Raw genomic sequence first — 63,837 nt, 5'->3', positions numbered from 1 at the left:
ACCCCAACACTTACCCAGCCATTTAATTTTGCCCCTTATGGCTGCCCATAAAAATTCAACCAAATCTTACGCACTACTTACACGGCCTTTTGATTTAATTCTGCACTGCACTCAATTTAGCATTAAAGTGAATATAATGAAATGAGTATTTTCACTTCAGTGCTAAATTGGGTGCAGTGTAGAATTAAATAAAAAATTTGAATGAATTCCATGAGCATTACTTCAATCGATGTAGCCATGTACTCCCACCCCGTCTCTAGAGGTTTTAAATTATATTTAATATTTTTATTACTTGAACATGTTATTCTTTTTGTATACGTGAATTGCATGCTGAAAGCAATCCTTTTTTTCATTCATTAGTGTTTAATATCTGCAATTGAATTTTCATATCATCAATTATTTATTTTTCCTATTACACATTCATTTTTAAATGGTTAAAAAAAAGGCATAGCACATTGAAGAAATGATAATGATTTGCATTTAAAATATTTTCTTGAAAATTTATATTGTCAAGGAAATAATGGAAACTGCCAAATTTATTTGAATAATTTTCTGAATGACATATTTTTTCAAAGGATTGATGAAAACAATAATTTTATCAAAGGATTTATGAAAATAATTTTTATTTGATTTTGACTCTTCAGACAAATGCTCTGAAAGTTTATATTCAAATTTTATGAGCACTGAAAGAATGAATATCAATGCCAGTTGTAAATTTAAAAATCAGCAAAGAAGTTTGATTAGACTGACAGGGAAACCATTGTAATCTCAATACTATTGGGGCATCAAATTAGCCTCATATGTAATGATAGAACAACAACTCCATTAAACTTTAATACACAAAAGGACTGATATATATTTTTTCAAATCGTGTCGAGGAAATGTCCTTATCTTGAATGCTAGTTATGATAAATGTAAATAAAAAGTTTTGAAAATTAGATACTAAAAGAAAAAAAAAGCATGTGAATGTTACACATAGAATTTGACAAAGAAAGAGCGAAGTTTTGAAGTGCTCCGGATTATAAAACAGTCTTTAAACTGACAATGTAAATGTAAAGTGCATGCCTTAACAGTATTCAATGTGAATTTGTATGTAGAACTGGTATGTATGTAAAATTGTATTTATTGATATAAGCATAGTACTGTGAAAAAATAATATTTATTTCCTTGTACAGTCAGTATTCATCAAATCAAAAGTTGTAGGTTTAGAAAATGTATTGGTAATTATCATCTAGGCAGAAAGTTAGCTTTATTACCCTATTGTAGGTCAGCATTTTTAATGGGTAGTCCAGATTTTGATTTTTACCGGTTCTCATTTTATGCACTTGCTGCAAGTTGCCAAAGGTGGTGCTATAATGTCTGTCATATACATGTAGGTAAATCTCTTGATGTATGAGCTCTAGAAGCCAAGCCAGTATATGTATGGCTGGGTACCTGTTGCATTATAATTTACTATTATAGAAGCTCTGCTGTCCATTGGTAAAAATTATTGAATCCTAGATTTTGATAGTTGCCATGGTACATTAATTGGGAATGCTGCCATGACAGTGACTTCATGCATGATCGGTTACGTAAATGTGACTGCATTTTAAGGATGTTGCCATCTTGAGGTAGGGAATTCACTTGTCAGACCTGTATCCACATCATCCCAAGGAGGCTCAACTTTATACAGACCAAGGAATGACCAAGATTAGGGCATTGGGGTGGGGCAGCCCAGGAATGCACCCAGAGATAGGTACCTGATTCTTTTTTAAGGACCCTTATTTGCTCCACATTTAAAATATATCTTGTATCCACAGAACAAAATATTGATATTTTTCTGAACAGGATATGTAGTTATTATGTGAATAGACACCTCTAAATCATTTCCCTGAAATTTTCAAACTTTTACTTGATACTGTTACAATTGAGTGAATAGTAGTGTTCAAAGATAATTTTAATCAAGAAAATTGTTTAATTTGTAAAAATTGAAAATTCTTTTCGTGAATGAAACTGTGAATTGCCATAATATACAAATTAAACTTCTCACCGAGGGCATTAACAAGAAGTTCTCACATAAGGTACCTTTGGTAAAGTTCTAACTTACCCAAGGCAGAGCTGAGGGCATTGGGATTTTTTTCAAAGGCCAAACTGGTGATGGTATCCCGGCCAAATGAGATATAGTCTTTGATTTTATAACACAGCAATTTCAATCCTTGCTATTTGACAATCCATCCTCATCTCAAAAACACGACTGCATGGTCATTATACATTGCTTATGACTACCCATCATCAGTTATAACTCAATTTTCACAGGATCCACTTTGTGGATCAACAACAACAAAGCACCAACATTATTGCCCCTATTTTTTGTCTCTTTAAGTCATAAATGTCAATTATTGTAGTTCACTTGCAAGTTATTGATACACTAAAATTATATTCCTATACAATTTAATATTTAGTGAATCAGCTCATTTTGTTTGTCTTGTTAATCCACCATCAATAATGATTTGGTGAAGATTAGAAGTCTATCATTGCATTTAAATAAAGCTTTGTATTGGGTGTACTTTGCTCAGGTGCATTATTTTGTAAGAGCTGCTCATTTCAATTACTGTTTATTTTTAATCCACTAAATACTGCAAGATCATAGCAGCTGTGTCGTGTTTTTTTTTAAATGCAATATAATGTGACGAGATATTGAATTTCTTTGATTTTGTTCTTTTTTTCTTCCAAACTTCATACATGCATCACTGTTTTAACTGCTCAACAATTTTGAGGGAATGGAAAAAAAAATATTCAGTTATTGATCTACGATTTGAATAAGCATTTGAACCTTATTATTTTTGTATTCTGAAAATGTCTTTAACTATATGATAGGAGTTTTCAAAGCAACATTCGTTTATGTGTCCCTTTTCAGTGTCTAGTTTGACAATAATTCAAAAATGGAGGTATCCCTTGATGGTGTAAATAGGTTGTTTTTTTATCCATGGCAGTACCTCTGTGCTCCCAAATACGCTTGATGCAACAAAACATTGCATGGCTATTGTTGTATCTTCTTTCAATATTACAAACTCCACTGATTTCCAGTTGAAAAACTGCAGATAATCAACATCTCCCTGATTCAAACATTGATTTCTATTATTGGATTGTGTATAATGGAGAAAAATCTCTCTCCTACTTTGTAAATTCTCCCTTCTCCCTAGAAGGTGAATGCTGACTGTTGGCAGCTCTGGGTAAGAGAAACATTGAAGGATTGACGAGATCGAGTATCGGTTGTCTGAATTGTAAAAATTTATTGAATTTGTTCTTTAGTTCCATCACCCCTTTAAAGATACAATGTGGACAAGGCGTGATAGTTCAGTCAGTAGAGCGGGGGTTTTGGATTCCGGTGACCTGGGTTCAATCCCCACTTGGTGTGCTAGTGCCCTTCGGTAAGGCATTAATCCTCATTACCAGGTCCCTTGGAGAGGACCTTAAGCCATCAGTCCTCTGGTTGCTTGCTTACAAGTATTCATGCTTTCTTAGCAATCAGGTAAAAAGTACCACCATTTACCATTCACAAAAATCAATTGATTGTTCATTTGCTTCATGAAAATACAAGTTTAATTACTTTATGATGTAAACACAAAAATATTATTTATGCTCCGAATACCGTCATTTTCCTGTGATGAATTAATTATTTGGAATTCAAGAAAACACATCTTTCAGTCTGTAAAGTTTTCAGACTTGACTAAATCAGAGGAAACTTTGTTCTTCTGTGATGTTATGAATCAGGGCCTCTTGGTGGTATATATGAAATTGTGTAATATTTAAGTTATATCACTTTATAGTTAATCCTATTGATTGAATTTTACCATGTTTTGTCAACCCTGATATCCGATTGTTGCTTTTTTTTTATGGAAACTTTGTAGTGGTTTAAAATACATGTACATGCATTTGAGTACCAGTATACATATTGTTCAAATGTTTCTTTTACAAAAAGCTACTCTCAATAATAGGTATGCAAGCAAAGCAATGCAAAAATAATTTTTATACTTACGAGTGTATGTATTTTATGTTGACATTGCTATAAACAGATGATTGAAATTACTGTCAGTTTCAAGCCAGGTTTATAGACCTCTTGGGTTACAATCATATATGAAGGTACAATGGAAGAACATAAATTGCCTTACATTTGCCCTCTAACACAAAACTCTGTGATCGAGTTGAGCTGTTACTTTGATTGCACATACAGTGGTGCTAAAAAGTTAGTGAACCCCATCAGAAAACGATCAAATTTGAAGTGCAAGTTCTGCCAAGTTTTAGATATCTAGTTGTGAAGTCAGGTGATAAAATGTAGAATTCAGTAAAACTCACTTCATTCAACACTCTGCATGAAGGAGTGCATTTTATGGTGGGTTTCACTAACTTTTAGGCACCAATGTACATATGTTTAATTCAGTCAATATTAAGAAAAAACCAATTGATATTAAAGCTTTGCTATAGAGGGCCCTGGTTTATTGAAGAAAAAATAATGAAATGTGTATTTTCAGATCACATGATTATCATTTGAAATTCAAGTTGAGTTTGTTTCTTTTTACTAATGTATGTATTTAACTATTTGTAGTGAATGTTTTATTTTGAGTTTTTTAAACTTTGATACATGTATGAATGCATAGTGTACATTTGTAACTCATTGAGATATTACATTCATGTAGCTTTATAAAAAATGTTCTCGAATCATGGGGAAAAAAGTGGGGAACTTGGCAAGCCAAGCAAAAAAAAGGTCGTGGGCATTTATTTACTTTGTGACAACAAAGGGGATAGGTCATCAGTTTTAGCTGATTTTATTTTCCAAATAGTTGTTTCACACTAGGTTCCTTTTTTTACAAAATAGGGGAGAATTTAATTTACTTGGTGAGATGAAGGATATTTTGATAGGATTCAGAAAAGTCATCTGTGACATACCTCCTAAATGTGGGATGATTAGAAGACCATCCAATACAATGCTTGTAACATAGGCCAATCACGACTTGAATAAAAGTTTGTAGCAAGTATCACAGGCCAGCTTTAATGTAAGGATTAGTATTTATTTTTTAATGTGTACAGGAGTATACAACAACAGTATGTCCCCAGATTATTATGTAGTATAATTTATCTGAGTCATGCACTGTACCAATGAAGCCGAACATTCATTATTTACACTTTCCTTTCATCAGTTTCACTTCACTTAGCTTGAAGTCAGTCATACATTGTCTTTTGTAATCCCTTGAATTTATTATTAGAATTTAGAAGTCATTTTAAGTTCCTAGACTTTTCAAAGCCTAACATTTTACAGTGGGTAAGAATCATTTTGCTGCCATTTCATTTCATTTATCTTCCTATAGACTGAATGATTGGAGATGTAAAAAAAAATTAATAAGTTTGCCTCAAAGTAGAATTGGGGTTTGTGTATTGCATAACATTTGCTGCAATAAAGTGTTGAAACAATCGGTTTTGTTAAGAATCATCGTACATGTATAGTTTTGATTCTTGTGTACAGATTATGTTTTATTTCTTTGTCAGAATTCCAACAATTGTTTAAAATGATAGATTTATTATGTCGAATCATTTTAAATGATTGTTGGAACTCAGACATTATGTTAACTCTTATGAAATCCATGATATTGGCCATTCAACTGTGTTTACCTTTTTACATGTAGTTATAAATCTATGATCATTTTCAACAATTACTTTGTCATTGTAACAAGACTACCTTTAGTTTGATTAGCTAATCAAACTAAAGGTTTACAGGCTAGTTCACCATAGTGGCAAAGGAACCATAAATACATGTAGTATACAACAATGAAAAGAGGTAATACACTGGACTGGTCATATATCAAGCAGTAAGTTCAATAAAGAGTAAAATTGACAAACAATTTCTTATGAATCAGTAATGTATATTTCAATTATACACACAACAAAGCTATAAACATCTCACAATATATATATATATATATATATATCAAAATACATGTATAGTGACTGTGAAAGACACGAAAAAGGCCCAACATCAAATAAGCAAGGATATTTGATCAAATGCCCAGGCCAGGTGGGTGTTTCATAAAGCTGTTCATAAGTTAAGAGTGACTTTAAAGGTCAAGTCCACCTCAGAAAAATGTTGATTTGAATCAATAGAGAAAAATCAGACAAGCACAATGCTGAAAATTTCATCAAAATCGGATGTAAAATAAGAAAGTTATGACATTTCAAAGTTTCGCTTATTTTTAACAAAATAGTTATATGAGCGAGCCAGTTACATCCAAATGAGAGAGTCGATGACGTCACTATTTCTTTTTTTTTTATTGTTTGAATTATACAATATTTCAATTTTTATGAATTTAATGATTAGGACCTCCTTGCCTGAAGCACAAAATGTTAAAATAATGGAATTCCACAGGGAGGAATGAAACTTCATTTCACATGACAATGACGAGAAAATCAAAATATTTCATATAATAAAATACAAAAGAAATAGTGAGTGAGTGATGTCATCAGTTCCCTCATTTGCATACCGACCGAGATGTGCATATAACTGTTTTGTGAAATGAACCAAAACTTTAAAATGTCACAACTTTCTTACTTTACATCCGATTTTGATGAAATTTTCAGTGTTATGCTTGTTAATTTTTTCTCTTTTTATTCAAATCAAGTTTTTGTTGGGGTGGACTTGTCCTTTAATATGCTTTTCACATTGCATTTCCTTAACCCCATACTATCCTTAACCCCATACTATCTGCTCAACCGCATACTATCTGCTCAACCGTGATTAATGCCTTAACCCCGGACTACCTCTCAGCACATGAATACTGATGATTTTACCATACAGAGCATGATTAACGTGCAATTCGACTTCTGTGATTGGCTAATGCTTAGCCCCACTTTCCTTAGCCCTGTTTCATTTTCACACTGCATCTCTAAGCACCGCATTTGTGGTGCTAGCACAATAAGCCGGCTAACCCTGCTTTTTTGCAGGGCCAGATAGTACCGTACTATTTACTGTGCTAGCCCACTTTGCTAAAATGTAGTGTGAAAACGAAGTGGGCTAAGCTTAACCCCAGGAAATTGGTGGGGCTAAGACCCCCCCCCCTTAGCCCCACCAATTTAGGACAAAAAGTGCAGTGTGAAAAGCATATTAGAAGGACTGGTGAACCTTTCTTACACGCTAAATAATCACCAATGAACATTTACCATGGTGAATATCATTTACCACAAGAAAGGATCACCAGTTCTTAAAGTCACTCTTAATTTACGAACAGCTTTATGAAATGGCCCCCAAGGCCCTGTTGCATAGAAGTTACCATTGTGGTATCCAATGGTAACTTGCAATCCTTGATTCTGATTGGCTATTGATCATCATTACCATGGTAGTTACCATTGGATGGTAAAGTTACCATAATAGTAACTTTTATGCAACCGGCCCTGGTCTGGTTTACATAGCTTATTACAGATCACAAAGCTTTTAAGTTGAAAAACAAAGTGAACAAGCAGGGTTGCCAGTAGTCCAGATTGGACCTTGTTGTTTGGAAGTGCCCTTTCCCAAAAGCTAACATAGAGGGCACATGTCTCCCAATCTCTAATCAGCGCCAATCTACTCATCTTGACTAGCGCTGATTAGAGATTGGGAGACATGTGCCCTCTATATTAGCTTTTGGGAAAGGGCACTTCCAAACAACAAGGTCCAATCTGGACTAGGTTGCCAGGTGCACAACATCTATTATACTTGGACATGATGATTTAACCAAATTCAACCCAAATTGCTGGGTTCACTCTTGTCAACCAACATTGTTTCGTACCTCAAAAAAAAAAATTACAAGCAAAAAAAAAGGTCTTAAAAATAAAAAGGGGGGGGGGTTGAACCTCTGTAACCACCCCCTTAGTACGCTACAGAGTGATGCTACAATAAGAGTGCAACTTGCACTCATGTATCATATAACATACAAATAATTAGTACTCTGCGATAGATCACACATCTGACGAGTAAATCTTTCAACAGTGAATACATCAAGGGAAAACAAAAAGTAAAAGTCTTACAATACGGACGGAAAACACACAAATTTGAATAAATCTGTATGGGGGGGGGGGGTGGTTTCACAAAGGGTAAAGTGTGACTTTGAATCACTTATAAAGTAACACTTGCAAGCTGTATAAAACACATCAATGAATTGGTCCATCATGCTCAGAGGATGTGTGCTACTGCTTGTTGATCAACGTGATTACATGTTACATTTAAATATCAAGTGTGCATCAGCACTAAGCTTGACTATACTGTAAGTCACGATAAATCTTTTGTGAAACATCCCATCCCCCTGTCTCATATGAAGTGGATTGCGTACATAAATTGAAAAGCACAGAGAGTTGTAAATGTAGTGACACTGATCAATATAAATGACATTTAACTGGAGAAGAAACAAAAATCAAATTTAATTATAACTTTCATTTTGGTAGATCTGTATAGAAAAAGTTGTTCTGAAGTCTGAAATTTAATATACTTTTGCTTGGCAAAAAAAAATCATTACTAAGGGCAACTTGTTATAAAGATACCAATGAACATGGGAAATGGAATAGTAAGTAATTGATTTAAGTTCATAGCTTGAATTCTGTTTGATCTAATTCCTATTCAATATAACAAATAAATGAAGTTTAATCCCATCACTTCACGATTTCATCAAACTGATCTCATTTCAATCATATCCAAGTGCACAGCAGCAATGGTATATGGCTCAGAAACATTCTATGTGAAGACAACTAAAACAAGGTATCTTGAGGAGACAAGAAAGAGCCATGATACAGAGTGTGGTGATAGAAAGTACACAAGCTCATTAAAAGGCTGGGCTTGGAAGAAACAGTTGTGGAAGTGGTGGTGACACGACATATGCTCCTGTGACAATTGCTCTGGGCTTAATTTCATCTAAGATAGGGTTAGGGTTGCAATAGGGTTTTATGAAACGTTTAGGGTAGGGTTAAACCTAGGGTTGAATTGATTATTCAATTAGTGTGTGGATTTTAGAGCAGAGCAATTGTTGCCGGAGCAAATGACATGGAACTGAAGGTGGTAAATGCCAACGTATCAAGGAGGGAAAATGATGAACCTATAAGAGCATGGGATCTGAATGTGGATGGGATACAAAGAAAGGGAACAAAGATAACATAGAAAGAAGTGGTAGAGATGGAAAAAGACAACGTTTGAAGGAGGAAAGAAAGGGGAAGAAAGGAATGCCATGGCACGAAAGTGAGTAACCCTTCATAAGGGGGAAAAACTAACTGAAATAGATGATGATGATGATGGTGATGATGATGATGATGGCAATGAAGATATTTTGATATTTAACATGAAAGACAAGACGGAATGAAGTAATAAACATCAAAATACATGTTTATCTACAATAAAATACATATAATACCAGCCATCAATACAATAATAGCTGCCTACAAAAATAATACTTTGGTAAAGTACCTAGGACTCCTGCCTTTTGAATAAATAAACACAAATTACATTTCAGTGATTTAATGACAAGTATTAATTTCTGGCTACAAAAAAAATTCTGCCAGTTGATATAGTCTGTGATCACAGTAGTGCTTAGGAGTGAAACAAATCTATGTTATACCATAAATCATGAATCCAAAGTTACTTTAGAACTTGACTACAAATAAGAATGAACATCTTGAGGTAATTCTAAAACTTATTGTGACATTCATGTAATTATTTCACTTAAGAAATATATGCATGCAATATAGGGATTTGTGAAAGGAACGTGGACAATACTTTGCAGCATACCTATGTGCCTTTATAAAGTTCAAATACCAGTACCCTTTGGCTAAAAATAAATTGGAGGGGGGGGGGGTGGCCAGAAGAACACAAATTGGCATACAGTCGTACACATCAGAAAAAACTTTTTTTCTGGTTAAACGTATACGCTCCCAGGATTCAAGAGGGCACTGTTGGACAAATTTTGTTACATGCTGTACTTGCTGCCATCTTCATTACAAAGGTCGTCAACATCGACCATGGCCCAAACATCTGCTGACGTCACTTCACACAGAGCCAACCTGCCACGATTTTCAAAAAACCGGCAAAGCATACGCAAACTGAAAATTATCAGAGTTCTGGTATAAAAAACATGGCATCTGCATCAGCATCATATAACATTGGTGTCAATGGGCAGCTGGTGCCGTCTGTACATTTGTGCAACTAGCACCTTCTTAAATCTTGGGAACATATTAATAGCAATATGTGCATGGCATATCTAGGGTGCTAATCCAAACAAAAAGGAAAAAGGGGGCATGTTTCTTCTAAAACATACCCTCTTCAGGCATGTATCCAGCATCAGATCCTACAAAGCATTTCATGGGTCCAATTGTCTGGGGACAATAGTTATGCTTGTGCATGGGCCCATACATATCTTTGTCATAGTTGATGCTGGTTACGCTAGTGCCCTTTTATTATTTTTGGTTATTGTCTCTTTTCTACCAAATTAACAACTTCATTAAAATAACAATTATTCCAATTGAAAAAAAAACATTAATGAAAGTGATAAAGAAAAAAAAGCATTACTAAGATTAATAATTAAAAAATTATTAGAACTGTACAAATATCATTCTTTCCCCTCTCAGTTTGTGAATTTCATACCTCCATCCCAATCATTTATCTCAAACCCCCTTCCCATCCTTCTTACACCAATAAAAATGGATTCAAATAATAATAGAACAAGTGGAATGCCTCTGGCCGTCTCACCTGCATCACGCGGTTCAATATATCAGAAGTGCTGACTTTGAACCTCAGGTTAAGATTTTGATGATGATTCCTCCAACATGGTCTAAGTTCATTGACCCTAAATGACCATTGACCTTGGTCATGTGACATGAAACTCTGATAGGATGTTTAGTAATACTTGATTAACCTTATGGCCAAGTTTCATGAACTAGGTCCATATACTTTCTAAGTTATGATGTCATTTCAAAAACTTAACCTCGGGTTAAGATTTGATGTTGACGCCGCCGCCGTCGGAAAAGCGGTGCCTATAGTCTCACTCTGCTATGCAGGTGAGACAAAAATCAAACAAGAATAATACTGAAAATTCATTGAAATTGGATGTAAAATAAAAATGCTAAAAGATTCATTTATTTTTCACAGAACAGTTACATGCACAACACACTGATAAGCAAATGTGAGAGTTGATATCACTCACTCACTATTTCTATTGTACTTTATTATACAAAATATAGGTTTGACAGCAAGAAAAAATCTATATGAATCATCATAGGTTGCCACAATGGCAATCCCCCTTAATCAAGGTGGCAAACCTTGTTTTACATTATGAGGAAAAATTATTCTTGATATTTTATACAAGAGAAATGGTGAGTGGGTGATGTCATCAATCTCCTCATTTGCATATCGACCAGGAGAAGCATATGACTTGTAAAATTAATCAAAGCTTTATCCAAAATGTCATAACTTTCTTACTTTAGATCCAATTATGATGAAATATTCAGTAGGCCTATAATGCTAGTTTGCTTTCTACATTTAAATCAACTTTTGACTGGGGTATACTTGCCCATTAACAATACATTCTTTTTCTCTGTCACCTCTAGAGATATGGAAAAATAGGATTCCTGAATGATGAAAACCATTAATTGCTAGAATATGATCATTTGTCAAAACACTTCACATTTACATACAGGGTGATATAAGCCTCTAGCAATAGTCAATGTCCATAGGATATTTCACATCCTGCAAACAATGTCTGATATGTTTCAATGCCCACAATTGAAATGGGAAAGGCAATATTTATTGCTTCATTCCCCTAGCCTATCTGACCAGGGGGGGTTTTCACTAAGAATTAAGTGTGACTTTGAATCGTAATTAAATGCAGAGTTTTGTGCGGAAGTAAAGGCATGACTGCATTGGTCAGATCATGCCGAGGGGAGCCCACTACTGCATATTGATCAACATGATTGCGCGTCGCATATCATGTATGCGACTGCACTTAAGTGCGACCCTAAATCATACTTAAATCTTTGTGAAACACCCCCCAGAATATCAACACAAAAACTGTTAAAGTTATCAAAATAAATGCATGTGTTACTTCTTTGACATAGAATTCTTGAGGCATGAGGCTTAGCAATGTTTTTTTTTTAGCTATAAAAAAACATCTATCTCTCTTTACTAATTATAGTCAAGTGTAATAAGCTTATACCAAATTTCCTACACTCAAACTCTCTGTCTCTCTCACTCTCTCTCTCTGTGATAACCATTTCATTAATATTTAATGCCACAATCTAATGCCCCCTCTACCTGGACAATGGCATCAGAGGTCACCTGACATGCTTCCCACAAACCCATTTGAGATCATGATCCTCGCTAAGATTTGTTAGAGTTCTGATTGACCTCCAGCAGCACTGGCATGCATATGCTCTACAACCTGTTAAACAAAAAAGCAGATAAAAAAAATTAATCAAAACAAACACAAGATTAAAAAACAAGTGGAAAGCCTCTTGCCGTCTCACCTGCATCACGCGATTCAATATAGCAGCAGTGCTAACTTTGAAAACTACTATAACTCGCACAAGATGTTCAGTGATACTTGGTTACTCTAATATACTTTCTAAGTTATGCTGTCATTTCAAAAACTTAACCTTCGGTTAAGATTTGGTGTTGACGCCGCCGCTGTCGTCGGAAAAGCGGTGCCTATGGTCTCACACTGCTATGCATGTGAGACAAAAAACAGTTGACATTGAAGGAACTGTCATGAAAAGATAACATTGAATATCACCAAAAAAATGATATTTTGCTAAAAATGCAAGTGATTGTGGAGGTAATATGAATTCCTGTAAATTCATGATCAGCCTTCTTCTGGAAAATGAACTTTATGACCCTTCTATCTAATGTGATGTAGTAGAAAAGATATGAGATATGTGTAAAACATTAAGTACTATCCATCTATGACCAACCATTAGCAGGGCTTCAATTTATCTAAGGCCATGGTGGTAGATGGCTATGGAAATTCTTTTGACTGGCCCATCAAAGCCACTCTCATTGACTTGAGATTTTTCATTTTTTCACTTGTCCTGTAACATTAAACATATGCAACCTGTTAGAACACTGGCCTCGCCCTAAAATAATATAAGAATTCATTATGTCTGCAATATTAACTATGGTAAGTATTCCTGAAAAAAAAATGGCGATACTAACCTTTCTTTTTTCTGAGTTTTGCACGCAGTTTCTGGAAGTCTGGAACATTATTCCTGAAGAAGAGATAATTGCAGCTCTGGTCCCATTCATAATCATCATAAAACACTATTTTGAAATCACAGGAGGTACATCGCAGCTGATCACAGGCTCTGGAATCACAAGGAAAATAGAGATGAATTAAATTCTCACCTGTCTTGCATCATGTTGACCTGACATTAGGTGAAATGTATCTTTGTCTACAGTGTCTTAAAAAAAAGGAAATCAGGAATTTGAGTTATGTTTTCCAGCTCAGGCAAATGGTTCATGAAGTTTTCTTCTTTATTTTGAAAACTTCTCTCACATGATTTGAATATTTCACACATGTATGAGGAACAAGAGAAGGAAAATGAAAGTCAACATAAAGTTGCGCAGAAGGTTCATTTCTTGTGTTTTTTGTTCATGCTTCTTTAAAAATTTACAGATAAGTTTCTGTAAAACACATTGCTTCTAAAAGCCTTGTTTTATTGTTTGTAATCTACCATGTCCAAATGATTCATTAAGTATTTGTGCTCAAATAAAGAGAGAGATTGTACTCTTACTATTAATGTCAAATCTGTAATAAAAACTCATTTGATGATTGCCATCTATCTCTGGAACAGGTTCTACTTTTAAATGGGATGCTCTATAATATTGCATTTGGTCTCAAGATGTCATCCTATTTTCATCTCTAACTTGTTTGCTCAATAACCAAAGTGGGATCATTTCCTGTAGGGCTGATCACATTTTGATCACTACACATTACCAAACTGAATGTTCTTTCTGATTACAACAGCTGTCAAGATACCACATGGTTTAATGAAATGGAAAACTAACTACGAAAGGTAAGTGATCAAATTTGCAATTTTGGATCATTTGTCATAAAATAAAAAGTTGACCATGGGTGTCAGACTGGACTACATGTATAATGATAAAATATCAAATGGGTTAGCCATTGTGGTACTGGATGATCTGGATATCAAACAATCTGTTATTAGAACAAATGGTGACATGCACCACTCACTCACACAGGAAGGAGATATGTTAAAGGGATGGTCCGGGCTGAAAGTACATATACATGTAGCTTAATAGAGTAGAATTCACTGAGCAAAATGTCGAAAATTTCATCAAAATCGGATAACAAAGTTATTGAATTTAAAAGTTTAGCAATGTCTTGTGAAAACAGTCGTCATGAATATTCATTAGGTGGGCTGTTGAAGTCGTCATGAATATTCATTAGGTGGGCTGTTGATGTCACATCTTGTTCTTTTGTATTCTATTATATGAAATTAGGTTTATTCAAAGAGGTTTATTCAAAGTTTTTCCTCCAAGATCTAGAAAAATTGGATTGACAACTGATAGTGCATTATGTATTTATTGCTGCAACTTATTTCATTATAAGGGAGACATATTATTCACACAAGTATGAAATAATGAACAAAATTATGATTTTATATGACATAAGAAAACAGAAAGTGGAGATGACACATCATCAGCCCACCTAATGAATATTCATGATGACTGTTTTCACAAAATAAAAAATAAAATGTTGCTAAACTTTAAACTTCAATAAGCTTATTATTTGTTATCCCATTTTGATGAAATTTTCAGCATTTTGCTCAGTGAATTCTACTCTAAATATTTTCAGCCCAGACCATCCCTTTAAAGGGAATGAAAGGTAGGCCTATATAATCTTCCTTACCCTTTCCTAACAAAAAGCATTATACTGAAAAATGGATTGTAAATGAAACACCAAGGCCCAGAATGAATTTGCAGAATAAGTAATATATTATGCTTGAAGATTGGACTAACAACCCCACCCCTCCCACCAACACAAAAATATACACACTCATAATTCTTAGCCACACAATATAGAAACCAAAGTAATATGATCTTTATCAGATCTGAATGAAAACATTTCTTTGCAGATATGATTAGTCTAAAATGCTAGAATTATGCTTCTGTAATTAGCTCCCTTGGGTCTTGGCCAAAACTTAACATTGGACGTTAATGACTCAACTGGGAACTAGGAATAACTAATAAAATACAAGGGAATACCCAGGAGAGAATCTCATCCTCATTAACCCAAAGAAACAAGTGTCAGTCATTTTAAAGAATTTTAAAAAGAAAAAAAAAGAACAGAGATAAAACCTTACATAAATTATGCAATAAACTAGGTTGATACAGCCATTTCAGAAAAAATAATTATAGTTAATACTTCTGAAAATTTGTCTTGGCAATTTTCTACACACTGGTAGTTTTGTACACTGTACTCTTTTTTTAAGGGGTTATCTGTCATCTAAGTTCTACCTCCCCCCCCCCCCCCCCCTTACTCCCCTCAAGACTCAAAAGAGAGAGAGAAAAAAAACATTCCCACATACAATGTTTCCTACATAAAACGAATGGGTTCAAATATACGGAAAGGATAAAAGGGACACAAACCTTCTCAAATCAGTGAAAATGTAAAATTTTCACTAATGTAATATTTTCCTTATTTATAGTACATTCTTGGATTTCCTTATATACATGTATATCCTGAATAGTTTTATTATCAACAAGGAATTATTAAGTTCTTAGGAAGTATACTTACTTCTGTACAACTGTAGATCCCACACCCATTGCTATTGAACTACCACCTAGGTATACCGGAAAGCATCTCCTCTCTGAAGATACCCCATTCACACCACCTGATCTAGAAGAGGAAGATTGGGATGGCGGTCCTGATCGATGTGAAATGGTCTCCTATGGGATAATGCATAATACATACTAATTCTCTTAGAATCAAATACCTTTCATTTTGACGATGAAATATAATGCAAAACAAAGAAAATAAAGTGATGGTCGAGTGACAAAGTGACCTGTTGCCGAGTTCTGTTGTTGATTTGAAGCAAATTTCATTTGTACTAGAAATTTCCCATTTTTGTTGATTATAATTCAAGTGATTAAAGACAAACTTCAATCATGTAACAAAAGCTTCCTATACTTTTATCTGAAAAGGGATAAATATATCAAATGAACAGCAACTGATTCAATTCAATTCAAATTAATTTTCACTATGTAATGAAAGCAACAAAAGCAAAAAAAAGGTGAAATAACATTCTGTGCTATGCATAAAGTCACCATAAATAAATACACAAAAAATAAACATCAGAACAATTACAGAATCAAAATGAACTACAAAAACCATCAATACAGAAAAGAAGACTATTTAAAGTCAAATTGCAACCTGAAAGTAATGACCTTTAGAGACAATACAAATACAGGAAAATACATAAAATAATTATACATGACAAATATACATATTAGGGCTACTTCTAGCTTCTCACATTATCAGTGATTTCCACTTTCTCACAATTTACTTTTAATCGTAGGCAAATATAAAACTTTTGAGTAATAATTTTTCTTTTTTTCAAAGTGCATTTCTAATCACTGCCAAGCTATTAAAAATGCACTTTGCTTTAAATCAAACACACCTAAACACACCCATCTACAACCAAAACAACAACTCAAAGTGGACATAGTGGAGAATTGCACTAAAAAAAAAAAATTTGTTTATTCATGTATTGGACAAATTAATTCTTACTCTCCCCCTCCTGATCAATCTTTAAATTTCTGTCTTACCAAAGGCTCCGGTACATCTATGATGTCATCAATGATAGAATCTAGCTCATCCTTCTCCTTTGATTTAGCAGTAGCACTAGTAGTACATTTGAAAGACAAAATGAGGAAAGAAAGAAAATAATTATGAAATGGTCAGAGAAAGAACAATAGCAATTATAGGTTTAAAAAAAAATTAGAAAATCAAATGTAGATGTTGTCATGCTAGTGCATAAATAAGTGAGTTAGGAGTCTTTGATATCAAAAGACATGTAGCATTGCCATTGGAATTGTATGATTGGCAATGAATGGATTTTGGTTCTTAACAAGTGCAGCGCCTCTGGCAGTGTCACCTGCAATGCGCGATTCAATATAGCAGCAGTGCCGACTTTGAAAACTACTATACAATAATTATTCACAAAAAACACCATTCATATAATGATACAATACTATGTTCATTGACAATAAATAACATTTGACCTTGATCATGCAACCTAAGACTTGTCAGTGATACTTTATTACTCTTACGTAGAAGTTTCATAAATCAGATCCATCAACTTTCAAAGTTATGATGGTAATTCAACAGATACCCCTAAAATTCATTGACCTTTGACCTTGGCTAGTGGCCTGAAATTCGCACAAGATGTTCAGTGATACTTGATTACTCTTTTCTCAAAGTTTTATTAACTAGACCAATAAACTTTAAAAGTTATGATGGTAATTCAACAAATACCCCCAACTTGGCCAAAGTTCACTGACATTAAATGACCTTTGACCTTGATTAACCCTATGGCCAAGTTTCATGAACTAGGTCCATATACTTCTTGAGTTATGCTGTCCTTTCAAAAACTTTACCTTCGGTTACGATTCGGTGTTGACGCCGCCACCGTCGGAAAATCAGCGCCTATAGTCTCACTCTGCTTCGCAGGTGAGACAAAATTGTCAGATCAACTCAGCTCAGCTGAGCCGGATTGAGAGAGAGAGACTAGTATTAGGCAACATCAGCCATCAATTCGATAAGCCTACTTGTTAATGTTGTTAAATTTTTGCCGAGTGCCATCTAGGTGGATTGCCCTTGGGCTTTTGGGAGTGATACATGGATCAAGATAGATTTTTTTTACCCCTTTCTGTCCTATAGACCACCTCTTTTGAAACCGACCACCTTGCGCGCATTAAAATCATTGCGTATAAAAAAAAGATACACGAAGGAGTGTAGGCGCAGTGTCCATAGAAACAGTAACAATCGATTTTACAAGAGAAAAAGAAGGATAAAAAGGTAAATTTTGGTAGAATTCATAAAAATTGTATTGACCAGACCCAAACCCTGCCGAAAAACAGTTGTTCATGTAAGAATCCGAGAGAAAAAGGTGGAAGTACTGAGACAATCATGTTGACATCATAGAACTGATTTGGAAGAGTCCAAATATTTCGCCACCTCGACAAAAATCAGCCGTAAACTTAGTGAATCACGGGTGGTCGGTTTCAAAAGAAGGGTACAAAAGAGCAAATGTTAAATCGTCGCATTCGTTGTTCGCTGATATATACGCGAATAGAATTGCAGTCGTCAATCAAACCATGGGAATCTGATCTGCTCAATTTTCTGCACAAATGAGACAAAAACTAGCTAAAACTGATAAATATTTTCACAGATACGATGCTTAGAAAATTAGGTGGTCTATAAGGGGTAGTTTCAACCATTCTATACAGCCTATACCATGGCCCTGGGAAGCGGGGGTGCTCCCCGCTGAAGCACCCCACCCATAGGTGCATTACATGCCGCCGTGCACAGGAAAATCACAGGCACTTCACATGCAACAATTGCATGGGACAAGAATTATATAGACTTCTTAGATTTTAACAACAATAACATTAAATTTCCACTAATTTTCCTAAAATACTACATTTAAGCGCTGATTTCTCTTCTTGATTATGAACTATGGAGTTTACTCGCATTTCCCGAAGATTTCATCTTAAGAGGGAGCGCGATTCATATTCATATTAAAGATACTACCCCGGGGGGGGCCACTTACATTGACGAGTGGATACCATGCGCGACCAAAAAAACACGTAAAAAGGGTGTCTTTTTCACGATAGGGCACGTTACGTCAGTGTTGTAGTGCCTTGATGCTCGGCCTTGGCCTTAAGGCGCCTTAAGGCCTATTTTTTCAAAGCCTTGGCCTTGAACATTCAGGCCTTGGCCTTGAGAGGGCCTTGGCCTTGGCCTTGAGGATTTTGAGCCTTGAAATTTCAAGGCATTTTCAAGGCTTTTTCAAGGCATTTTGTATTTTGTACTTTTCATTTGTTTTATACAAGTAATTATAAATGTTTCAATTGTTCTGTACATCTAATGACACTAAATACTACCAGTCAGCAGCAGCAGAAGCAGTATGTGTACCTAGCAGTGCCATCAATTGCAATTATCATCACATAATTATGTAACAAAGAGAAGTGATGAAAATTAATATTATTTATTGGTAATATGACGTAATCATGACTAATAAGGATAATGACAATATCAATAATAATGATAATAATTACGATTAGGATTATAGTCAATGGCGTAGCTACAGGGGGGCATGGGGGCACGTGCCCCCCCCCCCATCGGCTGACTAAAAAAAGGAGGAAAAGAGGGAGAAAGGAAGAGAAACGTAGTGGGAAAGAAGACAATTTTCATTATAATGTTATAATTATGTTATGTTACATTACATAAGAAACATTTTTTTCATATAAATGAAACATAATTTGCTCAGGGCATATGTCTTCATTGTTCCTGGTGCTCCCATTTTCTGTTTACCGAGATATATAATCCTGTTATACTAAAACCTCCCGTTTTCAAGTCAATATACACCAAACTACCAAATATATTTCCTCGCACTTCGAGTTATTCTTTTACATGTACAAAAGTATGCTTCTTTTTCATGAATACTGTAAGTGATTGTCCCATTTTAAGGTCTTAATATAAAACATTTCCTGTCCGTGCTTACGTTCGCAGTAGTGGATTGGTGAAAGAGTCTGCTCTCCATCAATTCCTAGAATGAGTCCTTAAAATCTTCCTTTTTCTGTTTTCTGATCTGAATATCAAAAATTTTCAGCTCGCGCTTCGCGCTCGCATCATTTGGTTAGTGAACTATGTAAGTCCTTCTTGAATTCCTACAAACAAGCCTTAAAATGCCCCTCTTCAGGTCTGAATTTCCTAAATTTTCAGCTCGCGCTTCACGCTCGCAAGATTTGATTAGTGAGATGGGTATGTTAATTGTTAATCATGATTACAAGTGCTTTATGTGCATGTTTAGATGTAATTCTAACAAAATCAGCAAGCGCTTATTGGCACTCCCATTAGATGACTATGGTGAGATGTGTATAATCTTAATAGATAAAAGATTCCTAAAATATAGTCCTTAAAATCTTCCTGTTTGGGGTCAATATCTACAAAAAATTCAGTTCGCGCTTCGCGCTCGCATTATTTAACGAGACAGGTACGTATCATGATTACAAAAGATTGATTGTAATGTCCCTTTTTAGGTTTGAATATCAAAAATTTTAAGCTCGCGCTTCGCGCTCGCATTATTTGACTAGTGAGATACATGTCTGTTTATTGGCACTGTCCTTATAAAAATATCTATATTAGTTCAGAATACCTGGCAACTGGGAGCGCTTTGCGCGCTCACTAGGCAATTCCAAGTTTTTGCTGGTGCCCCCCAATGCCGTGACCCACGGTACGCCACTGATTATAGTGATTTTATGACAGGAATAATTCTGACAGATCTGACTACAATTTTGACAACAATTTTCATACTCTAAAAATAGCTTACTCTAAAGAATGATAACAAGGTTGATTTCTATTCCATTAGGTTTTCCTTCTATTATTTTCTTTGACCAACAAGAATGTTTTAAGTCTTAATGATATTCTGAAAAGATTCGGTAAACTTGAACACAAACTTCAATTTCGTCATTTCCAAATGGGCTATGGCATCAATGGCATGATGAGCCAAAAATTTTGAGGGGCCAAGCATGGCATACAGAGCAAAATTTTAGGTTTCAAAATCAACAAATTTTGGATTGTGCTTGCATAAATTATTGTTAAGTAAGGTTCGCATTCAATTTACACAAAAAAATGCTTAGAATGTCTAGTTTTTAGATCGGAATATTACAAATTTTTGAGCTCGCGCTTTGCGCTCGCATTTTTTTGATTGGTGAGTTATGTATCCTATTTATGAGTCACTAAATGCAGTCCAGAACAGCTTCCTTTTCTGGTCACTAAAAATTTCTGCTTGTGTTTTGTGCTCGCGTTAATTTGTTTAGTAAGATGCACACCTATTTCATGATTACAAAAACAGCTCAAAATATTTAAATTTCATTTCTTATTACAACGTCTCGCAAGGATGCCCTTTTAACAGTGATTGGCACCATTAAATTGACCCAAAATCGAGTTTTACAACTTCAAAATTGATTTTTTTTTCAAAACCACTTGCTCGCTATGCTTTCTATAGCGGGAAATTAAAGCCTAAATCAAAATATCTGTCTTATCAATTAGAAATCACTTAAAAAAGCTTTGCTGAACTGCACCAAAATTCTCATTTTGACTTATACTGTAAGTGCATTTTTGGCTTTGACCTCCCCCCCAAAAAAATACATTCTGCCTCCCCTGTCCCAGGTAGAGGAGAAAGACATGTTGAGAATGGGCATGCCATGATCAGATCACCTTGGTAATAATAATTATTGCAATGTGAATCGCCTAGAACAATAATGAATTGTACAAATGTAACTATATGCTGATATGTTTATTTTAATTTGATGTCTAAATCTACATGATCTATCATAAAATTATTTTCGTTTTAAATGTACAAGGGTAAAAATTTTGCTCGCTCACACCTTTTATACATTTGGTCCTGTGTGTCATGTATGCCGCCTAAGCATTGTTGTCTTTTTTTTCCATATATTGTACAATTGAAATGCCTTGGCCTTGGCCTTGAGGTTTTCAGGCCTTGGCCTTGGCCTTGGGTTTCCATGCCTTGGCCTCAGCCTTGGTTATTGAAGCCTTGGCCTTGGGTATTAAAGCCTTGGCCTTGGCCTTAGCCTTGGAGGTTTGAGCCTTGACTACAACACTGCGTTACGTAGGTAACGTGATAAGGGTGTCAAAAACACGAAAATTATGAAAAAAGGGTATCTATTTCGCTAGGAAAATTACGTGTTTAGGGTCGAATTTGCGGGGATGATTAAACAAAATTAAAATGTTTTATAAAGGATGTCCTTTTTGCCCCAACACTTCGTGTTTAGAGTCCGATTTGCGCGAGGTGTAGAAGGGGGGTCGTACTAAACCAAATAAGGTAAATCCGACGACCGAATTAACGACCCGTAACAATAAAACATTCCTGTACTTGTTTAGGGGTTCATTTCAGGAATATTTGCCAAGATTTGTTTCATATACTTGTAAAGGGTAGGGTTTCACACGCCAATACTTGTTAAGGGGTGCATTTTCAGAATATGGAAATTACGTGTTTAGGGTGCTTTTCGAGACCCCATGGTCGCGCATGGTATCCACTCGTGAATGGAAGTGGTCGTCCGGGGATACAACTAAGGAGAGACTAAGCACTTGAATTATTTTACATGTAAATCGATGCAAAGTGTCCAATCTTTTTATTGTATAGACTTTGGTAGAACTTTTGTTGACAAACAAACAGTAGCTCCCTGCTGGCTTCGTTCAAGGAACGTAGAATTTTTGGTTTCATGCGTCACTTTGAATATTTTCCAAAAAGTTTTATCGTCAGCAATAATAATCTAAAAGTATCTTTTTTGAAGTAATTGCATTTATTGGTGTCCATATTTCATCAATCAATCATAGGATGTGCGCATACAATGAATTTAAATGAAATACTGACAAGCTGAATTAAGGTTACGAAATATATTAGCACCACCAAACAACGATCCCTTTTATTTGGGTGCGTCATGGTCTAATGGTTCTGACACTCGCCTTTGAAACAGAGGGTCGTGGGTTTGAATCATAACCATGGCTTATTTTCCTTCAGCAAGAAATTTATCCACACTGTGCTGCACTCGACCCAGGTGAGGTGAATGGGTACCCAGCAGGAGTAATTCCTTGCATGCACTGAGTGCCAGTGATGGTAGCTCGAGCTAAAGCCGGTGTAATAATAGCAGCGCTTTTTATCCTCTGGCAAAAAGCGCTTTATAAATCTAGCTATTACTAATTTTATTTTCGTGGAAGAGACATGCTAAGCCACTTCCCAGGCCGAGGTATGCTCATTTTTATATGCACTTTTTATGACCAACAAATAATTAAAAAGTTGAAAATGGATAGCCCATCACCGTAATGAGCCCTGGTGAGTAGCGGAACAAGTTTTGGCAAACATTATTCCTGTTATGAAGCGATGTTACCCGACGACTCAAAAATCCATTGGGTAACCATGTTTGCAGTGCGAGGTTAGCTTAGATCTAAAGCATGCTAACCTCGCAATTCAATAGTACGTGTGAGTGGAAGCACCCTTAAGATTTTCCATGGGGGTGCTGCGTGTATTATTTTCCATAGGCAGCACCTAATTCTGAAGGTGTGATAAATAAATATAACCCAAATGACCATCTTTTTGTAGTGAAACCCTTTTCTTTCTTTTTTTTTGCTTTTCAAATATCTTGGAACCAAAATAACCTCAATCTTTTAACTTTTTTTAGTGACAACCTTTTTTAGGAGGGGGGGGTAGGGGCTTTGCAAATTAACATCAGCACCTCCATTCAATAAATCGTTTCCAGAGCATTGGCCTATACCTGATTTCACAAGATCATTCAAGAATGTCATCAGAGTTCTGGCAAGAATGGCTACCTGCACTGCCCAGTAAAATCCAAGGGCCAATTGCACAAAAGGGTCTTTGCAAGAACCGTCAATTCCGTGTTGTCCATTTATTATGATGCGCCAAGTGAAACGCATCTTAAGTAAATTATGGTAGTGTGATTAAGGTCACACTGTGTGACCTTAATTTGCGCGATACCTAACTTCGCGCATGGGCGATAATACCTTGATATATCCGATTAATATTTTGAAAAAATGATACCACCAACAGAAAGACCGACTTATACCCAGTACAATAACTTTCTCGAAGACCTTTTGCGTCAGCTCCGAGAAAATTTGACCTCGACAAGCATCAATAATTCACTAGTTTGCAAGCGGAGGTCTCCAAATAAGTAAGATGTGATACCATGGATACCAACCGGATTCATGGCATTTTAACCTCCATGTGATACAATTATCTTACCTTTGTCTGCTTGATTTCTTTTCTAGATCCTTGCACAACGATTGTGCGCAAATTAAGGTCATACTTTTTCAGCTGAGCACGCACTAGTCGATTGCCGTGAATTTTGAGATTGCGATACCACTACCAGCGGAACCCTTGACCTACTTTATAATTCCGTCAAGCGAATTTGACTTTAGGATCTTGCCTTCCGTTTGGTATTCATGATTTTGATTAATTTTGTGTGGGAAAGAGTTCCATATGCACCCCCACCAAAAATAACAAACGATTGTTGAGACTTCTGATTCGTTCACTTCAGATTATTCTATGTTTTTTACTGTTACTTACCTTAGTTGGGACTCGAACTCACCTCGTTTTATCCGCAGTCAAGACCTTTCCTGCTGTGCTAGCGAGAAGCACTGATACCGGAAGGGGTATTTTAACGATTATCAGCCGATAGTTTGACTAGTCTGGACTCACACTCTCACAGACCCTTTACTGACTAAATAAACCGATGTCTATCATGTCTATGGACAATTACACGCCCTAGATCCTGCTCAAAATTTGGCGGAAAAAAGCCATAATTTGGTACGTATTTCCACTCCCCCATCATATGTTCTATAGAAGGGCTAGATATATTATTCTGAGCCTTCTCCATGTTTTTATTTTCAATTTTTGTGGGGGATGCATATGCAACTCTTACCTTTGTGTGAACTGAGAAATTTTTGATTGAAAATCAACTTCATAACATTATTAACAATCTTTAAAATGTGCGCAAATTATGGTCACCCCGGCCATCATACCTGCATTTGCAAACATGTTTTATTCATCCATTTAAACTTTAAATTAAAGTAAACAATATCGTTGATTCGATCATTCTTTGTTTGTGATATAGGTCTAGAATAGATTTATATCAATGTCATGATGACATGAATATACAAATTGATTTAAATGCTAGCTTTCCCAGTTTGGCAAGACTTCCATATGTCCCCTCCACTAAAATTGAAAAAAAATATGGAGGTTTATCAAGAATTATCTAACATATATCTAAGAGATTTAAGAAGGAAAAGTCGGATACATACCAAAATATGGCTTTATTCCGTCAAAAATTCGAGTGTGTGTAATTCCCAATGGCATCGGTTTATTTAGTCAGAAAAATAAATACCCAATACTCTTGGAGAGTAGACTAGTCGTAATATCGGTTGATAACTGGGCGTTGTGGCGTGCGCCTGTAATCCAAGCTGTGGGGAAGTTACAAATTGATGCAGAGGTTCGAGCCCTGGTCACGTCTTTCGGATGGTGACGTTAAAGGTCGGTCCCAGACGTAAATAATCATATCTGATTGATACACGTCTGACAAAACTCAAATACACACACGATAATTGTTATGAAACCCATGTTTCAACAATTCCTGCTAGCTCAGTGAGTAAGGCGACAGACTGGAGATGCTTCGTTCTGCAGTGAGAGGTTCGAATCCAAGTTCCCACCGGAACGCGGAAGTAAGAAATAAAAAAAGAAGATTAAAAGAGAAAGACAGAAGGAGGTTTTGGCCCGGGAACTATTTTTTTAAATTAGTGGGGGGACATATTGAAGTCTTTCCCAAGGCCAAAGTTTAGCCATTTGTTTATCATACATTTCAGAAATATCCCGCATACAGCAGCACATCAAAAAGATGGGCGACACGAAAGACGGTCCTTGCCTGGCTTGGTGTTGATCGATCTTAAAAAGACCCTTTCGTGCGCCGAGCCAGCCATGCATAATTGCAGTCTAGCCAGCTACAGCCTACGCCGATGCTCCCCGCGTAAAATAGTGTATCATGTAGCCATGGCAGCCACAAGCTAATTAATGTACCCATACCTTTTGCTCAGTTTTGGCTTCGATTTCAGTCTTGAATTCGCACTAATAGCCCTGCCTTCTGACCCTGACTTTGCTGGGGACTTCGTACAGAACTTGGTTTCGACCTCGTTCAGGAGATCATCTAAGTCGTCATCCATTTTCTGGTGAAAAAATCTTAGATGAGCGTGACCGCGTGTGAATGATGAGTAGTCCGATATGCATATGCGGCGCGGTAGCTGGTTAGCGGCTAAGCAAGCTGAGCAAGCGCGCGCTAGCGCTAGTGGCGCGGCCTGGCCGGCCGGCCTTATAAATTTCCGATCACTGAGCGGCCGGCCGGCGCGACCCGGGACTCGGATGTAGGCTCAGGGGGGGGGGGGGGTGGTGCCTCTAACTTGTTATTCAACTTTGAAAGAAAATCTGTCCTCACGTTTTCCGGAATATGTTCAAACAGTCATCAACTCTCCTCTTCCCTACATGTACATCCTCCTATTATTAATCAGGGGCCGCGGAACCGGGGGGGGGGGCTTCAGCCCCCCACTTTTTTCCAAAACCGTGTACAAAAACGTAAAAATTACCATATAATTCTGATTTTTAGCATGGTCAGCCCCCCACTTTGAAAACCGTTCTGCGGCCTGTGTTCATTCTTTTTGCAGCACCCCCACCTCTCTCTCTGATGCATCTACCAATCGTTCTTCCTCTGCCACTTCACACCTTTTTTTTTCTAGAAAATTTTCTTTTGTCCGCTCTCAATGGCCCATATTCTGAAGTCAGGTTTAACTAAGACCATGGTCTAATTACTCTGCTAAAATTATGGGGAGCCAATTAAGCATTCAAAATTTTTGTCTATATTATTTTTCACGTTTACTTTTTGGTTTCCTATTGCTTTTAAAACGAAGAATAATACTTCAAAATACTTCAGTTATCATTCCAGACAATTATGAACAATTTGAGTGTTATATCATTTAATGAATTGTATGTGTATTTTAGTGATTTGCAGTCCCATTGGCTATCCATAGTTAAACCACAACTTTAAACCAGGGTTTAATTTAAACCCGAGTTCAGAATTCGGGCCTCTGTGTTTACTATTTTTTTTTCAAGAAAATGTCACCCCCACACGTACCCTTCCAATCCTCTCTTCCTCTCACTTTCATCTTTATACTAATCTTTATTTCTCTCCCCTTAAAGGGAAACTTCACCCTAACACAAAGTTTATTGTAAAAATAGAAGAAAAATTAACAAATATTGCAGAAGTTTTGAGAAAAATCCATCAAAGAATAAAACAAGTTATTAGAATTTTACTTTTTTATTTGCAATGTCACATGCAAGCAGCTTTTTTACATCGTATGACCCAAAAATCAATGAAATATCATTTTCTCAGAAAATTGAAAATGGTTATTACTGTAACTTCAGTATAACAATATACAAATATCACACCCATGCATATGATCCTTTCCTAAAATGAAAACAAAAGTAAGTTATCACTAATCATTCAAGAAATGGAAATTCATAGTTTATATTACATAACATATGGGGCAGCTGCTCGTTTATAATGCCACAATTCTAAAATTTGAATTACAATAACTCTCTTAATATTTAATGGATTTTCCCCAAACCTTCTCCAGTATTTTTTCTGCTATTTTTACAACAAACTTTCTTCAGGGTGAACTACCCCTTTAACATCACACTTTCTCTTTCAGGATGTTCCCCTCCTACTTCTCACTATTTTTTCACTCTCTCCATTGATCTGTCTATTAATCTACCTACCCATATGATAGTCTGCAGGCACAAACCATTTGCTTTAGTAGTTCGCATATTGCATAATGCAGAGTCTGAAGTAGTGAGACTAGATTCAGTCTGTACTGTGGCTGGCTCTATTTGACACAGAGTCTTGGGAGTCTAGTCTTCACTCTAGTCCTGTTATTGGTTCAAGTGTCAAATAGAGGTCTGTGCTTGCAGACTAATCTACCCATTTCGCCCCCCCCCTTCATACTTTCTTCTCTAATACATTCTCTCTTTCCATTCCATTCTGCCATGTATCACTCAATGTTTTATTCATATATTATTCAAGCTAAGGTGTTGATAACAATATCTCTTCTTTTAACTCTGATATCATCTTGTGATTTTAGTTCACTCAAGTCCTTCATTCTCTTCCCCCCAAAATACTACTACGGTCAAAGCAGGTACATCCTACTACAATATAAAGGGGACAAAAAGCTTGCATCGTTTTATTCATAAACTATGATAACAAATGAGCAATACTCAAAAACAGGGTTTTTTTCTAATTACCTTCTCTGAAAATGTAAGATGCATTAAAAAAATGGAGGAAAAACAATCACTTTCACTTGTATGTGCATTTTCAGAAGTTTCTCCTGTGTATAATATTGTGGGAATCTCTGATTCCTATCAATTAAAGGCAATGAGTTTATATTTTCACATTAAAAAGATGATGACGATTAACATCTGAGAGCAATCCAGTACATAAATATAATGCACATTATCAAGGGAACTAGTAATTAGTAAGAATATATGTATCTATACTGAAATATAGATGATCAAGAATACTGCAAAAAAAAAACAGGGCTCCCAAATTGCAATTAATCTTAGTTTAATGCATAAGTTCCTTAAAGTATGAAAGAATCATACTTTTGTGTGAATGACACAGTGACTGAAGAAAATGTTTCCAGATGAACTATGATTGCTAACTTAAAATTGTATTTTGGGGGAGAATTCTTAAGTTGGAGAATTTTTAGGCTTAACTCATGTGAATACCACACGGATTCTCAAATGCTCTCATGGCAACATGCTTCCTAGAGGGACATGGCCACTCCTGTAGCCAGTACAACCTGAATAACCATCTGTGAAGACTCCCTCTATTGATGGTGTCATGTACAGGACTGACTGTTCCTCTGTTGACTGCAGTGTCCATCTTGGTTTAATCTAAGCCATCAGGTGTTGCCTTGGAAGCCCGTAGGATGGTACACTGCCTTCAGTTCATCCCGAGACATTGCCTTCAGATCAAACCCCTTTTTCTCTTCTTGACCTGAAAGAACGAAGGAAAGTATCACTTCATTAATAAAAAATCTACATTCTTTCATAAAAAGCAATAAAAAATTGCGACATCAGATCAATGTCCTTTGTATCATATTGGTTTTTGAAATTTCTCACGAATTCTTTGTTTTTTTACCTTTTGTTTTTCATTGTTCATTTCATGAACTTTATCGGGGACTCTTTAGAGATCATAAATGGCATAGAATAAATCCATTAAGACCAGCAAAACTAAAAATAATCACAAATTTGGTCTCAAAAGATGCGCAAGACTTGAAAGTAAAGTCAGCGAGCGACACGGTCAAAAATATTGAGCAAATCGTTGAGGAAGGGGCCTCTGAGGCCCCCCCCAGCCTAGATAGGGTTAAACCAATTACCATTTTGTCTGAATTCCACTTAGGTCATACCCACTTTGAATAATATATACTTTGTCTATCACCACTCAGTCTATTAGATGAAATATTTATCAAATCAAATTTTCATTTGACAAAAAGACAAAGCAAAAAAAAAAAGTAGACAAAGTAGAGATTCGATCAACTGGGCATTAGACTAAATCACAATTAGACTAATTGGGTATTAGGCCAGGGGGCCATTTCATAAAGCTGTTCGTAAGTTAAGAGCGACTTTAAGAACAACTGGTGAACCTTTCTTACGTGCTTAACCATCGCCAGTGAATATACCATTTTCCAGAAGAAAGGATCACCAGTCGTTCTTAAAGTTGCTCTTAACTTACAAACAGCTTTATGAAACACCCACCAGGTGTAGTTCAGACCGAACAATCATCAGACCAAAATTAGGGTAGACCATACAGCTTTAGACCATGTCCTAATAGAGTATCTAAGAAGGAGTCCAACTGATTATGAATATGAACTGATTATGAATATAAACCCAGAACAGAGCAGGTTGGATACAAACCATGCATTCAAATTTGTGTGCCTTCCAAACAACCGAAGGTTAATGGGGGGGGATCAAGTATACACACACGAGACTATCAAATTATATTGAAAGTTATCACTTTGGGTGATTTCAAGTACGATGTTCGGTATATTGGTATTGGTGTACAGACCGTGAAAACGCTCCTGAACAGAGCTCCAACACCGAGCTGGGTTCAGAGGAACCATACATGTACCAATCATCACGTTATCGATAGACTATGACGTCACGCCTCTGTGCTGCTGCATCATCTCAACTTTATGCTAGAACTTGTCAATGATGAAAGTGAAATCGCAGAGAAATTACAGTAAAATCTCATCGTACAGAATGCAAAGGCTAAAATCACTTTAATAATCAGAAAGAGTAAACATTATTGTCCATTAAATTGTTAAAGGCTTTAATGATTTGCATTCATCCTTACTGTAAAAATCTAATTTTATGGGGATGTTTTGTCCTGTTCGCCTGTTCGTGGGCTTCAATTCACCAACACCAACACCGAACTTGAAATCACAATTTTCCCAATCCCTGGGGGTTGGTGCTAGTAAATGGGGAAATTAAACAAAGATCGTCAAGACCAGCTGTGATGCTCGGTTCAGCAGACGAGATTCAACACCAGCGCTTAACATGAACTGCCGGAAAATACGTCATATTTTCCGAGCATCATTTCAAGTACGGTGTTGTGGCTGGTGTTGGTGTTGTCACAAAACCAACACCATAAATGATATTACCAACTATTTGAGGTAAACATTTCACTTTATAGTCCCCATAAATGATAACATAATTTTAGAGAATGATCACCCATGCAGAGAGCCAATCAATAGAAGACTTGAAAGCAGATATGATTGAGGAATTTTACAGTACCTTCCATTTCTCTAAGTTTGGCAACCTTTGGCTTTAATCCATTCCTCAGATCATTGATCTCTTCGTCCAGCTTCTTCTGATCTGTAAGGTGATGTATAAACACAAACAAAATGGGAACATTTAGATTAAAGTTGACAGACAGAATTTCCTGCAACAGCTCTTGGTGCAATAAAAGCAAATCCCTATACTTCTTCAAACCTTGATCAGAAAGAAATGTGAATATGTAAGACCAGATTGGTCTGACAGAACTTCAAATTCACATGCTTAGTTCTGACAGAACTTCAAATTCACATGCTTAGTGCAATGAGAAATGTTTGCTTGCTCAAATCAAGCACAGATGCTCAGCAATACAACCTAATGATTCTCTTAATGATTGTTGATCCTAATGACCCTTATGATTCCTAGCAGATCCATTCATTACAGTGATGTACGAGTCATATCTGATAGTCAACTGACCAACTTTATTCAAAGTACTTAGAGGACAGTCCTCAGTTCTGTCCTCACTTTGCTTGGTTTCATAATACATGTAATCCCGAATATTCAGATACTTCAGGCAAGGAGAAAGAATCTGCATTTTGCCCTATTTTTCAATGTGTCTGACAGCTGTGAAAATTGTACAAAATGCCCTAAATAATGCCTCAACAAAAAAATAAAGAAGCAGTCATTCAGGATCAATATGTTCAAACAAGGCAAAAGCGAGTTTGTGTCTCGCCCACTTATGAAAATAACCAGAAATATTGTGATTTGCGAGGGCATGCAACAGAATTGTATCGAAACTTCATTGTGAAATGACTGGGATGGAATAACACTTGTCATAAAAGCCTTGCACGTAAACTTTAATGTTGACCTGAAAATGACCTTTGACCTTACAATGTGACCTCTGACTGCAGAATAACATGCACATACCCCAAGTCCATCTACAAACCAAGTTTGGTTGAAAAGTGACTTACAGTTGCGGAGTTAGGTGTCATAAGATAGTCTTGCATGTAGACTTTAACATTGACCTGAAAATGACCTTTGACCTTACCATGTGACCTCTGACTGCAGCATAACATGCACGTCCCCCAAGTCCATCTACCATCCAAGTTTGGTTGAAAAGTGACTTACAGTTGCGGAGTTAGGTGTCATAAGAGAGTCTTGCATGTAAACTTTAACGTTGACCTGAAAATGACCTTTGACATTACCATGTGACCTCCGACAGCTGCATGAGATGCAATTCCCCCAAGTACATCTACCATCCAAGTTTGGTTGAAAAGTTACTTACGGTTGCGGAGTTCGGTGTCATAAGAGAGTCTTGCATGTAAACTTTAACATTGACCTGAAAATGACCTTTGACATTACCACGTGACCTCCGACAGCAGCATAACTGCAGGTCCCCCAAGTCCATCTACCATCCAAGTTTGGTTGAAAACCGACTTACGGTTGTGGAGTTATGTGTCATTAGGTTTGTGACGGACGGACGACAGACAACGGACGACATTTGGATCCCTTAGTCTCACCTTCACCTCTGGTGGGCGAGACAAAAAAAAAAGTTTTCAGGCAACTCACCATTGGTAAGCATCATCTTGACATTCTTGGCTGGAAATTTAATGAAAGTGTTCCCGAAGCTGACCCATGTTTTGACTTCTACATGAAGAAATAAAAGGGACTCAAGTAAATCAGTCAGGTGTAACCAGTGTTATTCACACAAGGGCTAGAGGAGCCAAGCTAAAAAATATTGAAATTGTGTGCAGATTCAATAATACGAAAAAGAAACAAGTATTTACTGACAGATGTAATAATGCTAAGAATGCAACAACTCTACATTTATGTAGGAACCCTCAGTCAGACAACAATGCATAAAATTTTAAAAAATATTTGCATAAAATGAATGTTCACTTTGAAAAAAAATGCAAAATTTATATCTTGTGTACTATTTACCACTGGATGGCGCATACTAACAACTAACTTTCATATTCCGGATTCACTAGCTTTTTATTATTCTTTGAACTCTCATGTAATGCCCAACAATGCCATCTGGATACAATTCTTCTTTTTTTTTCCAAGTCCAGAGAAGGTAAGCCTATATTAATGTCCATTGCTTAACACCCCTCCCCCAGAAATGCTTACATGTAAACAGCAGTTCAACACTTTGACTTACCGGAAATCAATACCAAAATGTGAAAAACCCTTTAAGACCGAAGAATTTTCCAAATGTAAGCAGTTGATAATCAATACTTATTATGAAAATATGTGTAATAAGTAACATTTAATGTAGGGAACTCTGAATGAAACACAATTATTCACAATCAATGCTTCAGCTTTTTTATTCTGTAAAAATTACCCTGTAGTAGGAAATTTCACCATTTACATACCCTTTTTACTCTTCTGAGATTCTGTCTGGTTTTTGAGCGCTCGAACTGCTTCTCTGCTTTGGTTTCTCTTCCGATCAAGATCCACAATCTAAGTAAAAACAAAATGGACAAAAGCAATATGAACAATTAGGCTATTTGTTTGCTATACCAGGAGCCTGAATCATCAAAATGCTATTGATTTAGATCTATCTATTCACTGCCATTGGATTAAGGGTTAGGTTTTGGGTACGGTATAGTGGTGTGTTTTTTTTAACAAGTGCACAGTGCACACCTAATTACCAATAATGCATATATAGCATTTTCATTTATTTGAAAGCAAGATAAAAGAGCATTGTAGATTAAATGCCTTGCTCACGGGCATAGGTGCCGCAGCCGGGGATCAAACTCCGGACTTTCCCTGTATAGCCAGGAGCCTTAGACCACTCAGCCACGGCACCTCCAGGGTTCAACATGATGCCGCCCTCTATATGCATGTTGTAGCTAAGCTACTATTAAACAAAGATGACAAAATGGGGACGTAAAAATTGGTAAGTTACAGTATATCTGATCTTCTCATAATAAATATGAAAGTAAATGTAAAGCTGATGTCCATGACATAATTAAGATATTGTTGTGCTTGTTTAGGGGGTCAATCCAGGGAATACTTTAAATACTCAAGGGTAGTGTTTTGAATCCAATACTTGTTAAGGGTAGGGTTTCACACACCAATTTTGTGAAGGGGTACATTTTCAGAACATGGAAAATACTTAATTAAGGGTGCTTTTCGAAACCCCATGGTCATGCATGGCATCTACTCATCAATGGAAGTCCCCCCCCCCCACCCCTCCGCCTGGGTTGCAACAACGGAGAAAAAAGACTAGTTTGGAGCCTACATACTTAGGTTACGGAAATTGAGGAGGAAAAAAGGAAGAACAGTGTGTGTCTGAGTTTGAAATAAACATAACTTTACCATAAGATTATTTATGTGTGTGTGTCTGTATGTACATGTACATGTAGATCACAAAAAAAGTCAACACAACATGGGAACAATACAATTTATTCTCTTTGAATCATTTCATGTTTACAATGATAGAACAATTTATATTTCATCACATATTCCACATCAGATTCTAAAGCAATTTGCAAAATATGATAATAGCAACAAGGTCTACAGTCCAAATTGAAACTGAGTGGTTATGGCTGCAAAATTAATATTTTAGAAGTTTTATCCATTATGAGTGTGTGTCTATATGGAGATTGAAAGTCCACACAACCTGGGAACAATACAATTCTTTTATTCTCTTTCAATCATTTCATATTTACAATGATAGAACAAATTATATATTACCACAAAATAAGCAAAGTAAAATAACAGCAAGCACGATTTACAAAGAATAGTGGTACGTGGTAGTGACTGCAGAATATTTTACTTTGTTTTCATTTTTAATTAACGTTTTTCTTTATAGTTTTCGGGCCACCAAACTTTACTAATGGGCCACCAAAAAAAATTAGTTGGTTTTGGTAGCCCCCCAAAAAAGTTAATGTGGAGCCTTGCATTATAAATGTTTTTTTTATATTTTTTTCAGGCCATTAAAAATATTAGAACATGAATGAGTTTTGATGGCCAGGACAACACCAAAACAAGTTAATTTGGAGCCTCACCTACAAGCACTCATTCACAGCGATTAATCGCTAATCTTTGTGTTATGGCAATGGGCCCCAGGTCATTTCACCTTGCTCATTCAATGAACAGGGCTATGATGCCATGCCCAACCCATGGTTTGAACTTTGAAGTTGTAATCTGTATAATCATGTCAGAATTTATTGAGGTTCTAGCCAATTTACATACAATGATTCAGTGCTGGAACTTACAGGGAAAGTAGAAATATTGCCTTATTGGGGGCAAAAGTTTCAATTTTGCCCAGCGCGGATAGGTATACCTTACCCAGTACTTGTTGTGTGTCCGGACGATCAATTTTAGAAAGTCATTGGAAAAATTTACAAGCAAAGTTACATCAATTTAGTAGGATGGGGGGTCGGGTGTCCGGACACTTATCTTTTTGAAGCCTTCTTTTTTGTCTGTGGATTACACTAAAAATATGAATTCATTACTTGTAATCATTATCTATTTTGTTCTTTATAATATTTCCGAACATTTTGTACTAAAAATTGATGAAACTTCGCTTGTAAATTTTTCCAAATGACATTCTAAAATTGATCGTCCGGACACACAACCCGTCGGATACACAACAACTGGGTATACCGTACAAAATGTTAGTATGGCAGTGAGTCCAAACTTCGCGCGTGTCCAAACTTCGCGGACGGTCATTATCTCAAAAACTAGCCAATATCCTTAAAATCTGACATCATCAATGTGAAAAGCGACCTACAATTACCCTTCGCTGAAAGTTTCTTTAGGATTAGTCCAGTATTCATGAAAATATAGGCAAAAGATCGGCAAATTTGTCACCGTTAGCGCCCGTTTTGAAGAAAGCAACAAGCATCACGATATCACCATTTTACAAGCAGAAATCATAAAAAATGTGAGTTAAATTTGGTACTAACCTATTCCATAGCATTTTGCCATCAATCTGATATAAATATTTCACTTTTTGAGCTTGAGTTTTTGTTTAAATCTCCACAAAAGCTTTGGTGCGCGAAGTTAGGTCACACTTTTTCTGAACGGTTTTCAAGCACAGCCCGCATTCGCCGATCGGAATAGAATTTTGAGATCGCGATACTGGCGAAACCCCGTGACCTACTTTACATTTTCGTCCATGATTTTATAGTTTACGATCTTGCCGTCAATGTGGTAACTATTTCTTGAATTGGTTTTGTATAAATTATGAATAATTTGTGGACAAAATTAAGCCTGATGAATATTTTTGAAAAGTGCGCGAAGTTTGGACACCCCATCATATTATAGAGAACAAAATATAAGATGATTACTTCCATTGAATTCATATTTTTAGTGTAATCCAATGACCAAAAAAAAGGCTTCAAATATATATAGTGTCCGGAAACCCGACCCCCCCCCCCCCCATCCTACCGTACAAACTACAATCCCTGCCTCTGGAGGGTAATTCAGAAGTCCGTTTATATTACTAGTGAATAATTTCTACTAAGTTAGGAGCCTCCTGTCCTGAAACGCCATCGGGGAGGCGCCGGCTGAGTTTATCTACCGGTACTGTGTACCGTATAGCAAAGTACCGTACCGTACTCGCCATGTCAATTGCCGATAAAAATTGTCACTAATGCATCTTTAAAAAGTTAGTTTAAGACAACATACCTGCTGTTTTTCGGTGAGAATTTCTTCTGCAAGTGCTTCCAATTCACCAAGATGAGTTAAGACGAAGTTCGTATCTCTGGATCCGGACATTTTGCATGAAATACCAGTACGGTAGTCAACATGGCCTTGATCGTATCCGTAATGCTTACCAAAGAGCTTTCGCAACGTCTATCTCACTATCGCTGATTGGGTCTGCATTATTAGCACTGCATATAAATCAAGTCCAGTGTTGGTCTTGGTGTTGGAGGTCGGATTGCTTCCCCTTTAGCTCCAAAACTTATTCTGAGTTTGTAAAACTGATCCAGACCACATTATTGACATCTCAACAACTAGTGACTTTTCGGGACCATCTTCATTATAACTTAGTTTAGTGTTATATAAATCGTGTAAAAATTGGCCTAACGCCAACACCAAAAGCTATAAAGGTCAACACTGAACTTGAAATCACACTGAGCTCACTCTCAAGTTTTCAGATCCTTCTATACCAATTCACATCATCGCGCATAATCCATAACTCAGTCCCTTTAAATTGAGGTCTCTGGAAAACTTTGAGAAAATTTCCAGCCAAAACAATGTAAAAAATTTGAGCTATGGGGGGCTGCCCCTAGCTCCAGGGTAGCTCCCCTATACCCATTGGTTATTTGCCCGGCCATGAAAAGTGTAAAAAAAATCCTAATCATAACACAAACTTTGACAGAGAGAAGAACCAAGGGATGAAAGCCTCGATGACCCCCTTTGCAAAATACCCATTCTGCAAGGGTTTATACCTTGTCAATCAAGACCAATAAATCTCACCCCTCCCCCCCCCCCATAAAAATAAGATAAATGGCAAATTTCTCAGGACTTTTGTAGTGAAACCCTTGTTTTTGCTTGTCGGTTTTCTCGGGACTAAAATGACATACATGTTGAAGTGAAACCCTTGTTATTTGCTTGTCAAAATAACATCAGAACCCATTTCAAAAAAAGAAAGTCATTCCAAGAGCCCTGGTTTTCACATAATTGCAGCTCTTTATATACCCCTCCCATCTTAACCTCGTCATGTGCTTGTCTCTCCCTCTCATCTGCCCAATTATCCCTTTTTACAGTATCCATGGTGATGCATGCATCTGTAGGCCTAGTCTTCCTTCACTATCCCACCCCCATACCTCGCAAAGATATTCTATTTCACTTTCCTGTTCCACAAGACTCACTTTCACTCTTCCCCTTTTTTTGATTTTTGTTGTAATTCTTTCAACCCTTATCTCTCTCTCACACACACAAGCACACACACACACACAGAAGTTTATACAACCATACCCCCCCCCCCCCCTCTCCCTCGCAAGGGCACACACAGGATGTTTTGTGAAAGTTACCTCGGTCACATTTGCTCTAATGCGGCCATACAGTGATTCGAAAACAGCCGTTTAACATTGTGTGTGCCAGCTACATATAGGTGGTTTGAATAAAAAAAAACTGTTTTCGATATGGCCACTGTAGAGCAAATGTGAACGAGGTATAAGGAGACATCTCCCCTTCTTTAAATCAAAACTAAAGGGTCTGCTCATTATTCTTGATCAAATAAAAACATTGGTAAATAAAGTTTCTAGTGTTTTACAATTCTGATTTCACAAGAGTATATTTTAGTACATGTCAGTAAATTCCAGCAAATATATTTTGTGGATGCTTGAAAATCTTTTTAGATGATTGAGTTGAGTTATCATTTAAGCCATGCGATGAGTCTGCTCATGTGCTCCATGGCTCCAGTATTTATTTCAGACATTCACACTAATGTGTTTGTCTTTTAACAACATGCAAATGAATCATTTCCCAAATATCTAAACGTGCATGTTGCAATCAACACTTTTGGATCTAGTTTAATAAACTTATTTCAAATTTGTGAAGCAAAAGTGATATATTTGTGATATTCATGTTTACAGATCATAAACAAAACAAATACAATTTCATTGTTGCTTTTAATAACACTTATCAATAGTTTAATGGCTAGAATTAATTTATACAAATTAACATAAACACAAATCTTTGTAACACGTTTCCTTCGGATTTTACATGTACATCGACAACAATGTTATATATATTTACATAAACACACACATATATATATAGATGTATATATAACAAACATTACATATTCATTTAAACTCTGATTTGATGTAAAAATATCTTACATTGATTTTTTTTCTCTTTAAAGGTATATACCAATGTCTATATATCTTTTTTCCTTTCCAAATTATCCAGGCCTATTAAATGTACTGTTTTCTTTCTTCATTATCAACAATTTACAGACATCATTTTCTTCTTTCCTTCTTCCTTAAAAGTCAAAATATAAATACAACAAAATTCAATCACAATTAGGACTAATTGATTCACATAATACCTTACACAAATCGCCTGTATCAGGCATCATACTTGTAATACAGAACAATTTACCAAACATTTTTCTACAATATGAGTAATAAAATGAACAATCAGTTTCAATATTGTTCAATAATGACACAATGAGTTTACAACTTGTTTTGAAAACAAAATATGCAGTTTCAGCACCATTATAATAATAGAAATTGATAACAATTGAATCATGATATTGGACATATTTTATAATCTGAAATCACGAAGAATCCATTTCCAGTCTATTTCATTCAAGGTATCATTTTAACCACTAACTGGTATGCCATACAGGCATTTTATATTTTCTTTCCTTAAATAAGAGGCCAGTTTCATAGAGCTGATCAGTTAGGTATACCAGACTTTGCAAAAAATGAATATAAAGTGAAACAATAGATCCTTATAAGTTTTTAATGAATTGTGACTGAGTTTCCAATGATCCCACTTGGTTTAATAGATGCGAGAAATGAATCTTATTAGAAAAGTAATTGTTTGAATGCAATATTATAAGCACAAGGGCCAATAATTGAGATTTTGTATTTTCACAGGCTCATGAGGAGGGCATTTTGCATGTAAAATCACCTACATGTTCACGTGCTAGTTATTTATGCAATTTATGAAATAAAATCTACATCATATTCCAATATTGCATTATATAAAATGACTGCGTACTACAATACCATATTGCAGTTGGTCATAAAATCATTCATTATCGTGAACATGAATGAAAATGGCAATAATAAAATTGATTTTTCCGGAATAAATTAATTGCAATTGAAGAAACAAGTTCACCCAAATATTTTTCCAACCATCTCTCACTGTCGCTGAACACAGGAAGCAAATATTTCATGAAATATCTTTATCATCATGAAAACAAGGAATAGCACTTTGTAGTTAATCAGTGGCAGATCCAGGGGGGGGGGGCTGTCAGCCACCCCCTTGAAATTTAGGACAATTATTTGTAGTGGAAAATGGCAGGGATACGCGAGTGAGGACCTTTTTTTGGGGGGGAGGAGGTTGTCAAATTTTTCTTATGAAAATCCCCCAAATCCTGGATCCACCCGAGTTTATTATATTCACTGAAATGGATGCCTTACATTTTTCTGATTTGTGAAACGGCCATATATTTTTTTTCTGAAAATGACATACTCAAACTCTGTTATGACCAAATAAATAAGAGTGCTTTCCTGCATAACAAGTGTGCCTTAATTTTTGACAAAAATGTATTTTTGTCAAAATGAGATGTAACTGTACAAAATGTTCTTACCTGGTTGGAACATAGATAATGACTAACATGATGAAGTTTAAGATGTAACATCGTATCCATTGTAATGAAAATGTAATAATGTGCATTAACAATAAGATAAGCAAATAAAAGTCAGGAGTTACAATCTGATGTACAGCTGTGCTGTGTTTAAACATGGAGGTAACTCCTTAGTTTAAATATTAAGGTGGCAAGAAAATTACAATACTTAAAAAAATTCTTGTTAGCACTTCAGCACACAAGGCTAGAAGCGAAGGCAAGCCTAAAACATCACAAGTATAAAAAATGTCTTCTGGAGTAGCAAAAGTGAAATAAATAGTACCTGTACTTAGATCGTAAATTGCAACTAACGGTGGTACATTCTGTCTCTTCATTGTTTCAAGCGCAGCAGAAGATCCAAGCAGTGTCAAATTGGCCACCCCCCCTAGCAAATTTTCCTCTTCCATTCATTGTGAAAATCATCAATGCTTTGGCATTAACAGTTTTTTAGCACTTGAACTGTACCCCACCTATTTGGAAATTCCTGGATCAAATCTGCTAGGTGTATTTTAAGGTCTATCTAAAAAGCACGACAAAGCATTTTTGCTTAAATGAAAAAAATAATTGAAAATCCGAAGGTAGATAAGAGAGACAGATATTTAAGGCTTCATAAATATAAACAGAACATGGAATTTGATATTGACATAAGATTACATCAATCCAAATTTACTACACAACATTTAATCTTACTAATCCAATTGTTATCTTCAAGGAGATCACTCCGATTTTGTGTCATTCTTTTGTCATAATGGACCCCTGTGTCAATCACGCATACATTCGTAATTCCGAAGCTTCGTTATTCCGAAGGTTTGGATATTCCGAAGGTTCGATATTCTGAAGGTTCGTATTTCCGAAGGTTCGTTTGTCCGAAAACAAAATGAGGTTCGTAATTCTGAAAGTTTGTTAATCCGAAAACGAAATAAAGTTCGTAATTCCGAAGGTTTGTTAGTTTGAAAACTAAATGATTAACGAACCTTATTTTGTTTTCGGACTAACGAACCTTCGGAACAACGAACCTTATTTCGTTTTCGGATTAACGAACCTTCGGAACATTGAACCTTATTTCGTTTTCGGAATATTGAACCTCCGGAATAACGAACCTTTGGAATAACGCCACAAAAGTTCGTATGAACGACCCCTTTTACGTTTTCGGAAAAACTGAACATCGAGGTATAGGCAATTTACGTGTTTCGGAATTATGAACCTTCGGAATAATGAACCTTCGGAATAAAGAACCTTTGGAATTACGAACCTTCGGAATTATGAATTGTAACAGTTAATGATACCTATTAAGAAAAATGCCCTCATGAAATCCGATAAAGAGAGGTCCAGCTAATATGAAAGTCGAAATACTCTGTAATACTGATGCAATGAGGTGAAATATACCAAATAAAACATTTACTCAATTTAATACCAAACATGCATTTTTCAAAAGGATTTTGTGCAAATGAATTAGAAATAACATAAGAAAAGAGATATACTAGTAAGTAATAAATTGATATATATCTTTAAAAAAAAGTGCAAGAGTAATCAGCCAACACAACTAGTTGCATTGATTGTCAGCCCGGGGGGCCACTTCCTTTCACGAGTGGATACCATGCGCGACAATGGGGTCTCGAAAAGCACCCTAAACACATATTTTCCATATACTGAAAATGCACCCCTTAACAAGTATTGGCGTGTGAAACCCTAGTACCTTAACAAGTATTGGAAACAAAACGATACTCTTGGCAAATATTCCCTGAAATGAACCCCTAAACAAGTACAGGAATATTTTATTGTTATGCCACGGGTCCTTAGGTCGTCGGTTTTACCTTTTCAAATCATTTCCACACCTCGCGCAACTATCGGACTCTAAACACGTAGTGTTGGGGCAAAAAGGACATCCTTAATAAAACATTTTAATTTTGTTTTATCATCCCCAAAAATTTGACCCTAAGCACGTAACTTTCCTAGCGAAAAAGATACCATTTTTTCATTATTTTTGTGTTTTCGACACCCTTATCACGTTACGTACGTAACGTGCCCTATCGTGAAAAAGACATCCTTTTTACGTGTTTTTTTGGTCGCGCATGGTATCCACTCGTCAATGTAAGTGGCCCCCCGGGATTGTCAGTTTGAACACCACTAATGGATTGGTCAAGTTTGCCAGCTTTATACCAATAAAATGCCTCTGTGGAACACAAGTTAAAGAGCCATTTCACAAAAGGTTTGTGACTGTAATGATCATACTTGAGCACTAACACATACATTCATTAAATGCATATTCTCATTTATGAACATTCAGAAATGCATCTTGTCTCAACATGATCTAATGAATCATGCTTTATATTCAACTTTACTCCTTGTGAAACACTCCTCAGTTCATCTGGAAAATTAGCATAGTTTAGTTAAAGTGATATTATGTTGGATTAAAACCCATTTTCAGTCATAGCAAAATGAATTTCAATCAGATACTTGACTTCACTAAGGATTCCTAGCAAATTAATAGTGGATTTCAGAAATGGGTACAACAAAATGGCCTCGAGAGGGCAAATTCCTCAGTTTTCCAGGCATGTGATTTCTTAGTTCAGGTTGGTCCCTTTGAGAGGAAAACTACTTTTCCCAAACCAAACATAGAGGGAGACATACAAACCTACCAAAATCAGTGAAATTCCACCCAGTACCCAACTTAAAGGTAGCATCCAAACTCCCAACCTGACTAGCAATCACACAGTAATTTGCATGTGTCTTCACACTGGTTTAAAATGTGAATGCCCAACTACTATTCTATTGATTGCCTACATTAATCAGGATATGAAGTGATAGTAAAAAAAAAAAAATAACATAACAGACCCTGCATATTTGCCCTTTCCTGCCATGGAATATAAGCATTATTATTCCTTTTTGTTAATTAATGAAAAATACAGTGAAACCTGTCTATAGTGACCATTCAAGGGAAATACAAAATGTGGCCTTTATAGACAGGCTCCTATACACATAAACTGCCTCCATGGGAATCAGTGTTAATGGTCACTATAGGCAGTGGCTGCGTTGGACAGGCGGCCACTAACACAGGTTTGGGCTGTCTAATATTAATTGACACTACAATGCAATTAACGCAATTGACACATTCAGGAATATCATGTACCTGTACAATGAAGATACACTGAATTGCTTTACATCCTGTAAAATAACACATCTTTAAAAACAGGTATTTTGTGCATTACTTCTCAAGTAATAAAAGTTGGAGCCTATTAAAAAAAGTCTACAAAACAGTATGGGCAATAGCACACTGTGCAACCGTATGAATAACCCTTGTCCCAAAAGAGCAAACATGTAGCCACATAAATACATTACTTCAAACCACATGATATACTTTAAAAAAAAGTGACTATTGATATACGTGAGTATAACAGTGCACAGAGTGTCAAAGTTGCAGATTAACAATTATTTTAAAGAATTCTAAATTTCAGTACAAAACAGTTTCATACAGGATTGTACATTGACGGTTTGCAGAAATACTGAAAAGCACCTAGATATAGTAAGTTACACTGAGGTATATAATCTGATACCAATAAAACATATCACTGGAAAGTAGAAAGCAAGAAGCATGTCTATTACATTTTGTGCTTAAAATGGGCATTTCCAAGATGACCAAAGAATCAGAAGGTCAAATGGGGAGGTCAAGGATAACACAAATAACAGGGATGCCAGTCTGTTTTACTCACTAGGTCTGAAAACAAAGCGAGGATATTTAAAAGCTTCATAGGTGCAGTGCAATATCAAGCCTGACAGAGCCACAAATGGGAACTTCCCGGGGCCTTAAGTCTGTCAAAAGCTTGAAGACAGCTAGCCTATAATATAGGCGGAGCATGCAGCTACGGACTTCGCACAAACAAGTCTGATGCTGTTACGCAAAACATTAGTAATATTCTGATATGGAAGATTATGAATAGTGGCTGTGATCCACCTCTACATTTAGTCTTGCTTTTTTTTTTTAACAACAAATCTCCAGAGGCAGTTGTTGTTTTTTCACAAAAGCCCCGTGCAGAATACTGGTCAATCAAAAGAACTACAACTGAAGCAAAACAGGAGTGTATAGGCAGAGGCAGCTTTGCATCTTGGAGCCACTGTTTGCAGTGTTCTGCACAAGATGTATTGCTTACGTTCAACATAGTAGTAAAGATATAGCTGCAGCTTCCACCTAGATTTTAGGCTACAAGACCACTGGCACCACTGTTATAAGATTCAGAACAATGTTTTATTTCAATAAGCTTTGACCTCTGCACCTTTGGCCACTTGACAGGACCTGTAACACAAAGGTTCTTGATTAATCACTAACTGAAATGGCCTATCAGGATCGCCGTTGCATGTGCATTTTACTCAGTAGACTGACTACGATCCAATCAGAATCCGTCTTTCAAATTAGCGATTGATCGCTAACCATTGTATTACGAGGACCTGGTCAACAAAAAAAGTAACAAAACTGTTGATTGATGCATTCATTTTTTAAATGCTACATCATACTCCAAGTCAACCACATGTACAAATACACAATAAAGATAAATAAGATGGCAACAAATTTGATTGGGATTGTCACTGGATGACGTCAGGAATTAATTAAATTCAGTTTGCCTTGACATTTCTTGGAAGGTAGATCATAATATGACACCAGACTCTTTGAATAGCAATGGAAATCCCTGTGGTATACATAATTCTTTGGGGATCAGCCATTCATGATGTGCCATTCAATCAAATCATAAGCATTCATTGCTTGATTTGGCAACATTTAGACCATGGATGACAAGACAAATTTATTAGTATGAAGAATAGACGAATACCTATAGCGATTAAATAATGAACACTGATTTTATCCCATTCTATTTGGTGGATTAACAATAAGGTGAGCCACCTATCGGTTATAACGGACAGGCCGAAATTCACAATGCTCCATGGGAAAAAGTTGACATCTGGTGCATGCACTATATGCATGCATGCGATTATGCTACACTGGCCGATGCAGCTCGGCTGGCTTACATCAAATTATGCTGTTTACCAGGGTCCAAGAGGTGTGAGAGAAATTTGCAGCATATTTCTTTGCAAAATTTAGACAGTTTTTGGTGAATTCTTCCTCCACTTTTGCCATGTGGTTTTGAAGCATCACAGTCACCTTACAGTACACTAGCATCGAGTGCCGCCTGGACCTGCGCACAATGTTGACCCTGAGGTTAGAAATTGGCCTGTCTGCTGAAAGTGATAGATGGTGCAACGCATGCTAAATCCACAGAATGTGATTGACATCTTTGCTATTGGGCAATCCAAGTAGTGTTATAAAAGGCGTATTCAGACTGACTAAAAGCTTGTGAGAAACGGGTGTTCTCAGATCGGGAAAAATACCCTGATCTACCCTGAGCAGAAAATACCAGGTATTTTTGCCAAGCTGAAAGTGAAATGACTATGATATTCTGAGAAGCATATACCTAATAAATAGTGCCAAAATCACAAGAATCTGCAGCTAGTTTTTCAAGGACCCATGTGTTCCTGCAGTGTAGAATGATGAGAATTTTCTCATCCCAGCTAGAAGTGGGGACGAGCGCAAGGAGCGGCTGAGATACCAATTTAAATCACAAATGCTTTTTACTAGGAGAACTTACCCCAAAAGGATATGCTTCAAGTCATTATGAATGTGGAAAATAATCATCAGGTATTTTTAGGCTTGAACAATTCCTAGATATTTTGCAGGCATTCCAGTAACGGCAGTGATCTAGTCAGTCTTGAATACGCCTTATGTCATGTTGAGAATATGAATGATGTGCATCAAGTGCAAAAAAACTGCACAAGATATCTAAACATACCTAAAAGGCAATACTGAAGATTTAGTTGCAACTGTATTATTTTAGTTGACATTTGACATATATTTCAAAGTTAATCTTAAACTACTAAGTTATCATTACTTCAAAAAGATACCTCTTTTGAAATAAATTTCTGAGAAGGAATTTATTTTTCCTTTAGTAAATTTTAAACTCGCTATGCTTGTCTTTAAAAAATTGCACCAATGAAAAAGTTAAAAGCACAGAATATATTTGCACCAAATCTGAAGGAACCAAAAAAAATTAACATATAAGGATACTAAAATATTGAGTAGTTTGATTCACAGCTGTGCCATATTTTGGAGTACCGGTATTCACATTCACAGAGGCCTAGTTGGACTATGCAGCCTAAATCACAGTTGTTTGGGAGCAACCATGTCTCTATAAGCAACCTTTACAAACATTTTAAAAGATTTTTAAAAAATTTCATGATTGATTTGAAAGTGGAAATATCCTTTAACTTTCTCCAAATTGTACGTAACATTTGATTCTAAATATATAACTCTTACATTCATGAATTCCATGTTTCCTATAAATTTGATGAAAATATAGAGAATTATAAAGGTGAGTATCAAGTCCCATTGACCATTTTATTCATTTCCTCAAGGGGGTTGGTTAGAATAGAATCGGTAGCAGGGATAAGAGGGGCATAGAGTTCTGGCCTTTTCCTGGCACAGAGGGCCTTGAAAGGGGCAGACAGCTTGCCAGTTTTGGCTGGAATGTGATGAGAGGAATTGGTGGTAACAGCAGTCTTATTGACCAACCTGGTCATAGCATCCAAAGGATTGCCCTCACTGGCAGTAGCTGAGGAGAATAGGGAGGGCATGACATAAGCAGAAACAGAAGGAGTGGTATTCACATCTGGGGTGAGAGGTCTATCACTCTTAGAAGCAGTGGTCTTTTGCTTGGGCGATGTCATGAGCTGATCATCGCTACTTGACGACCCAGTTGCCTTTGAGCTGTTCAGGGATTTGCTGCTCTTGCGGTTTTTATCCTCACTGTCACTATCAACTGCTTCTGTCTTTATTCTGTGAACCTGTCCATGCTCTGCACTAACAGCAAAGCTGTTGCTCATGACACTTGAGGATCGTCTTGGTGCACAGATGACCCCATCTCTTTGGAGAGGTGGATTCTGACTGGGCAAAACAGGACTTTCGATTGGTTTTGGCTTATGACTGATAAAGCCACTTCTATATTTGAAGTAGCTGGATCTAGAGTTCTTCAGAGCTGATATTCCCCGATCTGTAAAGGATTGAAGGTTTGCAAGTGCATTGAATGATGAGCATTCAGGCTGGGTGTCTATGTAAAGTGCTTGACTGGTAGGCACTGCACCTGACGGGGGAGATGTATTTCCAAGGGCACTGGCAGTATGATTGCCATTAGACAGTCCTATGTGATGATCCATGAGTCCTGAATCAGAGTTGCTTGGTTCAGGTGACACAACCTCCTGTTTCACTTTCAAAGGCTGGTCAATGATCTTACCAGAAGATGGTAGCTTCCCTGATGGAGAACCACCTTGTTTTTCTTCTCTGTTGGAATTTACAGTTCTACGCTTTCTTGCAGGGGAAGGTGGGCTGCTTTTCCCGGCTGATTTTTTGCTGCTTTCATTCAAAGAACTGATAGCATCCTCCAATTTGTTCTTACTCTTTCCAGTGAGCAATTCTTGACTAACCACTTCTCCACTTCTTGTCCCTTTCATTTCAAGAGCAGGACTCTCTGATCTGCAATTAACACCCTCTCCATCTTTTGGTTCTTGTTTCACTGGTAACCCATTAACAGCTGCAGTATTTCTGGTAATAGACTCCTGGGTTTGATTTTCAGGGATTTGCTCTGTGTTAGATTCCTCCTCGTTATTGACCTCTTCTTTAATTTTGAGTATCTGCCTAGGAGAGGATGGTAGCTCTGACTGCTTATTTGATTCCTGCTTAGGAGAAGATTCATCAGTACTTGGCTGAGTGGCTGCTGCCTCACAAGCAAGTTGTGCAAGCTTTTCTAAGGGACCACTACCATTTTCAATTTGAAAATAATCTCTACTTTTCTCGCTATCACCTTTCTTTGGCAGACTGGATCCACAAGTCATATCGGAATATCCTGCTTTCAGCTGATTTTCACTTTTTTCAGGACTATTTGTAATCTTGCTGACTGGCTGAATGACAGGAACTGCTCTCCTTGCAATATCAAACTCTGAAGAACTAGAATCTTCCGTCTTGGTTACAGAAGGTGAAAAGCTTCTTTCTGTGATTGGTGACCTTGCTCCTCTTGTCAACTCAGCTGCTTGTTCTGAGGCTTTTATTCTCTTCTTCCAATGCTGAGTATGACCAGCTTCCTTAAAATCTTGCTGCAAGCTACTTGATGTCTTGACAGGAGAGGTACTTTGCTCACAGACCGGCAATTCTTTGGATTCAGTGTCCTCCTCCATAGCAGTGTTCCCAATCCCAGCTACAATCACTTTAGCAACTGTCTCTGGCAATTTCTTAATATTGGAAATGACTGTAGAAGAGTTATCAAAGTTGCTAATCTTTTCTCCATCAAAGTTACCTTCATCATAGACACCCTGACTAGTGGTAGCTGATGGAATAGTTACAACTTTATTTGTAGATTCTGAACATGACTGGGTTTGACCTTCATCACTGTTCATATCAGATCCATCAGAATGAGAACGCTTCCGAGACTTCTTCACTTGTGGCTTTTCTTCCTTGTCAGCTGTCCCACCACATTTTTCTTGAATGGCTCTTTTTAAGTAAGACCTTGTAACAAGTTTTTCAATGGCTTCAGCCATGGTGAATTTCAACTCTTTGAAATGATTAGGATTGCTTGGGCTACCCTGTGGAATACTGGATTCTGGACTATTTTCAGAATGAACAGAAGAGCAAGGATTGGTGGGCTTTGAGTGTGAGTACATCATGGAATTGGGATCTGGTAGTGGGGCCAATGCTGGCGGAACATAGACAACTGTTGATCCTGACATAGCTGCTGATTTGAATGTTCCTACATCTGTAAGACATTCTTCTTTCTGTCTAGCCCAGCTCTTGGTATTACTGCTGAATGCAGCTGGACTGAAGTTCAGCTCCTTTGCAGTCTCAACCATACTTGCCAGATTTCCCAGAGGATTGCCTCCCAAAGAAGCAGTATTGACCCTTGATCCAGTAGGCAGAACCACATCTAATTCATCTGGATTGATGTACTTACTTGTGCATTCGACTCTTGTTTTAGGAATTACAACATTTTCAGCTTCAACTGCGGGAGGATAATGCTCCGACATGAGTCCTATGGCATTTGCCCAATTGGACAACCGCTCAATTGCAGGTAATTCCTCCTCTGCCGGTGGCAGCATAGGACCAAGTAGACTTGGCTTTGTTGGATTTTCTTTGTCCTTATCAGCAGTCTTTGTAAGATTTTGTTCTCTATGACATTTCTTAATTTTGCCATTGGGGTGATGTTCTGACTCTGCTCTTTTTAAATGGCGTAAACGGTGCCTTTCTGCTTTTTCTTTTCGTTTTTCATGCCGCCGCTTTTTGTGTTTCTTACTATGGTGGTGGTGGTGGTGGTGATGATGGTGGTGATGGAGGTGAAATCGATGCTTGCTCTTCTTCTTCCCACTTTTCAGTGAGCCATTGACTGAATGCTTAGATTTGCAGGTGCTCTTTGAGAGCTTCTGGTGTTTGGCAAGACTCCTTGCATGATTGAACTCCTTTCCACATTTATGACATTTAATCTTGGAATCCTGGATACTAGTGACTTTCTTACGAACATCCACAGTGGGTTTGACAGAAGCAGGCTTCTCAGCTACTTGGTTTTCAACTACTTTCTTGTCACTAGAATGTTGTTTGATAACGGTGGAATCACTAGGTAATTGTTGAACAACTTGTGGGGTCAATACAGTCTTATTCCCAAGTGAAGGCCCAGTGATCACTTGTAAACTATTTGCACTGTACATTGGAAAAAGCATTCTCGAAGAAAGCTTGGAATGGATAGTAGAATCTACATTGGAGCTGCTATTACTTTCATCTTCATTGTCACTTTGTGATAAGAAAATGTCTCTGCTGATTGCCTTAGCTGCTTCTTCTGCACCGGACTGGCCAAGGACTGTACTGTAGTGGTTACTATGCATCATATGAAATGTCAGTTCCTCAAGATTAGAAAACGGTGCATCACAAACAACACACTTCATCACCAATTTACGAGATTTCTCATCCTGAAAGTCGATGGCCTCTGTGGTGTAATGTTTGCGCACCCTAGACAGGTGTTTATCATGACCGGTAGTGGTAAGATGCACTGTGTAACGCAGATAGTTCTCAAATGAATGATTGCACGTTGGACATTTATAGTTTGTAATGTTTGTTTTAGCTCCAGCCACGTTGGATTTTCCTTTTTGATGACTGGACATTTCATTAGTTTTACGAATAACTCCTATTTCTCCTTGCTCTCTCTTTCTATCATGATGGCTACTTCTCTTTGATAAATTAGTTCTCTGATCACTGTTTGGCCCATGGTCTGACCTCAAAACAGAGCTGGAGAAATTTTGATTATGATCCAATAGATGTCTTGTGTGGCTTTGAAGTACGTTTTTTCCAAAACTTGTTTGCTCTCTGGGAAACTTCTCAGGTTTGCCTGCACTCTTCAGCAACAGAGTGTCCAATTTACTGTGTAAACTTTTCCCCTTGTGTTTCACATCCTTGCTCTTTCCACAGTCTCTTGATTTCGGTCCCACCCTGAGATCCAAAGCTTCATCCTGGAAGCCAGTCGACGAACAGGATCTCAACAATCGTGGACTTGGTTGAGGCCTACCACCCAAACAAGAACTTTTTCCAGGAGAGAGAGTGCTAATTCGTTTCTGGCGGGATTCCAATTGAGATGCAGCAATCATAAAGTTCTGTGAGTTGTAGACATCCTTTTTTGAGGAGAGAAGGATGCTAGGCCTTTGCTTTGCCAGTTCAGCAGCATGCTGGGCTGGCTTGCCGATTCTTGTTGGTGGTTGCATGGCTTCGAGTCCTGCAAGTGGGGAGACTGTGATACCTTCCTCTGGACATTCTGCCTCGTCTCTCTTCACCAGAGGGTACTCATAAAGCTTGGAGGTCAAGGTGGCCGAATTTCCTTCTGGCGATTCTTTGTCCAGATCCTCCAAGACTTCTTCCTTGACCTCAGGAGGGGGTTGTTCAAGTGTGGTGTCATTGTCACTGTCATATTCTGCACTGTCCACTCCACTGCTGTGACACACTGCATAGGAAGACAAAAGATGGATGACATCATTAGGTCTTTGCATTTTAACACACGTGGGAAAGGAAGGTTAAGTTGATCTTTTACACCAACACCATGCAAAACATGGAAAAATGTGTAAATTAACTTTCTGGAATCATTGTATTCAATTAACTATTAAATCTAAATCCAGTTCAAAGGTAAAAGAAAGCAGTTGCAGCAAATAATTATTTCATGATAAAGTCTTTAAAATCAAGGTTAACTGCTACCACATTATCATAGATCTAGTTCTGGTACATTGAAATAATCTTATCTTTGTTAAATCATGAAATAGCTGAAAACCGATAATTCTGATGATCAGTAACACAAAAAGCCACATGTGGGACAATGTATTAAAATTGTTTGGAAAAATACCTAGCATATCATGGGATTCTGAGCTTATCTTGCTCATTTCTCAGCAATTACAAATCTTATTTCAGAGCCATTTGACACATTTATATTTTTTATTCATACAACAAACAACCTGGGGTGGTCATTTCATTGGATTATTTTCGAACTAATTTTTTATATCGTTACCTGAACTCCTGGGTGTTTCATAAAGCTGTTCGTATTAAAGTTAAGAGCGACTTTAAGAACGACTGGTGATGCTTTCTTGTGGTAAATGACATACAACCAAAATGTTCATTGGCGATGGTTTACGCGTAAGAAAGGATCACCAGTCGTTCTTAAAGTCGCTCTTAACTTAAGAACAGCTTTATGAAACACCCACCTGGTATTTATCTTTAAATATGCTGCTGTTGATTTTCATTGACATTTGAGTTTCAGAAAAACAGTTTCATCAATGACAAATTATCTTCTCATCCATATCAAAGACCAACATGTTCAAAGGGTCATTTCACAAAGTTAATTCAAGTCAATCATAACATCAATCAAAAGCCTTGTACTGTATATCAACATCAATTTAAGACAAAATTCATGAGATTAAGAATCATATGGAGGATGGATAATCAAGAATGATGAAAATTAAACAGAGAAAATACAATCTTGCCTCACAAAGCAGCAAAAGGTTTATGCAATTCCCTCCCAAAGTATCAAAGCTATCACTTTCAATATGATGAGTTGAAAAAGAAAGAAAACACCTCAATCTTTGATTCTGAGGGCAGCTAGAATTTTGTCATTTACATATATTTTGACACAACTGATACAATTGTGTACAAATGTACAATGTGCCTCATTTACATGTACATGACACTGAATGTTAATACAATAAACCAAATGAAAGAGGATAAATAATTTACATTGAAAACACAAATCATGGACTACAATAAAAAGAATGTTTCATGACAAATCAAGTTTAAAAAGTTATAAAGCAGCATTATTAAATATTAAATACATATTTTGGGATGATACAGTAATATAATGATTTCATAAAGGGGTGTATTTTACATGTATGTGAGGAAATTTGCTCATTTTGCATATTGCACAAAAACAAGAAGGCCAACATATATTTCAAGCATAGCTTTCAAGCATAGCTTTCAACCAAGGCTCTCCCTCATACTACACAGTAATCTTCTAATTTTGCATTTAAAGCATTAAGTTGCAAGTTAGTAAATATTCGAAACAAGTCAAGATTCTGCAACCAAATCTATTAACTATGTATGAACTACTTTATTTCATTTTGTTATTTTGTCAGTAATTGTCAAATTGTCAATTTATGTAAAATGTATGCATGAAGTGAAATCCATTAAACTGATGATAATATATAAAATGAACATTTTAAAGAAGATGCAGCAGGGCTAATAAGTTTATCATTCTTTATGTAAATCAAGAAAAAAAAACACTGAAACTATTCATGAAAATAACAAGAAAATACATGAATATATTCAAGCAATCCAGCTTGAAAAAAAAATTCCTGTCTTTGACTTTGGGTTCAAATTTTCAGGGTCACCAAGGATTAATACCAGTATTAATAAGGATCCTCACTCTGCACGATCATGTCTAAAATACACACTGATTTATAAAATTGAGTTAACAATAATGCATAAAAAGGTCTAGCCATCAATGACTGACCAGAAATGTTAGATGAAAATATCAATTAGAATTCATCCTTTTATTTTCTTAAGAGCTCATGTATGGTATTATAAGTAATCTTTCCTTTAATACCATTCTTCAATCCCTTCTTCATATTGTTAATCAATAAAAAAAAAATCCGTATTGTCAATAGTATATGAATGTCTTGTCGCTATTTATACTTGTTGGGTTACTATACTTCAGGCACTTTTACTTTGGAATCCTTACGTTATAACTTTAATGCTTATCTTGACATATAGGTATTCACTAATGAATACTATGCATCTATATATTGAAGATGTCAAATAAATCTGAATTGAACTTAACTTAAAGGTCAAGTCAACCTCAGAAAAAAAGGTGTTTTTTAAGCAACAGAGAAAAATCAGACGAGCATAATGCAGAAAATTTCATCAAAATCTGATGTAAAATAAGAAACTTATAATATTTTGAAATTTCGCTTATTTTTCACAAAATAGTCATATGCACAATTTACCCACATGCATATGAGAGAATCAATGATGTCCCTCACTCACTATTTCTTGTTTTTTTATTGTTTGAGTTATACAACATTTCAATTTTTACAGATTTGACAATAAGGACCAACTTGACTGAACCATATAATGTTAAGCAATGGTAACTCCACATGTCCAGTGAAAAATAAACTTTTTTTCACAGGACAATGAGGAGAAAATTAGAATATTTCATATTTCAAATAATGAAATACAAAATAAAAAGTGAGTGAGTGATGCCATCAGTTCCCTCATTTGCATACCGACTAGGATGTCCATGTAACTATTATGTGAAATTAAGCTAAACTTTAAAATCTTATAACTTTCTAATTTTACATCCGATTTTGATGAAATTTTCAGTGTTATGCTTGTTGGACTTTTCTCTTTTTATTCATATCAACTTTTTATTGGGCTGGACTTGTCCTTTAAGGACGTTCCCTGGTTATGTTTGTGTGCATCCCTATCTGTGCATATTTTACGCCATGCACATTGATGTCAAAATAAGTGAACAGGTGAGTTTTCAGGTATCAGTTGATTCTTTCCAAGCATCTGCACTCTAACAGCAAATCTTGATGTCTTATTTTACGAAGCTGTTAGCTAAAAATAATAAATGGACCAACTTTTTAAACACCTAGCTACCTCTTCAGAAAACTTTACTCTGCAGTTCTGCAAAAGTATGACAAATATGACCTCGAGTTTCATTAAATGGAATAGTGGTGTAGAATTTTCCCTTGTGAAGATACAAGCCTTTTGACACAAATTTGTGTTTTTAAAAGCATATTGGCTCCAATTAAAGTGCTGATATTTTGAAAACAAGCACATAACCCCAACTTTTAATATTCACATCTCTTTTACCTTTCTCTACAACCATGAAAAATTTGGTGAAAATGACATGAGTTTCAAACAAAGTGCAGCATTGATTGTACTTCTTGAATTTGTAATATAAATCTATAATCAGATATGTTTTTGTCACCTTTCACACATTACTTTTAACATTTAAGGTGATAACTCTTTAAAGAGCAAACAAATAGCAGGATAAGTGGATTCTTTATCTTAAGTATATAGTTCCGAACTAAAATGTAAAATATGGTGAAATTTAGATAGATTTTAACAGAGAAATGAGGTTTACACTTAACGTTATGATCTCGTGGGGTTTAAAAACGCAAAATTATTTTCATTGCATATTTCTCGAGACATTGCAAATGTGTGAACTTCAAAGCTTGATAGCAAAAGATCAAGCACATGAACCCATGTAAATTTGCATATTTGGAATACTTAGGTGCTAAAGTAACTTTGTGCTTAAATTTCATGAATATGACATGGATTTCATTTTAACTGTGGAACGTCCTTAATATACTTCTACACAGGAACACAAATAAATTTACCCTACTCAAAATGTTGGCTTGCCTCAATAACTTATGATCAGCATATCATGTATTCCCTATTGCACGGATTCGCGATAACAGGGAGCCTAAGTAATACAAGCGCATAAATTTGACTCAAATCTGACTTGTGTCACATCAATTGAATCAGGGCATTCATTCATTCATCAGTCCATTGAGTTACTCTTTGTGTATCCACGTCGTATCGTCAGCGACAGTTTACATGAAGGAAAGCCCTTGTCCCGCAACCCCTAACCCAAAGACGGTTCTAGCATGATGTAATTTGATGGACCCGATGAGTGTGGTTATTACGGTGGTGCATTAATGTTTTAGATGATCTGTCGGCGGGGGGATTAGGGAGGGTGGACTAATTGTAAGGTGTCTGCCCCCCACTCCCCCATTGTAAGGGGGGCTAGAGGGGTGTAGGCATGGAGGAAGAGGATGAAGATGAGCGGTAAATTGGAATGTCAGTATAGGATTAGGATGTGAGAGGGACATGGTGATGAAGAGAGAAGGCTTCGGGACGAACCCAAACGACGCCAGTCTCAAGCCTAGCCTGACTTCCAGGGGAAACTTCATACCATATACTGAGTTTAATATTTACGATCAGTAGCAATGACTCTGTAGTTAAGTTTTAGATAAAGAATCCTATGAAATTTAAAGTAAAAGAGAAATAAATTAAACCCTTGATGAGTTTTAAAGTAATGCGTATTTCATCTACATCTACAGATTCATACAAAGATAATAGTCTTCAACCTGAAAGGTAGACTACAACATTGACCATTGAAATAATACTAATAGCTTGAATTCTAGACTACAATCTTGACAATGAATGATACAGCTTATGAGTGTATGTTGAATAAAAGGAGAAAGAGAGGATTGAATTAAAAACACATGAACTTAATCTAGTATAAACAATTGATGTCTGCCCTGGGTAGAACCTTTGATTTGTGCAATTTTTATAGATTGACATGATTGCTCAACAAGGGCAAGTTGTTTCAGTTCCTAGAGTTTTACTTTATTGCTAATTCACTACTGAAAACGATCTAAGAAAATCAAATTAATAAATAGTTGATAAACTGTAGAGAGGGTGATAATCCTTGCCCCCCCCCACCCCCCAGCCCAGCCCAACCACACATGAACAGATTGAAGCAGTAAATAAGCTTTTCTTTTCAACCCATTTTTTCCTATTCATATCCACTGTAACTGCTCTTTACACCAGCATCAACAAGCATAACACTGAAAATTTTATCAAAATCGGATGTAAAATAAGAAAGTTATGACATTTTAAAGATTTGCTTAATTTAACAAAACAGTTATATCCACATCCCGATCGGTATGCAAATAAGGGAACAGATGACATGATCACTCACTCACTATTTCTTTTGCATTTTATTACATGAAATATTCTAATTTTCTCCTCATTGTCCAGTGAAACAATGTTTTATTTCACCCTGAACATGTTGAATTACCATTGCTTAACATTCCATGGTTCAGTCAAGTTGGTCCTCATTGTCAAATCTGCAAAAATTGATTTAATGTATAATTCCAACAATAAAAAACAAAAAATAGTGAGTGAGGGACATCATCGATTCTCTCATTTGCATGTGACTTTATTGTGCATATAACTATTTTGTGAAAAGTAAGCAAAACAATAAAATGTCCTAACTTTTTTATTTTACATCCGATTTTGATGAAATTTTCAGCATAATGCTTGACTGATTTTTGTTTGATTCTAATCAACATTTTTCTGAGGTGGACTTTCTTTCCTTTAGTAAACCATGGAGTCAAGCTGTATGATATAAGATAAATGACAGTGGGACCTGCAGTGTCAACGAATGAAGAGCCATTAAAGATTTTGTGACATCGCTACAAGCAGCTATGCTGTCATAAATTCTTTGTGGATTGCTATTTTTTATGTTTTGTGAAACAATGAAGAGCTAAATTCTTGCATGATTTATGTACAAAGAAATGTCATATGGGCAAATGATAATGAATCATCTAGAATTAGTGGAAAGATTTAATATTTTTTGAATTCATACTATGGCAACTATTCCACAGAAGATAGACCTTTGAAGGCCCTTTGAAAGACCAAAAATTAGCAGGGTCTTACAGCAGATGAAGTTTGTCATCTCTGTGGAATGGCTTCAAAAGACCCCTCAAAGATCTCCGGAAGGCTGGGCCTAGACTAGTCCTATAGAGATCTTTCAATGGTCTTTCAGAGACCTTTTATGCAACAAGTGATCTTTAAGAATTCTTTCCATGGACTTTTCCTGGTTTTTCGTTGATCTTTCAATGATCTCTCATGAATCTTTCAGCGATCTCTGCAAAAATCTTGAGAGACTGTCAAACGATCATGGAAAGACTATTAAATAACTTTGAATTTTGAAAGTTCTTCAAGAGACCACTGAAATACCATCAATTTCCTGAAAGTCCATTTTGAACCATTTCAAAAAGTTTTAGAGATTCATGGAGACCATGAAGACCACTGAAAGATCAATCGGGAATTGTGAAAGACCTCAGAGATCTTTGAAAATTCATTAAAAGAGCTTTGTAAGATCAAGCAAGTTTCATGAGTGGTCTTTCAGAGGTCTTGCTCTCTGTAGAATGGGAGTTAAACAAAACTTACAGAAGCTAACAAGTAATAATACAAATTGAAAAAAAAAATCATCAACCGTCACTGATAAGTTTTGCTAATTTTTCTGATTTTATCAGAACCTACTTGACGACGCCTTTAAACTGCAACTATTTTCCCCCAGGTGTGATCATTTTCATATGATAATAAATTGAATGAACCAGAAAATAATCAGAGTCAACCAATCATTGACAATCAACAAAGGATATGCATGGAATGACAGCTCATGATTATAGTCAACTTAATATTAGCTACACAAAGGCATTTCACTCTGCACAGAGTAGAAGAGAAGAAAAAGAGAAGGTCAGGTTAATGACGTAGAGAGGCAGGGAGAAAGATACAAGAGACAAGGAGAAAGAGATGAAGAGAGACCATGGGAGAGATGCAGATAGACAAACAGACATAGAAACAGAGAGCTGGAGATGCGAGAGAAAAGGGAGAAAGAGATAAAGAGACCATGAGAGGCTGATACAGTCAGACAGACAGAAGTAGACAGAGGAACAGTCATTGAGGGAGAAAGAGATACATGGAGAGAAATGAAGAGAGACCATGAGTGGCAGAGAGAGATAGACAGAAAGATATAGTGGAAGAGACAGAGAAGCAGAATGATGGAAAGGCAGTCATATAGAGAGAAAAACAGATAGATGGAGAGAAAGAAAGACAGCCAGAAAGACAGACAAACAAGCAGAAATAAAGAGAGACAAAGACGGGAGCAGGGAGAGGCAGGCGGAGGGGAAAGAGAGCATATAAGGATCGAGGGGAAGAATGAAGAGATGCAAGAGCAAAAAAGGTGAGCTTAAATGAGTACAGGAGGGGGTAATAAGCATGATAAGAAATTATGGAGGGAAACAGAGAAAAGGAGACATATGGAAGAGAGATGGAGGGATTGTCAGTCAGGTGAAAGGTAGGGTGAGAGAAGAGAGGGGGAAAGAGGAAACAAATTAGTAGACTGGTGAGACAGAAAGGGGAGTTACAAAGACAGGAGTAAAATAGTGAGTGAAGCCAAAGGGAAAAGAAAAAAAATATGAACACCTTGTTATGTTGATGTGCAAAAGGTAATCAAATCAAATTCTATAGAAGAGTAAAACCCTGTCAAATGCTTCAGAAACGATAATGAATTGTGCTGAGCGGAGATCTCTACAAATCTCAACTTGTCATAAGTTTATTTCCATCCATCAATTGCACTGAGATGTTTTAATGGAATGGTATTAGCAGGATAAAAGGATGGCCCACAGCAATATATTAACATTATTCAACATGTCTGGGTGTATTATCAGATGAAATGATCACCTAGAAAAGCACTAAACATTCTGAATAAAAAAAGACACCTACTCAAAACAAGAGCTTCATAGACATGTTCAATATCTCCATCATTCAACAGGAAAGGCTTGTTAAGTTCTGTAATCTACCACACTTACTCTTAAGGTGGATAGTTCTGGTAGATTTTTTTGGATACTGAAAATCTACTTTCTCATGCATATTTTATCCATAATCATCAATAAATGATTGACAGGTCTTAAGTCAAGAGTTAGGTTGATTACATTTCAATAAGTTTATTTCTTTTTTTAGTGTGACTGTCAGTTAAAGAACTTTGGAACCTATATACATAATATTGAAATTTGAAAAGTATTATCGTAGATTTTTTAACATCTTAATAATAATATTCAAACTATTCACGATATCTGGAAAGTTCTATCTTTTTCAATTGGAATTTTCTGCATCAATTCATGTTTGAAGAAGTACAGGAAACAATCCCAACTTCATGTCTTAAAATTCAGACCCTATAACATGCTGGACAAACCAGTTTATTACACCTGTAAACTACATTTCACCAGAGCTGACCACTCGCATCCAAATTATGCAGTTATCAGGGTAGGTAATTTTTAGGGGCTATTGTTTTTACACTTCGAGGCATCTCTAGAAAAGATGGTTGCACAAAACATTAAATTTGGGGGATTTTAGGGGCAATAGGCCGTGATCAGGGCAAAATCGCCTGTTGTCCTCATGTGCTTCCTATGTTGATGTAAAACAACAAATACTTGAAAAGCACAACTACTCAAAATCTTCCATCAGTCTTTCCTAGTGTATGTTGCAACTTATTCCCAGCCTGGAACAAAACATTCTCTCTCTTTTCTTACATACTATATTCTATATTGTCAAAAAGTACATCAAAACCGCCCATTGCTTCTCCAAAATCAAAGCTACTGTATACAGTCATGTACTGGATTGTTCAGTAAAAGCAGCCCATACAAGCCCTCACATACATACATGCATGCACAGCCAACTACGATTAACGCCTTGCTGGCACAGATTCTCCGGGAGGGGCAGCCTCCAGTTGAATTACATTTGCTAGATTTTAATTGCCTGAAGATAACAGGGGTAATAACTCTGCAAACTCCAAAGGAGATGTCAGAAAAACACATCTCTCAGTCAGACTTTATCTTCAGAAGACTTCGTCTATGAAATCTATCCAAGATTACAGAGCGGTTGCCATCCCCATCAATCACTTTGTCAAATTATCAATGTCTTGAGATACAACAAAAGTGTGAAACTCAGCCGGGGATAGGGCTTGGTGTCTGTCATGGGTAGCTAATAAAATTTTCAGCCTGAAATGTGACAGAGATCAAACATGCTTGGGGTATTTAATGAAAACATACTCAATATGAAAAAGAAAAGAGATAATAAATCATAAAGTGATTTTCCTTTTTTTTGCAAAGGTATAAGTAATCCAATGAAAATAAGACACAATGAAAATGATTTACATCCATGGATCATTTTATGGCAGCTAATCAGGAAAATAAAAAGAGGAAAAATAACATTCAGTACCTTTCATTTTCTTGGCTATAATACATAGGTTTACTCCATTCTCAGATGGAGAGAAAGAATGGAGTTGGGGGCTTTTTCTGACTGAAATATCACATATCAAAATGTGAACTAAAATCAATATTTATTGAATGATGTTTTTAAAAAAGTATGACAATTTAATATTTTTAAATGATGGAAATTATAGTAGATTATCTGCAGTCAACATCACCCATAATGTGATAAATAATGATTGAGAATCCATCTGGCTTGCTACAGGAACATTCAAGTCCTTTATATGTAAAATATGTAGCTTTGGGAACAGTTTGATAACATCAAAGCTAGATATATCAGTATAAGTTCAGTGGAAATGTCCATACGCACATTACTGTTATTCTAGTCGAGGCTATTTTTTTAGGCAGAAAACATTAATTGAATATGGGAAAATATCATAGAATACAAAACTGAAACTATTTAATTGTGATTATGAGAAGATTCATAGATACATTCAATTGTGAGTAATGATCATTGGAATGGAAATGAATATCTAATGAATGTTTAATTAATTTTTCCTCCAGTAGGCCTATCTATTATGACAGTATTTAAGAATTACAATAATCTAGTCTATTTACAACAACTCTTTGGTAAATAGGCCTATATGCCAATTCGGAAGGGAAACCCTACATGGAAACACATCAGGCTTTTAGCAAGTAGTTTACATGTATTTGTACTTCATCAATATGACATAGGTGTCAAAGAAGGTGCCAGATCGCCTATCTCTAAAAGTGTTTTTCAAATCAAAAAGGCCTACAACTGTCACTAGTATGGTTTGAGAACCCAAGCTATAAAAAGATATGGGTTTTGAGGTCCCGAGAGATTGGCAAGAGTTGCATCGCTAGCCAAGGAATAAATCATGTAGAATCCCACAGAGTCGCTATCTCTCTCATGTATCTTGACAAGAGATGTATAACCATCACCATCACTAAATGTCTACGACATATGTGGATGGAGCTGGGATGGGGGTGATGCCATAGCTGGAGGTGCGCCACTTCTTGAGAAGGCAAGGCGGTTGTGGAGATGGGCGAGTTGCAGGGCGGGGAGGGTTAACGGTTGATGGGGGTTGTGACAGGCCAAGCCGAGATGGGGCGAGGGAGACACATGAATTATGGAGAGCGGGTTTGATTGTGGATGTGTTTTGGTGATAGGAGTTGATGGAAGCAAGGGATATTGGGCTACAACCTTGAGGATCTTGGGCATGCTTCTCGTCTGTCAGAGCCGTGACAAACAGGAGGTGACAGAGCCATCGCCATCACGTCTCCAGCGCGCTGCCACCGTGTCTCTACGGTTCCTATGACAGCTTCCTGCTCTCCCATTCACTGCCTTGCCGCAATACACATGCTCTCCTTCAATCTCCTTCATGCATGCTAGTCTGACATCTAGGTGATACAATTTTTCATCTGATTACCAACAAATGCCACCCAATATGAAATTCTCTCAACTATCATAAAATCATCTTGGGGACTAAAAAGTGGCAAGGCTGTAATATGTCAGGACTCCGGATATTAGAGTGTTAAATAAATCATATTTGAAATGCAAGCAAGCTCTTCCTCCAACACTTCTTTTACCTTGAGGATCTCCTTATCAAACAATCAGTGACGGAGCTGAAAAAAAACCCACCCTTTTAACTATTAACCCTTCAGCATCCATGCAATATCAATGGAAAAGCACTTGACAGTGATAAAGAGTGTTGCCTGAAACACAGACTATGGCATGTTAGGGAGACAAGCTAGTCCCTTCACTTGCCAACAACTGAGCGCTGACGGGGCTATTCATCATTTATGTCGCTATCAAGCGAGCTGGGTCGGTGCTGCCACTGACATGATGGATGAATAAATGCATAGCCAATTACATGAGACCGGAGTCTAACAGAGGAGGTGATGGGGGTATCCATTCTCACATCATCCCCCCTTTTGTCTCCCACAATAAGAGCGTGACCACCGCACACCTGTTCATTACCCAAGTTGTGAATCTACATTTGATGAATACAAAGTCAAATCATTGCATCAAACCTACTATTATTAACCATTGTGCGGTATCAATGTTTTTTTCTCCTACGACTCGATCACAGTGGTCATGACTTCTCCTCCCGGTTTTCTTTGACAGGCTGACTACCAACCAGAGTGATCAAGGCATGCAAGATCTCTGCCTAAAGCTTTCATTTCTAACAAAGGAGTTGTGTAAAGATAGGATACACGACACTCCTTCATGGGCAGGCAAGATACCGGAGGTTGATCTGCTTAACCCCTCTCTGACTACCTCTCTATGTCGTTTTCTCCACTCGTCAATATGTTTATTATTCAGCCTCCTGTTATACATATTTTATGTCATTTTCTCCTTCTCTTTCTCTCACTTTCACTTTTACTCCTTTTCTGTCACTGGCCTACAGGTACACTGTCATTTGAATACATGTACATTGTCTCTGCCCTCTCTTTCTTTTTCTCCCTCTCTCTACAAAATGGCGCGTAGATGACGTCATCATGACCAGATGACCTTGAAAAGCTTATTTTGCCGTCTCTATGATAGATTCTATATATGACGAAAAAATCAGCAAAATTGATTCAGCCGATTTCGAGAAAAGTTGGCGACAAACATAGGTGCTAAGAATAAATAAATAATAAATAATAAAGAAAATTCTGACGAAATCAATAGGTGATCTGTCGTAGACAGACCACCTAATAACTAATAAGAGGAATTTTTGTGAGATTATAGAATATTCTATAGTCTGGTTCAAATACCAAGATATATCTCTATTGTCATTTTTTTTCATTGATTTTTGTACTTTGTGAATATTGTGATGAATTTCACATCAGTTTAAAATATGTATGAAGTTAGTTTCCTTCTAGCTGACAAACTATATAGATCTACGGAACTGATCTATTAAACTTCCTATTTGGAATGCATCCACTGCTGAATAGATAGAGTGATTCCAAATCAAATTTAAAATATGATTTATGATTTATTGAATTATGATCGAACAGGTAATTACAAGTTTAGGCTGAAAAAAACTGATAAAAATATGCATCTCTTTACCAGAGGAAATAGAAAAAAAAGACAGACACATTTGTCTTTGAGGATCTTACACTGATTGGGTTATCATTCAAGTCAATTTAACAAAGAAAAGTATGTAGGAAGTTTCCATCAAAACAAAACCATACATAATGAAATGATCACCTGAAAATGAATTGAAATGTTAGTATGTTACTATCATCAAGGAATTCCAATGATTAGGTGATCAATCAAGTGATCAAAATACATGGTTTACAAAGATATCTTCCCAATTCCACTTCCATCAATATACTTCGGAGTAGGA

The 63,837-nt window shown here is 36.5% G+C and overlaps 2 protein-coding genes across 3 annotated transcripts; both read right to left on the bottom strand.

Annotated features, from left to right (window-relative positions):
• Window positions 1-12,135: 12,135 nt before the first annotated feature.
• Window positions 12,136-26,044, bottom strand: LOC121407215 (protein C8orf37-like). 2 transcript variants are annotated; one of them, XM_041598178.1, is made up of 5 exons: window positions 25,897-26,044; window positions 16,826-16,901; window positions 15,795-15,946; window positions 13,190-13,338; window positions 12,136-12,419 (listed from the first exon to the last, which is right to left on the bottom strand). In XM_041598178.1, the coding sequence occupies exons 1-5, from the start codon at window positions 26,031-26,033 to the stop codon at window positions 12,313-12,315; spliced, it is 621 nt and encodes a 206-aa protein (XP_041454112.1). In that variant the 5' UTR covers window positions 26,034-26,044; the 3' UTR covers window positions 12,136-12,312. The 2 variants fall into 2 exon arrangements, with proteins under 2 accessions (XP_041454112.1, XP_041454113.1); XM_041598179.1 differs by lacking the exon at window positions 25,897-26,044 and adding an exon at window positions 25,673-25,707.
• Window positions 26,045-28,501: 2,457 nt separating this feature from the next.
• LOC121409378 (p53 and DNA damage-regulated protein 1-like) lies at window positions 28,502-36,505 on the bottom strand. The gene is made up of 5 exons (XM_041601313.1): window positions 36,337-36,505; window positions 33,069-33,156; window positions 32,263-32,340; window positions 30,715-30,795; window positions 28,502-28,915 (listed from the first exon to the last, which is right to left on the bottom strand). The coding sequence occupies exons 1-5, from the start codon at window positions 36,424-36,426 to the stop codon at window positions 28,821-28,823; spliced, it is 432 nt and encodes a 143-aa protein (XP_041457247.1). The 5' UTR covers window positions 36,427-36,505; the 3' UTR covers window positions 28,502-28,820.
• Between the last annotated feature and the right edge of the window lie 27,332 nt (window positions 36,506-63,837).

The sequence above is a fragment of the Lytechinus variegatus genome, chromosome 2 (assembly GCF_018143015.1).
Source record: "Lytechinus variegatus isolate NC3 chromosome 2, Lvar_3.0, whole genome shotgun sequence".
Taxonomy (NCBI): Eukaryota; Metazoa; Echinodermata; class Echinoidea; order Temnopleuroida; family Toxopneustidae; genus Lytechinus; species Lytechinus variegatus.
The sequence above is the reverse complement of the archived record's forward strand: the minus strand, read 5'-3'. Positions and strand labels throughout refer to the sequence as shown.

Excerpts from the sequence above, each read along its gene's own strand:
- LOC121407215 (XM_041598178.1), bottom strand. The coding sequence starts at position 26,033 with ATGGATGACGACTTAGATGATCTCCTGAACGAGGTCGAAACCAAGTTC. Across the intron at positions 15,947-16,825 it reads TAGATGTACCGGAGCCTTTG|GAGACCATTTCACATCGATC; the intron begins GTAAGACAGAAA and ends ATTATCCCATAG. Across the intron at positions 13,339-15,794 it reads GGATCTACAGTTGTACAGAA|AGCCTGTGATCAGCTGCGAT; the intron begins GTAAGTATACTT and ends TTGTGATTCCAG.
- LOC121409378 (XM_041601313.1), bottom strand. The coding sequence starts at position 36,426 with ATGTCCGGATCCAGAGATACGAACTTCGTCTTAACTCATCTTGGTGAA. Across the intron at positions 33,157-36,336 it reads TTCTCACCGAAAAACAGCAG|ATTGTGGATCTTGATCGGAA; the intron begins GTATGTTGTCTT and ends GTTTTTACTTAG. Across the intron at positions 32,341-33,068 it reads ATCTCAGAAGAGTAAAAAGG|AAGTCAAAACATGGGTCAGC; the intron begins GTATGTAAATGG and ends TTCTTCATGTAG.